At 47.3% G+C, this 62183-nt stretch overlaps 1 protein-coding gene and 1 pseudogene across 1 annotated transcript; one reads left to right on the plus strand and one right to left on the minus strand.

The window, feature by feature from the left end:
* The window catches only part of LOC124648129, a 15163-nt pseudogene extending 14108 nt beyond the window's left edge, over positions 1-1055 (minus strand).
* Positions 1056-46287: 45232 nt separating this feature from the next.
* Positions 46288-60696, plus strand: LOC124648130 (putative disease resistance protein RGA1). Its single transcript, XM_047187943.1, has 7 exons — positions 46288-46587; positions 46975-48111; positions 51420-53888; positions 56054-56307; positions 56396-56499; positions 59623-60288; positions 60386-60696. The coding sequence occupies exons 1-4, from the start codon at positions 46288-46290 to the stop codon at positions 56066-56068; spliced, it is 3921 nt and encodes a 1306-aa protein (XP_047043899.1). The 3' UTR covers positions 56069-56307; positions 56396-56499; positions 59623-60288; positions 60386-60696.
* Positions 60697-62183: the final 1487 nt, after the last annotated feature.

Below are 62183 nucleotides of genomic sequence, written 5' to 3' on the forward strand. Positions count from 1 at the left end.
CGTGCGCAGCGTTACGAGGTGAACTGGTGCTGGCGGAAGAGGCCTGGATTCGAGTTTCGTCCTCCGTGCAGAACAAATCAAGCACCCAAGAATCTTGAATCCAGTCGAATCGCAGACCACAGGTGGTCAATCGTTCAAGCAGCAGCAAGAAGAGGAGAATTTAGGATTTTTTTTTTTTGGGGGTTGGAGTGGGGGATCGTGGCTCCTCGTTCCCTAAAGAAAAGAAGGATTCTATTGGAGAGGAGCTGATTGAGGAGATGGAGAAATTGGCAAGGGTGAGAAGCAAAGGATAAACGGGATTTGGGGAGGAATAAGAGGGAATCTTCAAGAGAGAGAGGAGATCGGAAAACCACCAAGGTTCGGCAGCCACTTCTGGCAGTCTTGTACTGTGATTGAACTGCTGAGAGCTTGCTGGTGTAAAGGAAAAACGGATCAGGATGAGCTGAATATGGTGAAGATGGGAGGAAGAAAGCAGTTGAAGGTATCCGGAAGGGGATTTGAACGGCATCACGCCAGTCTCCGGCAAGTCGCCATAGTCGCCACAGAGGGCAGAGTTCGAGGAAAAGGGCTGAGATTTGGAGTACTACTAGTAACTTTGCCAGTTGCGTAGCCTAAGCCAATCCATCCTAGCCCAGTTCTATTTAATTAGCTCTAGCAAGTTTCTATAGAAAGAAGTGATGAATGACTTATTGTTTCGATAGTGGAAGAACAAGGTAGAACAAACAGGCCGGTGGCCTGCAGCGCACACATACCTTCCGTGGAGACGGCTGAGTGATTGGTTCTGTATCGGCCTCGAAGTCATCAATCATTTTGTCTGAGATGGCGTACGTCGCGTCCTTGAGCCGCTTCAGCCACAGAAGTGTAGATTTATCCGTGACCGACCGCCTCCCGGCGTCCTCGAGCAGGGCGTCGACAGACTCCAGCGCCATTTTCATCTTCTTCAGCTCCTTGTCAAAGTTCTTGTGCAGCTTAATCTGACCGCCGATGGCAGAACCAATCTGGTCACCCACCACCTTGAGGATGGCAGCGGCAAGCATTCCGCCGAGCTCCGCCATGGCCGCCGCTGCTCAAGGTTGGGGGAGGGGGCTGGGAGCAAAGAGCGGTGAAGGTAGACGCTCCAGCTTCAGATCTGATCTAAGTAAAGCCTGGGTTCCGGACACTGTTTCAGGTCAACTCTACACCAAGTCTTTGTTTTTCCGCGTATGACTGTGGCACCGTGCTCACTAACCGCCGACCCACCGCAGTACCGCACCTTATCCTCCCGTCATTATCTCTTCCCCACGAGCTCCCCTAGTCACACACACACACACACACGCAATCCCCAAACTCTTTTCGCTGGCCGCCATGGGGAGCAGCACGCGAGGCCGCTGCCGAGTAGTGCCGCGGGGAGACCGCCGTGGGGAGGCGCCGCACCGGGGAGTTGAGGGACGCCGCTTGGGAGACTCGAGAGGAGGAGTCCGCCGCTGCCCCGGGGAGATGGCGGAACGCCGCGCCGGTAGTCTCGAGAGGAGCAGGCCACTGCCTCCGCCCCAGGGAGGTGGAGGAACGCCGGCGCTACTACAAGGAGAGCGCATGGAGCCGCTTCTACAAGGAGGAGACGCCCATCGGCTTCGTCGACTAGGTGACGAGGGCTCCGCTGACCGACCGCGCAGCGGGGAGTCCGCCGCCGTCGTCGTGTGTGTGCCGATAATTAGTTGGGCAGCTGGTGCGCTGGTTCTCTTGTTCCCCTAATCTCTCGATCTGTCGTCCTGTCCCTTTTTTTTGTACGAACTCAGTTTGGAGTGCTCTTCTAGTTACATATGCATCGGTTTTCTACGGATTTTGAAGTCTAAAACCAACTGAAATCTGGCAATTAGGCTTCTTAACCTGTCCCTTAAGTTGGTCTGCAGCTTGATCTGACCCTATTGGAGTTCTGATGCCACCAACTGTATCAAGTCAACTTCGTGCCGAGTCCTTGTCTCTATCAAGTTCTTTTTGTGCGGATCGGTACAGAGATGGAACAGCTGTATGTGTCGTGCTAGCTGGTGAATGATTTGTCTTTACCAGATTTATTATTTCGTACCCATAGATGGTTTTTTTTTTTTTTTTGAACAAGGATCGGGACCAGAAGGTCCCAGATGCTGCTTATATTAAAGCGGTGGGATTACAAATTGCTGCAACGTCCAAAACAGAGAAGAAAATACAACCATGACCTGCACTTTTACATAAAGGACCCCAAAACAAAACAAGAGAAAGCAATCAAGTCCTTGAGTCCTTCTCCACCGCAGCTTGATGATGAACTCGGCATCACGGCCGACATCACCGACGCCGGGGACGAGACCACTTGGCGAAGGCGTGACGATGGAGCGCCGTGACGGAGTCGCGAAAAGGCCTCCTTCTTGGCCCGCCGGCCTGGAGGTTGAAGAAGCCACAGAGCCCACAGGACCGCGGCGCGGAGTAGCCACCATGGCCGAGGATAACAGCGGCGCCAGATCGCCGCCGTTGAGAATCTCCGCAAGATGCAGCATCAATCCCCACCGCTGAGAAGAAATCAGAACGTCTCCCTTCCGGTCCACTCCCCCACCTCCTTGATGATTGTAGCAGACATGAAGAGTAGCAAATCCAACTTCATCCTCACCGGCAACTAGCTCGAGCTTATTCATTGGGACGGTGAGAAGCCCATTCCCGCTCACATACGGCTCCAACCACCGGAGCTCCATGAGAAGGAGAGAAACAGCCACCGGCCACCAGGTGCAGCTCGCGTGCACCGGCGACCAAATCCCCCACATCGGCATGACGCCATACGCCATGGAGGCAGAACCAGGAAGAAACCTAACCAAATACGCTACAGCTAAACTACTACTGCATAGGGGAGGGTCCCCCGCCCGCCTCAACGCCGGCTCACGCCGGAGAAGAGAGGGAGAGGGGCCGAGCGGCCCAGATCTTGAGAGACCTGAAGAGAGAGGGAGCGGAGAGCTCGAGAGAGGAAAAGGAAGTTACCCATAGATGGTAGGAGTTCACATGGCGGCTCAGTTCACATGGCGTCTTGTTGACTCGAACCGGTCTAAAGGCATCTGCAATAATAGCGTGTGATTTCAGCAAAATTTATACTTGTATAGGTTTTGGGAAGGGGCCCAATGATTCAATACTCAATACACCGCACAATGGAGCAGGAGGTTCTCCATGTCAAAGGCGTATACGGCCTGCTCCGGCGACCGGAAGGAGCCGATCCACACCTTCCGCGGGTGTTGCGGTCGGTTATCTCCATGACCCAAGCCCCCCACTCCCTCTGAGGCATGCCGCGGTAGATCGGTGTGGCCAGCACCGGCAGGCCGAGGGTGCCGGTTGAACGGCGCGGCTGCCACTGATGCCTCTGTGGCGCCAATCGGAGAGGGGAATGATGGCGTGGAGTGGGAGCGATGTGGGGCTGCGGCGGGGGACTGCGGCGGCGGCGAGCGCTGGGTATGGGCGGTGTAGATGGCCGGTGAGATGATCCTGCCATCTGGGGGTGGCTATGGTGGCGGCTGGGGGCGTCGGTGGTCACCGGAGGTGGAGGAGAGGACGAGGAGAGACCGAAGAGGCAGTGTGAACGCGCGAGGGGGAGAGGAATCTTTTACTCCTCTGAACTGTGGAGGAGTAAAAAATAGGAGTCGGCGCCCTCGAGGGGTAAAATAATTACTCCGGTAAATGTTTTTATACTTCGGTTCGGAGAGGGGAATGATGGCGTGGAGTGGGAGCGATGTGGGGCTGCGGCGGGGGACTGCGGCGGCGGCGAGCGCTGGGTATGGGCGGCGTAGATGGCCGGTGAGATGATCCTGCCATCTGGGGGTGGCTATGGTGGCGGCTGGGGGCGTCGGTGGTCACCGGAGGTGGAGGAGAGGACGAGGAGAGACCGAAGAGGCAGTGTGAACGCGCGAGGGGGAGAGGAATCTTTTACTCCTCTGAACTGTGGAGGAGTAAAAAATAGGAGTCGGCGCCCTCGAGGGGTAAAATAATTACTCCGGTAAATGTTTTTATACTTCGGTTCGGTGGTGGTTAGAGGGGTAAAACGACATCTTTTACTCCTCTAACCGGTTTTTGTACATCGGTTAGAGATGCCCTAAGGTAGCGATTAGTTCTCGGTCCAGCAAAAATTAGCTTAATTAGTTCTTTCTCAGTCACAATCCACTTGAAACTACCAGCAAAAATAAATCAAGAGGCAAATGAGACGGTTATGGGTGATTTTCCACAGTTGCAACCTATCTGGGTTTCAGTTAGTTTGCTCTCCCTCTCTTCCTTATCTCTAGCTACAGTAGAGAGAGGTGAAAAGGGAGGAGCCCCGTTTCCCTCCGTCCACTGCCGCCGGCAAGGGCGCTGGCTCCCTCTCTCTTCTCTCGTCGCTTCGGCGGCGGGGGGAGGGTGGGGGAACTCCAGCTCCCTTGGCCCGGCGTGTAGATAGGTGTAGGGTAGCGTGTTTGGGTGCTGGCGCTCGGTCGGTGTCGACGCCGCCACCGCAAATAAAGTTGTCCGGGCCACCGCCTCGACGGCGCTTCACGGCGGCGCTGAGGAGCCACGGACAGGTGTTTCCGCCGCTCGTCCAGGACGGCGGATGCAGGGTTCCCAGGCGAGTTCTTCGAGGTGTCGGCGGAGCACTCGTTGGGGGATTTTGTTCTTCAGCTTCATCCGCGCTACGGCGGCGTCTCCTCCAGCGCCGCCGGGAAGCTCGAAGAAGATGTACAGGAGTGAAGATGGCGGCTGCTGGACGTTGCCCTTGGTGGCCTCGGCAGCCGGGAGAGGAGGGCGGCTCGGGAGCAGGTTGGAGGCCCGACGGCGGCAGGTCTGCCGGTCTCCCCCGACTTGGTCGGTGTGAATCGGTGGAGCTGGGGTCCGATTTGCAGCATGGGGATGATCCCCGGTCGACGCACCCCAACGTCAGTGGCTCCTCCGCGTGCGGGGAGATTCTTCTTCGACTCGTAAAGCCAGACGGCGATGGTGCTGGTTCGGATCCGGTGATGGGCGGAGACGATGGTGCTTGCGGGGACTCCTAGGGGTTTCTTTGTATTTTTTTGTTGGCGAGGGGTCTTTTCGCAAATGTTCCTGGACGCGTGTCCTTTCTCGTTTCTTCTGGGTGTTTCCGCGTGCGTTGTATTGCTCTGTTGTGTTAAGGTTAGTGAACGCGGTTACTTCTCAAAAAAAAAAAAAAACCTATTTGCAATTTAAAAACACTTAGTTGCAACTCATTGGCAACTCACGTAACACACAAATCACAATGCAAATATAACTAGTGTAGCCAGACCGATCTCTAATCTAATTCTCGGTCGACCGAGGATTAGGAAAACCGATTTAGTTAAGGCACTACAGGAATCCGAGGAGACGCCGACGGCCGGCTGCCCTCGGCGTAGCCACGCCAGGCCCTCGGCGTAGGCTACGCCGACGGCAGCCCTCGGCGTATGCCCTCGGCATTCAGCTCCCTCGGCGTAGGCTTCCGTGCCGTCGGCGTAGGCCTGGCCGTCGGCGTACGACGCCTACGCCGACGGTGCAACCTCACCCTCGACGTCGCTGCCCTCGGCGTCTGGCCACGGCGCGCCATCGCCGTTAACGGAGGTGCATCAGACGCCGACGGCGTTGCCCTCGGCGTAGCCACGCCAACTGCGCGCCGTGGAGCGACGTGGCGCGTCGCGAGGCTGCCATCTGCGGCGTCTACGCCGACGGCCAGACCCTCGACGTCTGCATGGGCCATGCAGGGGACACGCGGCACGCTGCGCGCGGCTGCCAGGCGGAGGTCTACGCCGAGGGCAATGCCCTCGGCATAGACCTGACCATATGGTTGCAGCAGGGTCTATGCCGACGGCATAGCCCTCGGCGTAGACCTGCTCAATTTTTTTTAAAATTCCAGCAGTTCACTTTGCACCGTTCCAGCAGTTCACTTTGCACAGTACAGCAGTTCATACATCGAAATTCATCCAAATTCATCCTAATTCACCATAATTCACCATAATTCACCAAAATAGCATAAAATCCACATAGTAGCATACATGGTGCGCATAATAGTATACAAGAGGAGAGTGCCATGTCATCCAAATACATAGTAGTAGCAAGCAAGCGCATAGATAGTGTGAGCTGACTAGCGCATGAAGGAGCCGGGCGGGGTGTATCCTCCCTCATCGTTGGCGAAACGAGAAGCCCGGTGCCGAGGTTGCGCTCCAGTAGAAGCTGCAGAAGAACCAGCTGGAGAGTCACCGGGAGTATGCCCAGGAGAAGTCGACGGAGAGGCACCGGGAGTATGCCCAGGAGAAGTCGACGGAGAGGCACTGGGAGTACGCCCAGGAGAAGTCGACGGAGTACGCCCAGGAGACGGAGAGGCACCTCCATGAACCGGTGTGACCTCGCGCCCACCCCGCGAGGCCTGGTTCCCGAGCATCCCGTTCCCTACATGTTCCCTACATGTTAGCAACTTGCGAGGCAAAGGAAAGTGGTAACTACCGGTTTGGCAAAGAACTTACCGGTGTGGATCCGTAGTAAGTCATAGCGAAAGTTGCCCTCGATGGCATGATAGGCATGTCCCCCGCAATGGGAACGGGGTCCGGTGGCGGTGTACCGAGAGACAAAGAAGTCATCGGTGCTCGCAAGATAGGTTACAAGTCAGGCTTTGCGAAATAAAGCATCAAACCGAGACTTGTCATCTACTTGCGAGAAGAAAGATTCAAACTTACTCCTATATACGCCATGTAGGCCGTATTCTGCTTATTCCACTGCGCAGCGGCCTGCTGATACGCTTCATTACATGCTTCGAAGGCCGCCTCGAACTCAGGCTACAATTTCAGAAACAATGAATCTCATCAACACTTAGCCATGTAGGAAGGAAAACTGGAAAGAGGATGAAAATGAGGAAAACTTACATCGTAGGCGGGTGGACGAGTAGGCCGGGGACGAGGCTGGGAGCTATCGGCGGTGAGGGTATGCTTGAGACGCGTGTAGCTCGTGGCTGGGGTAGGCTTGACCGCCTTATTCAGAAAGGGGAAACGGCCATGCCTACGCCCGCGCCCCAACAGGACCAACGACTCCTCGTCGGTCGGCAAGCGCAAGGGGTCATCCACCTCCGGGTGACGAGACAACACCATGTCGCAGTAGTCCTCCTTGGCGGCCTTGGCATTGCCGTAGTACTGGGGCTGAGGCAATGCGGGATCGGGCTTCTTCTTCGTCCGCATCATGTCATATATCTCGGGATCATGAAGCACCACCCCAGGTGCTGCCTCGGCCAGCTGCATCGCGAAAAGGAAGGTTATGCGTATCACAAATGTAACATGACGGGAAATGAAAGAAGGTCGTTCCATGTATATACATACCACTTTCCCCTTGTAGCGGTTGTAGTCACGGTTTCCCGCGCAGTGTGTGCCACCGGTGCCTCGGTTCTCCATGTTACGCCTCGACACGGCTGCAAACTCCTCGTCCTCCTTGAGCCACCTCGCCCTAATCAGCTCCTCCCATGCATCCTTATGCGGCTCAGCCCACTCGGGACAAACCTGAAAATGCAATACTCAACTCAAGATAATCCAATGGAAACTTAGCAGCAATGTAGAATCTCATTGACATTTTACTCACCGACATGTACTCCTCAATGGTCATTGCCCATTCCTCCGTAGGCTCGTTACCAACATAGTACTCCTTCTTGACCCTCTTACCCTTGTTAGCCCAGAAGGCACTAGCGGAGGTGATCTTTTGGTTGTACCACTGCTGTGGTGTCAACCTCTCACAAGCGGCACGCAAAGTGAGACGCGCCTGCCCTTCAACCTCCGGGTCCACACGATAGAAGCACTTCAATCATGCATAAATCAGTTGTGAAAGTCATGAGTTAGCACATTAGGGTCATCAACTATGAACGGTGCTCGAGAAATATATGCCTTACCCAAAACTTGGTGGTCACAGCCTCAGCAGCTGTCGCGAAGCCTACGGCAGGGGCATCCTCATAGTCCGCCCAAGTAGTGGCTAGCTTCGTCTCGCCACCGGGGACCATACTAAGGGGAGTGTACCTGCCCGGCCAGAACTTCTTAATCAGAGCCCCAAGCAAGCTGTTAGGCAGGCGGGGGGGCTTGGCCTCCCATGTCCAGTTGGTGCAAATAAATCACACATTAGTACACATGCCAAATTGTTTATTATGACCAAGATGAAAATACATGTTCGAAATTTCTAAAGTAGTACACTTACTCATCGCCCGAAGGAATGATAAGGGCCTTGTCATCATGGGTCTTAGGCTCCTTCCTCGCCTCGGGGACTCTAGCTTCTCCACGAATCTTCAAGGGCTTCGGCGCACCCCCACCCTCCATCACCTCCAACTCAGCCCTAGAGTCCGACTCGTGTGTAGACTCCATCTCCACCTCCCCACTAGACGGACCCTCTAGGAACAACTCAGGAGCCACGTCGCCAGAAGCGGAGGGTGGCTCGTCAAAGTCCATGTGTACCCCGCCGCCACCTCGTCCTCCACCTCGTCCTCCTCGTCCTCGTCCTCCACCTCGTCCTCCTCGTCCTCATCCATCGGTACCATCGGCGTAACGCGGATTGCGCACCGGGGCTCGATCACTCCTTCTAGGCGCTCTAGGAATATTCCTCTTCACCTGCGCCAGCGTCCTAAGCAAGCTCGCCGAGTCTTCCTTGCCGCTGCTCATATTGTTCAGTCACCTGCATTGAGAAAAATAAAACGAGTTAAGCACAATGCAATTAAGAAGCATGTTGACATAATAAAATGAAGATACTAAAAATAAAAGGCACAATGCAATTAAGAAGCATGTTGATATAATAAAATGAAGATACTAAGAATAAAAGGCACAATGCAATTAAGAAGCATGTTGACAAATAAATACTAAGAATAAAAGACCCTCACCAGCCATCATCACTCTCACTCTCACTCTCATACTCCGTCTCTTTCTCTTTCTCTTTCTCTGGCTCACTATCACTATCACTATCTTTTGAGTACAAAGTTGAAGGGTCGATGGGTGGAGGCTCATCATAATTGTCATTCGCCTCAAGTAACTTCTCGAGCATAGATATGTCCTTTAGATCCACCACTGACTCACCACGAGTTTCCGCATCGTTCCCGAGGTCCTCTTCAACAAACGGTTCTAAAATATATTCCCCGAAGTCCTGTTCCTCTTGATAGAAAATCCCCTCGTATGTCACGGGGTCAATGTTGTTGTAATCATCCTCAGAGGGAATCGGTAGGTTACCATGTGGCGATACCTGGAAGACGACTTCCCAACCCTTGAGTTCCGCTTTCTAGCACGGGTAGGGCAAATAATAAACTTGCTTGGCTTGGTGAGCCACAACAAAGACATCGGCTCCGCTATAGGTGGTTGAAGGCTCAACTTCAACTAACCCAATGGACTTATCACTTCTATGTCCACCTATTGGGTCGAAACAATGACACTTGAACACGAGGATATTGAGTTGCACGTTCGTACGATTGAATGTCAACTCGTATACACTCTGTAACCTTCCGTAGTAATCAAAGTTATTGGCTCCTTTGGTGTAGACCCCAGTATTTATCGTTTTGGGATTCGCCCGGCCCTTCTGGTGCGTCTCTGTATGGAAGCGAAACCCATTCACATCATACTTCTCATACTTGGTCACCTCACGGCTACAACCTTGGGAAACACATTTCAACTCATCTATCATATCAATGTTTCTCTCACGGCCCTACAAGAACATTTCAAATTTGTTGTGTGCATTAGTTACGTGTAATAAGAGGGACAAGTCACATGTTGCAAGGTAAGAGGACAGAGTTAGAAATTACTTTTTCCATGAACCATGACACAAAGTTTTTATTAATTCCGGGAGCACCCTCTTTCGATAGAGTGTCCATCTCCGAGGGTTGGGGCAATTCATCATACGGCCACATTTCATCCGTGAATTCGCTGAAAGGAGAAAATAAGCATTAGACCGAGACGAGGTTACTAGCTGCAAAGTAATTTATTCACCATTTTACCTTACGAATGGGACCACTTCCTTCATGTTCATAAGCACATATAGCATTATACAATCCTTCTCTTCGTTCTCCAATTTATATTTTGTTCCTTTACCAGCCTTGCCACCGAGGAATTGGAATAGTTGTAGCTTGGGGTCATTCTCGGGCACGTCAACATTGTAACGAGTGACCGGGTTATGCTGAGTGGGAACATCATCGGGATAGTACGTTGTCGCGGCATCTGCCATCTCCCGAAGGCATATTGCCTCAGCTATGCATGCTTCAATCTTGGCCTTGTTTCCGCTTATCTTTCGAATATACTTAAACTCTCTCTCAATACAGAATCGCCAACGAAACTGCACCGGGCCACCCAAGAGTGCCTCGTTGGCGAGGTGCACAATGAGATGTGCCATCGGAGTAAAGAAGCCTGGCGAAAATATCATCTCCAAATTGCATAGCAACTCCGGCACTGTATCTTGTAGCTTTGCAATAACCTTGGGACATATCTGCTTAGCACAGAACGTGCGGAAGAAATGGCTCAACTGCGCAAACACTCGCCAGACTTTCTCGGGGATATACCTTCGAAGCATCACCGACATGAGCCGCTGAATCCATATATGATAGTCATGACTCTTGAGCCCGGTGACTTTTCCCGTCGAAAGATTAACTCCCTTACTCATATTCGAGCAATAACCATCAGGGAACATCACGACGTATTTGAGCCACCTGAATGCCTCCTTCTTTGGATGGAATCAAGGCAGAAGTTGGCATGCGGCTTGAACCAATTCTTTTGACGGCCAATAGGACGCTTCATGTGTAATTTTTCCCTATCACAGAGGATCTCAACATCGACTCTAGCCTTGACATTATCCTTTGACTTCCCGGGAATGTTCAGGCATGTGTGAAAGACGGAATCCACGACATTCGTTACAGTGTGCATCACATCGATGTTATGGGGAAGTTCGAGGTGCGTGTAATACTCGAGCTTCGTTAAGGCCGCCTCGTGAGTCCAGTTGTGCGTTACATCATATCCCTCAAATTGATGGCCAGTTGGCGTCGCTGCCGGCACGAGAGCACGTAGCTCGGCTTCAACAAGTGTACCATCAAACTTCGGCACATCTTTTTTTTCATGCACAACTTTGCCCTTCTTGAAGTTCTTTTTGTCTTCTCTAAACGGATGCCTCCTTTTGAGGAACTGTCGATTCGTGTCAAACGCAACATACTTGCGACCCTTTTGTAGCCAAAGGAACTCAAGCCGGTGCACTCGCACACCGGGCATGGCCACTTACCAGCTCGTACACCATCCGCATGTTAGGGCGTACCCGGCATGTCCATGCATGGTATACTGCAACCAAACTTTCATGTAGAAGTTTGTCTTCGATGCTCGGTCGTACGTCAATGTCCCGTGGTGCCAAGAGTGGTTCAAATCTTCCACAATCGGCTGCATGTAGACACTCAAATTCTTCCCCGGTAATCGGGGCCTGGAATGATCGCCGACGTAAACATGGTCTTCCTCATCATTAGGACTCCGGTAGGGAGATTGAGCGGAATAACAAACACGGGCCAGCAACTGTAATTGGCAGTCGACATACCATATGGATTGAAGCCATCTGTTGCTATCGCAATTCTGACATTCCGAGCCTCAGCTGCCGCAAGGGGGAATTTCCTATCGAAGTTCTTCCATATCGTACCATCAGATGGATGTCCCATCTTCAACTGCTTGTTTTCGTCCTCGAATCTCTTCCCATACTTGTGCCACGTCATCTGTTTGGCTGTCTCCTCGTGCATGTAAAGCCGCTGGATTCTTTTTATGAATGGGAGATATCGAAGAATCGACTTTGCGGTGCTTGACTGCCTCACCTGACCATCCTTTCCCGTTACCTCTTCATACCTAGACTGCTTACAGATGGGATAGTACTTGTCCTCCGCAAACTGTCTCCAAAATAGAACGCAACCTTTCGGACAACAGTCTATCTTTTGATAATCCATGTTGAGGTCCTTCATCATTCTCCTCGTCGCGTGCGGTGCTTTTAGGCAGACAATGATCTTTGGGCAACATGTTACCAGTTGTTTTCAGACTTGCTTCGAAGCCCTCACGGGTGGTGTTGTACCGGGTCTTGTCGGCTAGACATTGGGAGATGGCATCGAGCTGAGAAATCGCGGCGCCCTCGTACAGAGGCTTCTTAGCCGCGGCAATCATACCATAGAAGGCCTTCGCGGTTGGCTCTGGTTCCTCCGGTTCTGGAGGTTCCTCCGGTTCTGGCGGCACCTCCGGTTCTGGAGGTGGCGAATCCGGGACATCGGCATGGACGAGATCATCTAGAATGTCTCTAATTCCATCGTACTCATTGCCATTGAGCCGCTGCCGCATCACCTCACCTCTGTCGCGTTCGCGCTCATCAAAGTCGATTTCCGTGACGTACCCATGCATATACCCATATTGCAGAAGGTGTCTATACATTTCATCCTTCCCACGATGTTGACGCTTCACGCAGCGAACACATGGGCAAAGTGCCCGAACCAGCCCCTTTGTACCACGCGCTAACCCATTCACTAGAAAATGGGTCTTCCTTGTCCACTCAGCTGTTTTCTCGCCGCATTAACACGCTCATTGTACATCCATCCATTATCAGCCATCCTCTCGCTTTATTGGGAGCCAAACCACATACATAGCATTTATATCAAATAGGAAATTAAATGCATCATATTTTTATTTATTTTACCGGGCGAAACGCATGCATCAACCTACATCTCTACTAGGTGAGCTCCTAGCAGCCGCCGGATCCGTAGTTGGCTACGTTCTCCATGCTCTACCCCGGTCCAAGTCGAATTTCGGCAGCACCTCCCCGCTGCTCTCCCGATACACGTCTCGGCAAAAAGCCGAGAGGATGTGCATCCGGAGAACAACGGGGAGGCGCCGCCGAAATCCTGACTCGGACCGGAGTAGAACATGGAAAACATAGACAACTACGCATCCGCCGACTGTCCCGTAAATGCCGCAAGCGTTACGGTTCAAAATATGCTGACCACTAATGCATATTTATCCGCGTAACGCTCGCGGACGGGAAGTGACACCTAGGTTACGCAACTTTACTTGGAAAATGAATCTAGTGACATAAGAAAATGCGGAGAAGAAGTTGGAAATTTAGCTCACCCTCGGCTGTCGATGTCGGCGACCATCGAGAAGCGCGTCAAGATCCGGGATCGTCACACCGGGGTGCTCATGACGAGGCGGTCACCACATGGCCTATTACAATTTCACATTATTACAACAAATTCAGATTTGCATTTCTATTTCCATTATTAAACAAATTCATTTCTATTTCTATTACACATTTCTATTTCTAACTAACTAGCTAACAACTAACTAACAAACTAACAAGTGCTACTAATAACTAACTAACTAACAATTTATCCTAACTAACTAACAATTTACCCTAGCTAACTACTAAATAACTAAGCAATTTATCCTAACTAACTAACAACTAACAAATTAACTAAGGAAAAAAAAAACCATACCTTCAACTTGGAGCTCCCCATGGAGCCGGCCGATGAGGGGAGGAGAGGGCCGGGGCGGCGCGGGAGGAGAGGGCCGGGGCGGCGCGGTGGGCTGCGGGAGGAGGGATTGGGGCCGCGCGGTGGCCTACGGGGGAGGGGCGTGGCGACGGGTGGGGAGGAGCGGGCGACGGGTGGTGGCTGGAGGGGGGGGGTGGCTCGGGAGGCGAGGGGGAAGGCGGGCGGCGGCTCGGGAGGCGCGGAGGAAGGTGGGCGGCGGCTAGGGAGGAGCGGGCGATGGCGGGTGGCGGCGGCGCGGGTGACACGGCTGGGCCCGGGCTCAGGAAGGATGGGGACTGGGGAAGGATGGGCTCCCGTGCCAGTTTTTTTAGGGCTAGGGGTCTATGCCGAGGGCCGGCGATACGCCGACGGCCACCCTCGGCATAGCCCTTTTTTTCTTTTTTTCTTTTTTTCTTTCATTTATTTTTCTTAATACAATAAACTAATATATTAACAATATTTCCATATTATAATAAAAATATATATAATTCGGGGGAGCAACGGCAGGGGAGGGGATGGCATTTTGACTTTCGGGGGAGCAACAACAGGGGAGGGGATGGCTCGCGCGCGCGTGGAGTGGATGGCCCGTGCACGCAGTGTAGGAACCCCCTGTCCGAGAAGCCGGACACACCTGGGGGGTAGCCTTGGATATAAAACCATCTCAAATCACTTTTGGGCATGCCATGTGGACACACACAAGTTTTTGGGCCATTCCCTAGATCCGATGCTCGATTTCTGACGAAACCCTAGTTCTGTTGACCGCGCCGTCTACCCCTTTGACTGCATCCCATCGGGGGTCCCCCGGTGGGCATATGCCTCCATTTGAGCTTGGTTAGGTCATAGGTACATGTGGAAACAAGGATCATCCCATATGATCCCAAGGTTCTCTCCGGTTCACTCCCGCCCTGCTACTTCTCTCCCGCCCTTTTTTTTCCCGCCCACCCTTTCCCGCTGCTTCTCTCCCGCCCTTTTTTTCCCGCCATGATTTCCCGCCAAGTTTTCCCGCCCACCCTTTCCCGCCCATTCTCTCCCGCCAAGTTTTCCCGCCGTTTCAGACCCTCGTCGGCCTATATATAGCCATGTCTTCTCCACTAACAGCACCAGCAACATTTCTCCCCTCATCACTTCTCTCATCCAACAGCACCACAAAATCCTCTGAGCTGAGCTACCGCTGAGATGGCTCCTCGTCGCCGTAGCAACACGGGCTTCATCGGCGTTCGCCTGCGGCCTGTGGGACATTTCGCGGCTGAAATCACCGCCGGTGGTACGCGTGTGTGGCTCGGCACCTTCTACACGAAGGAGGCTGCTGCCCGCGCATACGACGTTGCGGCTTGGAGGTTTGGCCGATCGCGCCACGAAATGAACTTCCCGGAGGTCAGGTCTCTGACGGAAGCTCAGAGTCTCTCTACTGAGCCGCTACTTCGCTCACAGGGTGAAGCGCGGCGGTACAGGTCTGGCCAGCGGCAGATTGATACCACCGAGGCGGATGAGCAGTTCATGGCACAGTGGCGCAGAGACCATCCCGGAGCCGTCGAGGCAGAGCGCGCATTCTGGAAGGAGAAGCAGACGTACAGGAGAGAGAGGAGGGCGGGAAAGCGGCAGAGGAGGGCCGAATATGAAGCAGAGTACGCCAAAGGAGAGGGGTCGACATGGGGGGGAGGATGATGAACGGTGGTTGTGGAACCTCTCAAGTACCGCTTCAGAGGACACCCCCAGCGAGGACGAAGATTTCGACTTCTGATTAATATGTGTGTGTGTCGAGTCCGTGTGTCTAGCGGGTCATGCGTCGACCCAGTGTTAAGTGCTTTGTTCGTGTGTGGGTGTAGTTCTTTAAATGTTTTGGTTCGTGTGTGGGTCTAGTTTTTTAAGTGTTTTGGTTCCTGTGTGGGTGTAGTTCTTTAAGTGTTTTGGTTCCTGTGTGGGTGTAGTTCTTTAAGTGTTTCGGTTCGTGCGTGGGTCTAGTTCTTTAAGCGCTTTGGTATGTGTGTGGGTCTAGTTATTTAAGTGTTTTGTATCGTGTCTAGGTCTTAAGTTCTTCAATGTATCACTTTTGTGCATACCATGTGGACACACACAAGTTTTGGGGCCATTCACCCCCTCCGAGGCTCGATTTCTGACGAAACCCTAGTTCTATTGACCGCGCGGTCTACCCCTTTGACTGCATCCCATCGGGGGTCCCCCGGTGGGCATATGCCTCCATTTGAGCTTGGTTAGGTCATAGGTACATGTGGTAACAAGGATCATCCCATATGATCCCAAGTTTCTCTCCGGTTCACCTCCTAGGGTTAGGGTTAGGGTTAGGATCCGGGTGAGGTTTAGGGTTACCAAAATGTTCGCAAAATAGAAAGTTGGCCCGCAGAAGCGGGAAACCCTAGGACGGGAATGGCCTCGGTTAGGGTTAGGGTTGGAGTTAGGGTTAGCAATGGACTTTTTCATTTGTTTTAGGACATATGTACATCGATAGCAGATGTTGGGCCTACTGGCTCCGGTTGACCCGTATGTGAAGAGCGTCACTCGTGGGACCTACATATGCCATCTACCAATTCTTAAAAAATAGAACATTTTTACATAATTCAGACTAGTAAATAAATAATAGAAACATAATATAAAGTAATATGAGAGAGAAAAAAATAAAAATAAAAACATATGCCGAGGGTTGCCGTCGGCATAGGGGGGGCATGCCCTATGCCGAGGGTGGCCCTCGGCGTCTTACCTAACGCCGTGAGCGCGCCGTCGTGTCGCGGTAGGAACAGGAGCAATGCTGGTGCCTACGCCGAGGGCCAGGTAGACGCCGACGGTAGCCCTCGGCGTAGCAACCTCTACGCCGACGGTACGTCTACGCCGACGGTCGGCGTTCCGAGCTGCCCCAGCGAGGCCGTACGCCGACGGCCCCGACATTTGGCCGTCGGTGTACACCCTGGCCGTCGGCGTCTCCGGCCATTCCTGTAGTGAGGATTGCTTGCAGAAAACTCTACAATTAAATTATTCGTCTAATTTTCGATAAATGGAGTCTTATTTTCTCAAACATCACATCAAGATGACACAACCACCTAGAGTCATTCAACTGATGTCCGCAAAATATTGAAGAGCTAAGCCAATTTGGTGGCTTGTTATACATTTGAAGAGGCGCGATACAGATTCGTTTTAGATACAGCTAGAAGGTGGAGTCTACCCTTTCACAAATTATAAGTTCAACTCGAACTGCGGTTTTAATTATATTGGAGTATCTTATTAATCGTACGCTTGCTTGCAAACAACGCTTACAACTTCTTTATTCAGCTGACGTATCTACAAAATATTAAAAGGGGGTAGTTTTACTAGTTGCACATGATAATGCCAACTAGCTCGGCTAGTGTTGGCCTCTATCGCCGCTCAGCTAATACGTCCCGATCGATTGTGGCGTATGTGCGCACACAAATAGTTAGGAGCACACGGGAAGTGTTAGGTAAACCGTAAACACCAATATGCAGGCCTTACTTTAGTTTTCTTATATCCTTCACACAAGTAAGCAGTTCCTCTTAATTGTGGGCTCAATTCTGCTTGAGCTACTAGTAATCTTCCAGTTTTATCTTTCCCACCCGATGGTGCATGCTAGGCTCAGTTTGGATTGGTCCCGTGCGAAAATCACCGGCAAGACTGACAACCCGATTGAGAACAAGCACCGCCCGGAAGCTTAGCAGAAAAAGAAGCAAGAAAGACCCTACAGCAGTCGAGATCCAGGCGGCCAGATCTCGTCCTCCGCTCGAACTACTGGGCAAGAAGCCCCCTACCGGCATACCGCCGCTAAACCTACCTAAACTATATACTCCGGCGCCTCCTCTCCGCCCATCTCTACCGGCGTCGCCGGCGAGATCGGCCTCGGGTCGGCCCGGTGCCCACGAAGGAGCTCTCAGTTACTGTGGATAGGAGAGAGAGAGGGAGGGGGGAAATGAGCTCTTCCAGGTACGTGTTCATGGTTGGCGCGTTGATTGGCTTGGAGAGGGCAGAGCCAATCTAAGACTGTGAAATGGGAGAAGGAAATAGCCAGGAAATTTTCTACACAACAACGCGTGATTAGGTGCAGCAGGGCCAAGTAACCAACTAGCCATGCATCGAGCCCCCGCGCGGGCTCTTTTTGTTTCATATTCCCTCGTCCTATCCTTTCATTGAAGAAGGGCCCTAGTTCTGCCATTCAAGCTATCTCATGGAGATTACTTTAATTACCCTAGTTTTTTTATATTACATCATACTACGATAATTTAAGGTGTCAGAGTTCGGTCTGAACTATGAAGAATTAAGGTGTTTTTGGTTGTCTTAGAGTTCTGCACAAGGTGGTGTTGAAAAAGAAATTAATGGTTGCCAACTAAACTTATGTATGGGCAAGCCAACAAAAAAATCAGCCATGGACACAAACAAATCTGCACCGTTATTTTAGAGTTATTGCACAAGGTGGTGTTGATGCGAGGAGGCCGGGTAATCTCTCCCGTTAAAATGCACCATCGTCCACCTCCGCTCCACGGGCCCGTGGCTATATAGTCTCTAGACACGGAATTGGCCCTCGAAGTTGATGTGTAGCACGGCAAGGCCTTGAGTGTGCCATGATGCATGTTGGTGAGACATACTACTCCTTCCGTTTATAAAAGAATGTCTCAAGTTTATTAAAAAAATAAATGTGTTTGGATCCATTTTAGTATCTAAATACATCCAACTTTATCTAAAGTTGTGACATGCCTTTACAGACCAGAGGAAATATTATTGTTCGGTTTAGAACAAGTGGATATCAGTGACGAATCAATGGAACTAATTAGGGTACTAGTAAACATCGTAATCGGTGGTCTCTTTCGTCAATCAGAATTAGTGCATGATTAATTTGCTTACGCATCGTGTGAATTCCCCCCCCCCCCCCCCCATCGTGCACGCCATCTTGAAAGTATACAGGAGAAGCCCCTGCAACTAGGCAACGAGATATCTTTTTTTTCGAAATGGGGAGTATAACCCCGGCTTCTGCATCATGATGATGCACACGGCCTTTTATTTAAAAGCAGGAACATGTAGTTTTAGTCTTACAAAAACGCATCTCAACCATCGCCTACAGTTGATACAAAAATCAACCAGCGGAACAAAAAGAACATAGTAAAACTACTCATCATTGTAGCCTCCTAATATGTCGCCAGCCAGCCAGGCACAAGATATCCTGAGCGACCGTCTGGAGCCGTGTGCATCCAGAAACCATGGCATCCCGTAGTCCCTCCGGCGAAAGGAGAGCCCATAGATGAACCCAGTGAGCCATCATAAGAATAACCTGCAAATAATGAAAAGATTGTTTTCTGTTAAAAATAAGATCATTTCTTGCCCTCCAAATAGACCAACATAAAGCAGAAACCCCAATACGGATAAAAGCTTTAGATTGTCTATCTACTCCATTTAACCAATTCCCAAACAAATTTGTAATATTGGTTGGAGGTGGAAGATCAAAAGTGAAATTAACCGTGCGCCAAAGAAGTTTAGCTAAAGGACACTCAATGAATAGATGTTCGACGGTTTCTGTTCTCCACAAAACACACACCGCATACACCCGTTCCAATTCCTTTTAGCTAAATTATCTTTAGTTAATAATACCTTCTTACTAAGAAACCACATAAAAATTCGTATTTTTAAAGGGACTTTAACTTTCCACAAATATTTTCTCAAATATGGTGTATGATCACTCATAAGATCTTCATATAAAGATTTTACTATAAATTTACCATTGGTTGTCAATCCCCATACAAAGCGATCATGCTCATCATTTAAATTCACCGTCATTAGTTTTTGACATAGCTACAACCATAAAGTCCATCTATTTCCCAATAGCACCCGTCTGAAACTAATATTCAGTGGTGTTTGAGCTAACACATGGGCTACCGTAACATTTTTGTGACGTACTATATTATATAATGACGGATATTGATTCGCCAAAGGGGTTTTCCCTAACCAAACATCTTCCCAGAAACGAGTATTCAGTTTATTTCCAATCTTAAAAAATCCTCTATTGAAAAATTTCTCCTTCACTCGCATTAAATCCTTCCAGAAAGAAGAATCCGTGGGCTTAGGTTGTGATGCCGATAAGGGCTTATGTCTTAAGTATTTATTGTGTAACAACTCCTGCCACACCCCCTCCTCATTTAGCAATTTAAACAACCATTTACTCAATAAACATCTGTTTTTGAGTTCAAGCACCTCAATACCTAAACCACCTTGATCTTTAGGACGGCAAACAATATTCCATTTGGTAAGCCTATATTTTTTCTTATTTTCATCAGATTGCCAGAAAAACCTAGATCTATAGAAATCCAATCGTTTCCTTACCCCAACAGGTATCTCTAGAAAGGATAACATGAACATAGGTAAACTAGATAGAACTGAATTAATAAGAACCAATCTATCTCCATAAGATAAAAGTTTTCCTTTCCAGCATCCTAGTTTGCTTTCAAACCGTGTTTCAACTGGATACCAATCAGAATTTCTCAGTTTTCTGTAATGGATCGGAATACCTAAATATCTAAAGGGGAGAGATCCAGCATCATATCCAAAGATCTGTTTATATTGATCTTCTTCATCCTTTGCCTTTCCAAAACAGAAAAGCTCACTTTTATGAAAGTTAATTTTAAGTCCCGAGAGTTCTTCAAATATGCATAGAATTAGCTTCATGTTAACAACTTTTAAGAGGTCATGTTCCAAAAAAGGATCGTATCATCGGCATATTGTAGAATAGAGAGGCCCCCCTCAACAAGATGAGGAATAAGCCCTCCAACTTGACCATCATGTTTAGCTCGTTCAATTAAGATGGCAAGCATATCTACAACAATGTTGAATAACATTGGGGATAAAGGATCCCCTTGCCGCAAACCTTTCTTTGTTTGAAAATAATGACCAATGTCATCATTTACCTTAACTCCCACACTCCCACCTTGCACGAATTGCTGAATTAAGCTACACCATTCAGTAGCAAAACCTTTCATTCGCAAGGTTTGTTGTAAGAAAGACCACTTAACTTTATCATATGCTTTCTCAAAATCAATCTTAAATAATACCCCATCCAATTTTTTAGTATGTAGCTCATGAATCGTTTCATGGAGAATGACAACCCCTTCTAAATTATTCCTCCCCGGCATAAAAGCAGTCTGTGTGGGTCTAATAACTTTTGGAGCAATCCCCGTTAGTCTATTTGTTCCGTCTTTGGTAAAAAATTTGAAGCACATATTTAGTAAGAAAATAGGTCTATATTGTTGGATCTGTACTGCATCCTCTTTCTTGGGCAATAAAGTGATTACCCCAAAGTTGAGTTTGTAAAGAGACAAATCTCCTGTACTCAACTCATTAAAAAGTGCCATTAAATCCAACTTTATTACTTCCCAATTTTTTTGATAGAACTCCGCTGGAAACCCATCAGGTCCTGGTGCTTTATTACGTTCCATCTGTGATAACGCCTCAAACACCTCCTCTTCAGTAAAAGGATTTATTAAAATATCATTTTCATTAGCTGAAACCTGAGGAATATCATGCACCACTCCTTCAATTAAAGATATGTTGGTCGATTCTGGTGGCCCAAATATTTTTTTGTAAAACTCGGTGATGTACACCTTAAGGTTGTCTTCTCCAACAATTGTTCCTTCTTGCTGTTCTAACTGAAATTTTTTCTTTTTCCGATGTTTGCCATTTGCAATCAAATGGAAATACCTCGTATTATCCCCCCCTTCTTGAATATGTTTAACTTTTGCGCGTTGAGCCCACTTAGATTCTTCTTCCCGTCTTAACTTATTTAATCCCTCATTAGCTTTTTTCAGCTCTTCTATTTCATGTGTACTCAACGGGTTAGTTTCTGCTTTGATATCCAAAAGATCAATAATACCTAATAATCTCTCTTTCTCCTTTTTGTATTTCCCACTTTGGTTTTTTGCCCATCCTTTGAGAAACTTTCTAATATGTCTTAATTTGTTCAACCAAACATCGATAGGATTAAGACCAGCTGTCACCGAAATCCACTCCTTCTGTATCATCTCAAAAAAACCCTCGTGTTTCAACCAATATAGCTCAAAAGAGAATTTTGAGATATTACCCAGGTGAGCTTTAACCCCTGAGTCAATGAGAATCGGTGTATGATCAGACTCCGCCCTTGTTAATGCATGAACAGTCACTGAAGGAAACTTCTGTTCCCAAGAAATTGATGCTAGAACTCTATCTAGCTTCTCATAGGTAGGTTCATCTCGACGACTCGCCCATGTATATTGTCTCCCCGAAAGAGCAATTTCCCTTAAGTTTAAATGTTCAATAATTGCATTAAAAACAAAGGGCCATCGAGCATTAAAATTATTATTATTCTTTTCTTCCCTTTTCCGAATAATATTGAAATCACCACCTACCAACATAGGTAATGTTTCAGACTCACATGTTCTCACTAATTCTGCTAAAAATTCTCCCTTGTGCAAGTCTTGGGCAGCCCCATAGATCGGCACCAAAATCCATTCAAAACCATCTCTTTTGCATTTTATATGAAGCTTTACACAAAAATCCCCAGTAGTCACCTTTACCACCTGTAAGGTGTCTGAATTTATTCCCACTGGAATACCTCCAGACCTACCATGAGGAGGTAAACAAAACCAAGAATAATTGTATCCTGCTGCAAGTTGAGTCAGAAAGGGTATAGAGAAGTTTGATCTTCCAGTCTCCAATAAGGCTAGAAAATCTAACTTGTGTTCCCTAATGGCCTCTCTTACAAACAAATGCTTTGCAGTATCTCCAAAAACCCCTGGATTCCAATTCATACCTTTTAGATTCTGCATTATGAAAATTGTTTTTTAATTCTTCTCCTGGTACTTTTCCGAATATTATTAGTATCATAAGTTTTTCTTTGTCTAGTCTTTTTCCCCTTGATAGCCGGTTTCAGATGTTCCAAGTGATCATCTAATTCTAGTGGAATATCCTCATCCTCAATTAAATCCTCACATAAAGTAGATACTTTGGACATAACAAGAGTCGAGGGTCCCTCATCTTTATTCAAATTCTCATCTACAGTTTTCTGCAAAATTGTTAAAATGCATTTTTCCTCTAAACTCTTAATACCCTTAATAGAATTTGCCACCTCCAAGTCATTCTTTCCAAGGGACACTCCTAACGATTCCGCTCTATGTATAAAATCAGACTCAAAAATATTAACAATGGAAAGCTTTGGAATTAACGGTTTACCTGTATTAGGAGGATCATCCCGCATATGTGCCCTCTTCATAGCTTTGTCTAACTGAGACATGTCCCCATCCTTCTGATTTCCCAACCTTGCACTGGACCTCATTCCAGATGAGGGCTTTGGAATACCCCCAAAAGCAATAATCTCCCCGACAGTATGATTAACTGGCACATTATCAGGTGAACACTCAATAAGGTTAAGAGAGAATGAAGAATTTAATTCATTTGTGAGAGGGCTAGAGACATTACCAATGACCTGAGGCGAGGCAATCCCCACCCTATTCTGGTCAATATTGAGCTTCCCTTCTCCTCTATGTACCATAAACTCTTCACCCTCATTCCCTTTTGCCGAACCCAAAGCACCCATTGTAAAAGGAGAACAGATATTTCCTGTATTAAAAAGATTGCCTCCAGCCATTAACAATTCATTATTGTTTACCATTGAATTAAAGCAATTAATCGAAGATATTGGAGGTTGATCCGAACCATGAGCTGCAGTAACATTATGCGTAGAAGATCCATGAGCAACAGCCACCTGTGCTCCCAATGATTGGCCATCAATTGGCCAATGACTGTCCTTGTCTGCCGGCCAAAGAACGTCGTTGTCTTCCTGTCCCCGCGCTGCACCTACTGGCCTGATCTTCTGCGGCCACGCCGGCGCATGCACACTGAGTGCAGACTGTTTCGGTGTAGAAGATCCCATGCAACCTGTCTCCTCCACCGCAGCCGACAGTGGAGACAAGCCACTTGCCCCCAGCTGCGTCGGGTGGATCTTCTGCATCAAGAAATCCTGGCCACCACCTTCCAACGCCCCATCAGTGACCACAGCAAATCCCGTCTCGGTTGCTGTGTGGTCAGCAGCCACACACACGTCCACCACCGGTACGCCCACCCGCAGGCCATCGGCTGACCGCGCCCTGGCCGAGGTGGACAGCAGCTGCACCTCTGAATGGCAGCTCTCCGCTGCACTGCCACTCTGCAGCACAGATCCCAAGACCACTTAGGGCAATCCCAAGGTGGATATTCCTGGCACACTATCAACCTCAGAATCAGTGCAAGATTTGTCATTTAGCCGAAAATGGATAGGTGATGAATTAATAGGAAAAAGCATAATTTGACTCAGATTTTGAACATCCAAAGTGTTACCTGTTGGGCTAAGGGGCACTTTAATAGTCCCAATATTAACCTCACCAAAAGGTTTAGCCAATTGCATTCCTTGAACTCCATCACTAATAAAAGCACCATCTTGTCCACCATGATTGGAAGTATTTGTTTCATCTTGTCCTTTTGGGTCCATATCCATTGCATTACCCCCTTCTTTGGTATTTTCTCCATTATGAGCGTCATCATTACCATCACTTCCATTATTGACCTCTACCATGTCAACTTCTTGGTTGCCATTATCTTCCTCTACCTCAAAAAATAACTTGAAAAAGCCCCTTCTAATAAACATATCACAATCTTTAGAAATAAGACTACGGTCCAAACACCCAATCTTAGTCCTAAGCACCTTATGTCTCCTGGTATAAGCCATGTCCACATCTAAAGTCTTGCCAAAAAGAGTGCCCACACCCCATAAGGACAAATAATTAGATATAATATCACTAGGCAGACCAGACACCCGAACCCAAACTTCTGGCAAAGAATACATTGGCTCCTCCAATGAGGACTAAATGTCAAAAACTAAGCATGATTCCCTATCATTGCAAATATAAGTACCAAGATTTTTAAGGCGTTGAACTTCCAGCTTACTTGGTAGTTTGACCCTGTATACATTGTCCTTGACATGAAAAACTTCCCAATTGAACTTGTCAGAAGGGACAATCTTCTTGAGTTGATCAATAAGCTCAGGGATAGTCATAGCATCTCCCTCAACAAGAACCTTAGCTAATCTTGGGTTCTCCACCTTAGCTTAAAAAGCACCACAAACAAGCTCAAAAAACATCAGGGCCTCATTTGCATAACCATGAAGAATTGTCGTTGGCTTAGGGGCTTGATGAAGGTGGCAAGCATGAGGAGCATGGTGTACAGACTCGCAAAGGTCACAGTAAGGGGTAGGACAGTCGTCAATGTGATGTCCAGGTTGCTTACACCTAAAACACCCTGACTTCTCCTCCTTCTTCTTCTTCTTCTTCTTCTGCGGGCCTTGTCCTTCAATGTCTTTAGCTTTTGGTCCTGTCCCCTGAGCATCTTGTACCTCAATTATTGCTTGCGGAACTGCATTAGACGTCGCAACCGATGTCATTGCATGCTGCCCTGCTCCTCCTGTCGGTGTTGCATTGAGAGGTACACTTTGAGTTGATTCCGTTGCCTTATTTGCTGCAGTGACCGCTGCAACAACTGCTTGAACTGTCTGCTGTAGCAATTCAGCATCGATACCCGCTCATGATTGCATGCTAGTAGCATTTTCTCGGGGCCGGTAATGGTACCCCCGATCATTCTGCCACCTCTGCTTCTGCCCACCATAACCACCACTGTTTCCAGAGCTATAACCATGATTTCTCTGTTGGTTTGGCGCCCAAGAGTGACGGTGATTATCATTATTGATGCCACCCATGCTACTATTCTCCCCTTGCACAAAATTGGCCCCACTCCCCAAACCGGATTGTTCAGCAGTACCTTGATGAGCGTGATAACCACCACGGCCAGCGCTCTGCCTGCCTCGCGGAGCACCATTGCCACGCCCTTGAAATCCACGGCAACCCTGGAACCCTCCTCGTCCCTGGTAGCCGTGTCCCTGGTAGCCAGTCCGACCCTGGAAGCCTCCACGGCCAGGGTTGAAAGCACCCCGCCCTGGGTTGAACCCCCCGCGACCACCATCTCCATTCATCGTCGACGCAGACTCACGCCGCCGCCACACCTGTTGGCCTGGTTCAATTCTGCGCCAGACAAACCCTAGTAATTTTCTGAAGGCATGCCCCGCAATCGAGGTCCCTACCTTAACTTGTCTCGTCACGTGAGCTCCGTCCGATCGAGGCCTTTGCGAGAATCGATCCCTCGCTACCGATGGGTTCCAATGACCCAGATGTTTGGTTGGGCTAGCCTGCAATCCGGCCAGGCCCATACCAGAGAGTTCGGAGTTTTTTGAATTTTTCACAATTTTTGGATCTTGGAGCTTTCCAGTGATCACCGGCGGCCGATGCCTCCGACGAACCACCGTCCAACCTCCGTCATTGTCATCCAGAAAAGTTGATGGCTCCATAACCGGCCTTGCCGCAAGTATGTTTTTTGCCAAAGCCTTGCCCAACGGCATCGGAGAAGATAAAGGTGAAGATTTACCTTCAGAAGATGCGAACATCAAGGACGTCTTGATCGCCATCCGTTGTGCATTGCGCTTCTCGATCTGTTTGAGAACCCGTCGCGCGAGATCACGCGAATTGTCAACCATGTCGATGCCGCTCACCGGTGAGGGAGTACGGCACAAATACCTGATCGACAAGTCGGCGTCTGCATCTTCCGGCGAAAGCTCCACTTCTCCCCCTTCGTCCTCATCATCGGATGGTTGGAGAAGCCAGAAACGGCTTCCTTGGATCCACTCCGACGATCTCTCCCTTGACGATCTCTCCCTCGTCGGCGATGGAGTGGCGAAATCGCCAGTCGGATCGCCTCCGTGATTTCCGCTCCCCTCAACGGTCATTGCTGTATCAAAACAGGAAACAAAACATGAGAGTAGATGCAATGCAATATCTGAACCAAAAAAAAAATACTACGGAGAAGTCGTGTTCACGGCCTACACACCTTGGTCATGGAGAAGAGGAGCTCCTTCAGGTTGACCTCGCCGTTCCTATTCTAGTCCATCTCATCTGCAAGAGGGACACACAAAACAACGAAGCCGTGCACACTTGGGTTGAGACCAAGCAGAGAAGAAAGAATAAAACTGTGCCCGCTATGCACAGATAGAAGATCGATTGGCATTGAAACCCCACAGTTGTGTTCTCCACACTTGGAATATTTTGTGGGGTGAATTCTGCGTGGAGCTAGCTAGTAATCTTCTACTCCGTAGTATTTATCTTTCCCTGTGGTGCATGCTAGGCTCAGTTTCCATGGTGTGTCCAGTTTGGCTTGGACCCGTGTGAAAGGCATCCACAAGACTGCAGCGCGATTGAGAACAAAAACCACCGTCCATTGACACATTGTTGATTGGCTTGGAGTGGGGAGGGCCAATTCAAGATCGCGAAATAAGAGGAGGAAAGAGCCAGGAAATATTTCTACACAAGCAGGCCAAGTAGCCTGGGAGAAGATATCTAGTGCTCCGTAGCACATGTGTGCTACTTGATTCCAGCAAAATCTGGACCCTCTCTTCCGATTCAAAGGACTGCATTTAATAACCGAATCCCCTCGCTGGCGCTCGCTCGCTCGAGCGATCGGTTTCTGTCGGCGCGGAGTGCTCGCGCGAAAGCGCGACTCAATTCCCTTTGTATCACGTAGTGTTTTAATTGCGTTCACACGTGTTCACACTAACAGTTTGTATTACTACTTTGCAAGTTGCATCCAGCCAAGAGCGTTCACACTACATGCATGCACATGCACAGAGCATCTCATGGATTTGCATTTAATGAGCCAACTTTTCAGCACTCTTTCGTAAGTTGTTGCATGCATACACATAGCATCTCACTCTTTTTCTTCAGCACTAGGCAGACTCTCAATTCTCTTTTTGCAATTCCCTTTTGGGTTTTTTTTCGTACGGTAATTCATATTTAATGGGGTCCTTTTGCAATTCCCTTTTTCGGGCCAGTGGTTTTTAAGGGGGAAAATAACGGGTGGGAAGATCCACTTGCAACTCAAATGAACTACCACTTGCTACTCAAATTAAGTACTGTTTTAAGTTGTAAGCTAACAAAAGTTGCTAAAAAATTTCTAAATGAAAATTACTTTTTAGGGTTGCTAGGTATTTTATATTTTATCGTTGATAAATAACGGGGCACCGGGTTGATAACTTGTAAACAAAAAAAGAGTCGCTACATATTTTAAATTAAATTAATTTTTAGGGTTGATATTTATTTATATTTACCATTGATAAATAGCGGGTCACCGGATTGATAGCTTCTAAATTAAAAGAGAGTCGCTAAAATATTCTAAATAAAATACTTTTTAGGGTTATTATTTATTTATATTTATCGTTGATAAATAACGAGGCACCAGGTTGATAGCTTGTAAAATAAAAAAATGTTCGCTTAAATATTCTAAATGGAATACGTTTTAGGGTGGTAGTTATTTATAATTACCATTGATAAATAACGGGGCACCGGGTTGATAACTTGTAAACTAAAAAGAGTCGCCAAAATATTTGAAATAATATTAGATTTTTAAAGTTGGTAGTTATTTTATATTTACTGTTGATAAATAACAGGACACCGGGTTGATAGCTTCTAAACTATAAAAAAACGCTAAACTGTTTCAAATAAAATTAACTTTGGGGTTGATAATTTTATATATTTACCGTTGATCACTCAAGTACGGAGGGGTTGATTATTCAGATAGAGAGGGTTGATAACTTTTAGTCCGAAAAAAAGTTTCTCGAAACATATCAACATGGGTGCTAGTTTTGAAGATCTCGCCGAGACGGATTTATTGGTGAAAGCGAATCTTAATTTGGAGTTGTCGTTTGAAAGTTAAAACGTTTTGAATTTACAAATTTGGAAAAGATTCCGCTGACATCAGCATATTCGTCTATTTGTGCATGCATGCAGAACTTTTCCTCAATAGCCTACACCAGGTTGATAATTTTATACATTTATCGTTGATCACTCAAGTACGGAGGGGTTGATTATTCAGATAGAGAGGGTTGATAACTTTTAGCCCGAAAAAAAGTTTCTCGAAACATATCAACATGGGTGCTAGTTTTGAAGATCTCGTCGAGACCGACTCATAGGTGAAAGCGAATCTTAATTTGAAGGTGTCATTTGTGAGATAAAACGTTTTGAATTTTCAAATTTGGAAAAGATTCCGCTGACATCAGCAGATTCGTCTATTTGTGCATGCATGCAGAACTTTCCCTCAATAGCCTGCACCAGGTTGATAATTTTATACATTCACCGTTGATCACTTAAGTACGGAGGGATTGATTATTTAAACAGAGAGGGTTGATAACTTTTAGCCCGAAAAAAAGTTTCTCGAAACATATCAACATGGGTGCTAGTTTTGAAGATCTCGGCGAGACGGATTTATTGGTGAAAGCGAATCTTAATTTGAAGTTGTCGTTTGAAAGTTAAAACGTTTTGAATTTTCAAATTTAGAAAAGATTCCGCTGACATCAGCAGATTCGTCTATTTGTGCATGCATGCAGAACTTTCCCTCAATAGCCTACACCAGGTTGATAATTTTATACATTTACCGTTGATCACTCAAGTACGGAGGGGTTGATTATTCAAATAGAGAGGGTTGATAACTTTTAGCCGTAAAAAAGTTTGTCGAAACATATTAACATGGGTGCTAGTTTTGAAGATCCCGTCGAGACGGATTTATTGGTGAAAACAGATCTTAAATCGGAGTTGTCGTTTGTGAGATAAAACGTTTTGAATTTTCAAATTCGGAAAGATTCTCGCTTACGTCATCAAATTCGTCTGTTTCTACATGCATGCAAAACTTTCCCTCAATAGCCTCCACTACAGTCCAAAATTTGCCAAAAATGGAAAGAAAAAAATTGGTTGAAAACTGAGCGCTTATTTTCTCCCTGGCGCTCGAGCGCTAGCTAGGGCAGCCCTTTAATAACTACTGTCTCCACTCCACCACCAAATATTTGCAGACTAGTCCCTATATATTCAAATTGTGGCACGGGATCCGTAATCCCTGATATCTCCCATTGCAGCCCCAAATTGTCTCAAACATTAGAGTGTGCGGCCGCCGGCTCCCGATAACAAGGGTCTGCACCTGCACATGCCGAGAAGGCCAACTCAATTTATCTAAGAGCTTCTTCAACAGGCGCGCTATATAGGCCGCGCTGTAAAAAAACCGCCGGTATGCAGCGCGCGGGAGGAAAATAGGCGCTCCAGCAGACGCGGCAAACGGCGTGGCGCTGCAATTTTTTTTGGGCGCAGGCGGGTTTGCGCTATCGCGTGCGCTACACTTTGTGCGCCGGCTACAGCGCGCGGCATCGCTCGACCACACGCGAAGAAACCCCCACGCTGAAACTTCCCCTTCCGCCTCGCCGCCCGACCGCCCAATCCCTCGCCCCGCGCGGTCGCCGGCGCAATCCCGACGATGGACGGGATCTCCGGCAACCTAGCAACCCCTCCCTACTCCGTCCCACCCGCCGCTGCCCAATGCGGCAAACCCTAGCGGTGGCGCCGACGCCGGCAACACAACCGCCGCAGCCCGTGCGCTCTTCGTTCCGCCGCGCGGGATGCTACAGAACGGCGCCGCCGCCGCGCAGATGGCAGCCGCGCAGGCCGCTGGCAAGGCGTGAGCGGCGCCGAGGAGGAAGGCGCCGTCGACCAAGCGGCCATACATCGCTGCCGCCTCCGTCACGCCGCCGAAGAAAGCGAAGGCGCCCGCCTCCCGCCGCCCGCAGCCTCCGCCGCCTCCTCCACCGGCGAACCAGACGCCGCCGGCGCCTCCGCTCAGCAACCCCGCGGGTGCACATACGGTGCATGATGAAATGCCCGAGAGGTAAAAAAAACACTACTTTTCCTCCAAATTTTAGTCTAGATGCATATATAGCCGGAGAATAATGAAGTTCATTGCAATGTAGAGTCGATGATGATACATTCATGGAGACAATAAATGTTGGATCTTCGTTTATGCATGATGAAGCCGTTGAAGGATATGAAGAATATGAGGATGTCGATGAGGAAGGAGAAGGGTTGATTGAACCTCGCCATCCCTGTCGGTCGTCGAACTACACCATAGCGGAGGACAAGTTGCTTTGCAAGACGTGGTTGACAATTGGAATGGATCCAACAACCGGTACCGATCAAACACGAGATACATATTGGATGAGGATGACGGAGTACTTCAACACACACAACACAAGTGGGAACGAGCGAACCATGCGCTCACTTCGGTCCCGTTGGTCCGGCATCAACACTGATTGCCAAAAATGGGCGGGCGTGCAAGCCAACATCGATGTTCTTAATCCAAGTGGCATAAATGAGAATGATAGGGTAAGTGCTGTTGACGCGGCAGGGATTGCAACGGCGCCAGAAAGTAGCTTCCTTGTGACGGTAAAGCACTCGTCCGTTGGGAACCCCAAGAGGAAGGTGTGATGCGTACAGCAGCAAGTTTTCCCTCAGTAAGAAACCAAGATTTATCGAACCAGTAGGAGATGAAGGCCACGTGAAGGTTGTTGGTGAAGGAGTGTAGTGCGGCGCAACACCAGGGATTCCGGCTCCAACGTGGAACCTGGACAACACAATCAAGATACTTTGCCCCAACTTAACAGTGAGGTTGTCAATCTCACCGGCTTGCTGTAAACAAAGGATTAAACGTATGGTGTGGAGAATGATGTTTGCTTGCAAAGAACAACGAGAGAACAATGATTGCAGTAGGTTGTATTTCAGATGTAAAAGAATGGACCGGGGTCCACAGTTCACTAGTGGTGTCTCTCCAATAAGATAAATAGCATGTTGGGTGAACAAATTTCAGTTGGGCAATTGACAAATAGAGAGGGCATAACAATGCACATACATATCATGATGACTAATATGAGATTTACTTAGGGCATTACGACAAAGAACATAGACCGCTATCCAAAGCATGCATCTATGCCTAAAAAGTCCACCTTCGGGTTAGCATCCGCACCCCTTCCGAGTATTAAGTTGCAAACAACGGACAATTGCATTAAGTACTCGTGCGTAATGTAAACAATACAAATATCCTTAGACAAAGCATTGATGTTTTATCCCTAGTGGCAACAAGACATCCATAACCTTAGAACTTTCTGTCACTATCCCGCATTCAATGCGGGCATGAACCCACTATCGAGCATAAATACCCCCTCTTGGAGTTACAAGTATCAACTTGGCCGGAGCCTCTACTAGCAACGGAGAGCATGCAAGATCATAAACAACACATATATGATAGATCAATAATCAACTTGACATAGTATTCCATATTCATCGGATCCCAACAAACACAACATGTAGCATTACAAATAGATGATCTTGATCATGATAGGCAGCTCACAAGATCTAAACATGATAGCACAAGAGGAGAAGACAACCATCTAGCTACTGCTATGGACCCATAGTCCAAGGATGAACTACTCACGCATCAGTCCGGAGGCGGGCATGGTGATGTAGAGCCCTCCGGTGAGGATTCCCCTCTCCGGCAGGGTGCCGGAGGCAATCTTCTGAATCCCCCGAGATGGGATTGGCGGCGACGGCGTCTCCGTAACTTTTCTCGTATCGTGGCTCCCGGTACTAGGGTTTTCGCGACGGAGAGTTTAAGTAGGCGAAGGGCGAGTCGGGGGTGCCCGAGGAGCCCACCCCATAGGGCGGCGCCCCCCCCTTTGGCCGCGCCGCCAGTGGGGTGGCCGCCTCGTGGCCCCTCTTCGTCTATTCTTCGGTCTTCCGGAAGGCTCCGTGGAAAATAAGACCGTGGGGTTTTGTTTCGTCCAATTCCGAGAATATTTCCGTATAGGATTTCCGAAACCAAAAACAGCAGAAAACGAGAACCGGCACTTCGGCATCTTGTTAATAGGTTAGTACCGGAAAATGCATAAAAATGATATAAAGTGTATATAAAACATGTGAGTATTGTCATAAAACTAGCATGGAACATAAGAAATTATAGATACGTTTGAGACGTATCAAGCATCCCCAAGCTTAGTTCCTACTCGCCCTCGAGTAGGTAAACGATAGCAAGGATAATTTCTGAAGTGACATGCTACTATCATAATCTTGATCAATACTATTGTAAAGCATATGAGATGAATGAAGTGATTCAAAGCAATGGTAAAGATAATGACTAAACAACTGAATCATATAGCAAAGACTTTTCATGAATAGTACTTTCAAGACAAGCATCAATAAGTCTTGCATAAGAGTTAACTCATAAAGCAATAAATTCTTGATAGAAGGTTTTGAAGCAACACAAAGGAAGATATAAGTTTCAGCAGTTGCTTTCAACTTCAACATGTATATCTCATGGATAATTGTCAACACAAAGTAATATGATGAGTGCAAATAAGCAAGTATGTAGGAATCAATGCACACAGCTTGACACAAGTGTTTGCTTCTAAGATAGAAAGAAGTAGGTAAACTGACTCAACATAAAGTAAAAGAAAGGCCCTTCGCAGAGGGAAGCAGGGATTACTCATGTGCTAGAGCTTTTTATTTTGAAAACATGGAAACAATTTTGTCAACGGTAGTAATAATTCATATGTGTTATGCATAAGACATCCTATAAGTTGCAAGCCTCATGCATCGAATACCAATAGTGCTCGCACCTTGTCCTAATTAGCTCGGATTTCCATGGATTATCATTGCATTACATATGTTTCAACCAAGTGTCACAAAGGGGTACCTCTATGTCACCTCGTACAAAGGTCCAAGGAGATAGATTGCATTTGATTTCTCGTTTTTGATAGATCTCAACTTGAGGACATCCATACCGGGACAACATAGAAAACAGATAATGGACTCCTCTTTAATGCATAAGCATTCAACAACAGATAATATTCTCATAAGAGATTGAGGATTAATGTCCAAACTAAAACTTCCACCATGATACATGGCTTTGGTTAGCGGCCCAATGTTCTTCTCTAACAATATGCATACTCAAACCATTCAACTCATGGCAAATCACCCTTACTTCAGACAAGACGAACATGCATAGCAACTCACATGATATTCAACAAAAGAACAGTTGATGGCGTCCCCAGAAACATGGTTACCGCTCAACAAGCAACTTATAAGAAATAAGATACATAAGCGACATATTCTTTACCACAATAGTTTTTAAGCTACTTTTCCATGAGCTATATATTGCAAAGACAAGGAATGAAATTTTAAAGGTAGCACACAAGCAATTTACTTTGAAATGGCAGAGAAATACCACATAGTAGGTAGTTATGGTGGACACAAATGGCATAAGTTTTGGCTCAAGGTTTTGGATGCACGAGAAGCATTCCCCCTCAAGACAAGGCTTTGGCTAGCAAGGTTGTTTGAAGTAAACACAAGTATGAACCGGTACAAGCAAAACTTACATAAGAACATATTGCAAGCATTATAAGACTCTACACTCGTCTTCCTTGTTGTTCAAACACTTTTACCAGTAAAATATCTAGACTTTAGAGAGACCAATCATGCAAACCAAATTTCAACAAGCTCTAAAGTAATTCTCCACTAATAGGTTCAAACTACATGATGCAAGAGCTTAAACATGATCTATTTGAGAGCTCAAAACAATTGCCAAGTATCAAATTATTCAAGACCATATACCAATTACCACATGAAGCATTTTCTGTTTCCAACCAAATAGCAATAAACGAAGCGGTTTTCAACCTTCGCCATGAACATTAAGAGTAAAGCTAAGAACACCAGTGTTCATATGAAACAGCGGAGCGTGTCTTTCTCCACACAAAGAATGCTAGGATCCGAATTTATTCAAACAAAAACAAAAATAAAAGCGTACAGACGCTCCAAGTAAAGCACATAAGATGTGACGGAATAAAAATATAGTTTCACTAGAGGTGACCTGATAAGTTGTTGATGAAGAAGGGGATGCCTTGGGCATCCCCAAGCTTAGATGCTTGAGTCTTCTTGAAATATGCAGGGATGAACCACGGGGGCATCCCCAAGCTTAGACTTTTTACTCTTCTTGATCGTATTATATCATCCTCCTCTCTTGACCCTTGAAAACTTCCTCCGCACCAAACTCAAAATAATCTCATTAGAGGGTTAGTGCATAATCAAAAATTCACATGTTCAGAGAGGACACAATCATTCCTAACACTTCTGGACATTACCCAAAGCTACTGAAAGTTAATGGAGCAAAGAAATCCATTCAACACAGTAAAAGAGGCAATGTGAAATAAAAGGCAGAATCTGTCAAAACAGAACAGTCCGTAAAGAAGAATTTTTTCGAGGCACTTAACATGCTCAGATGAAGAAGCTCAAATTGAATGAAAGTTGCGTACATATCTGAGGATTACTCACGAATTTTTTCAGAATTTTTAGATTCTCCTACAGAGAGAACAGCTCAAATTTGTGACAGCTAGAAATCTGTTTCTGCGCAAAAATCCAAATCTAGTATCAACCTTACTATCAAAGACTTTACTTGGCACAACAATGCAATAAAGTAAAGATAAGGAGAGGTTGCTACAGTAGTAACAACTTCCAAGACACAAATATAAAACAAAAATTGCAGAAATAAAATAATGGGTTATCTCCCATAAGCGCTTTTTTTAACGCCTTTCAGCTAGGCGCAGAAAGTGTAAATCAAGTAACATCAAGAGAAGAAGCATTAACATTATTACCAGGGGCTTTGCGCCTACCCTTCTTACTCTTATTCTTACTCTTTGGTTTAGGGAATATATGACCGCATCTGGGTGTAGAGGTAAAATTTAGAGTGCCTTTCCCCATATCTATGGTTGCTCCCAAGAGTTTCAGCAGGGATCTTCCAAGTGTGATTTGTCCTGTCCCTACACATTCAATAACGAGATAATCAGTGGATACCGTTCTTCCAAGAAAGGTTGTGAACACACCTTCAGCTATTCCCTTAGGAATTATAACAGAGTTATCTGTAAGAGTTATTCCTTCTCCTCCTTCAGTAAGTCCCCAAAGTGTCAAAGATTTATATATACTTTTAGGCATAAGGCAAAACTCAGACATAATATCACAACGGGCATAAAAAGTTTCACCACAAATAGCAACTTTAATAGTAGGGTCCCACATTGAAGGTTCAAAGTTTACTGGGACATAATCAAAATGCTCACGAATCTGACTATACCCTTCTTTTAAACAAGATAAATTTGTCTCGAGAGTGTTTAATCTATTATAAATACTAGCAAGAGATGAATCAAAATTATTAGCGGAGCTAGATGATGTAACCAATTTTTTTATGGCATTAAAAGCTTGATCCCCATTGCAGTGAAGGAAATCTCCTCCCACTACAGCATCCAAGGCATATCTATAGCGAAGAATAAGCCCAAAATAAAAGTTGCTAAGAAGCAGGCTTAGAGTCATTTTAGGTTCAGTTTTAACATAAGAATCAAAAATTCTAGACCAAGCCTCTTTAAAACTCTCCTCATCCCCTTGTTTAAAAGTAAAGATCAGTTCCTCGGGTGACAGAGTAACAAGTACATGACTAGACATGATAACAATTTAAATGCAAGTAACTAATTTTTTGTGTTTTTGATATAAAGAAAGCAAACAAGACAGAAAATAAAATAAAGTAAAGCAAGACAATAAACAAAGTAAAGAGATTGGATGTGAGAGACTCCCCTTGCAGCGTGTCTTGATCTCCCCGGCAACGGCGCCAGAAAAGTAGCTGCTGTTGACGCGGCAGGGATTGCAACGGGGCCAGAAAGTAGCTTCCTTGTGACGGTAAAGCACTCGTCCGTTGGGAACCCCAAGAGGAAGGTGTCATGCGTACATCAGCAAGTTTTCCCTCGCAAGAAACCAAGGTTTATCGAACCAGTAGGAGATGAAGGCCACGTGAAGGTTGTTGGTGAAGGAGTGTAGTGCGGCGCAACACCAGGGATTCCGACGCCAACGTGGAACCTGCACAACACAATCAAGATACTTTGCCCCAACTTAACAGTGAGGTTGTCAATCTCACCGGCTTGCTGTAAACAAATGATTAAACGTATGGTGTGGAGAATGATGTTTGCTTGCAAAGAACAACAGAGAACAATGATTGCAGTAGGTTGTATTTCAGATGTAAAAGAATGGACCGGGGTCCACAGTTCACTAGTGGTGTCTCTCCAATAAGATAAATAGCATGTTGGGTGAATAAATTACAGCTTGGGCAATTGACAAATAGAGAGGGCATAACAATGCACATACATATCATGATGACTAATATGAGATTTACTTAGGGCATTACGACAAAGAACATAGACCGCTATCCAAGCATGCATCTATGCCTAAAAAGTCCACCTTCGGGTTAGCATCCGCACCCCTTCCAAGCATTAAGTTGCAAACAACGGACAATTGCATTAAGTACCGTGCGTAATGTAAACAATACAAATATCCTTAGACAAAGCATTGATGTTTTATCCCTAGTGGCAACAAAGACATCCATAACCTTAGAACTTTCTGTCACTATCCCGCATTCAATGCAGGCATGAACCCACTATCGAGCATAAATACCCCCTCTTGGAGTTACAAGTATCAACTTGGCCGAGCCTCTACTAGCAACGGAGAGCATGCAAGATCATAAACAACACATATATGATAGATCAATAATCAACTTGACATAGTATTCCATATTCATCGGATCCCAACAAACACAACATGTAGCATTACAAATAGATGATCTTGATCATGATAGGCAGCTCACAAGATCTAAACATGATAGCACAAGAGGAGAAGACAACCATCTAGCTACTGCTATGGACCCATAGTCCAAGGATGAACTACTCACGCATCAGTCCGGAGGCGGGCATGGTGATGTAGAGCCCTCCGGTGATGATTCCCCTCTCCGGCAGGGTGCCGGAGGCAATCTTCTGAATCCCCCGAGATGGGATTGGCGGCGACGGCGTCTCCGTAACTTTTCTCGTATCGTGGCTCCCGGTACTAGGGTTTTCGCGACGGAGAGTTTAAGTAGGCGAAGGGGCAGAGTCGGGGGGCGCCCGAGGGGCCCACCCCATAGGGCGGCGTGCCCCCCTTTGGCCGCGCCGCCGGGTGGGGTGGCCGCCTCGTGGCCCCTCTTCGTCTCCTCTTCGGTCTTCTGGAAGGCTCCGTGGAAAATAAGACCGTGGGCTTTTGTTTCGTCCAATTCCGAGAATATTTTCTGTATAGGATTTCTGAAACCAAAAACAGCAGAAAACAGGAACTGGCACTTCGGCATCTTGTTAATAGGTTAGTGCCGGAAAATGCATAAAAATGATATAAAGTGTATATAAAACATGTGAGTATTGTCATAAAACTAGCATGGAACATAAGAAATTATAGATACGTTTGAGACGTATCAGTAAGCCATTCTACTACTATGTTGACCATATGGCTCATATGTGAAGAATACGCTTCTAGTTCATATAGCTCATCTATTCTCTTTTACTTGCTTTGTAGAACTCTATGGCTCAAGGATTGTTTAGGGATGTGGGAAAGAAGAACAAGAAAGGCAACAAGATTCTTGGCAAGCCATTCACCTTGCATCATTGCTATGAAGTGCTAGGGAATGAAGAAAAGTGGAAGACCCGCGGCAAGTTGGATGCGGCAACTATGGCGGCCAATGCTACTGGTGATGCAACAATCATCGATGATGATGATTCAAGTGACGAAGGCAAGAAGAGAAGCTCCACTCCTCACTCGGTCAACAATGGGCGGAGGAATGTGCTTGGTAGGAAGACCACCAAAGATATGAAGGGAAAGAAGGCCGGAGAAGACGACATTGCAATGGCTATGGAAAGGATTGCAAATGCACGGTTGCAAGCAAATGAAGATAGGAAGATGGCAAGAAACTTAGAGAAAGAGGCTATGGATGCTATAGAAGCTCGGAGAGCCGCTTTGGAGGAGAGGATTGCCGCCAACGAGGAGAGGAAGTTGGCTTTGGAGGAGAAGAGGCAAGCCACCGAGGAGCATCTACGCCTAGCGGAGGAGGAGAGGAAGCTTTTCTTGATGGATACTTCCCAAATGGATGAGAGGCAAAAGGAGTACATCAACCTTGCTCGCGACGAAGTGTTGGCCAAGAAGAGATTGTTGATAGCCAATATGAACACACCCACGGCCGGCATGTTTGGTGGAGGCATGTTTGGAGGAGGCATGCCGACGTTTGGAGGAGGCATGGGAGGCATGACCGGCATGGGAGGCATGGCCGGCATGGGAAGCATGCCCATGCCCGCCATGGGAGGCATGGCCGGCATGGGAGGCTATGGAGGCATGACCGGCATGGGAGGACCAAGCTATGGAGGAGTGTTTGGAGGGACTATGGGAGGCTCGGTGAGTGGTGTGTATGGGTCTATGGGAGCACCACCCGGAGGATTCGTGTCTTCCATGAATGCTACTATTCCTCCTTCAACCCAAGATGACGAGGAAGAAGAAGAATGTGTTGACTTGGAAAATGCGGAAGTGTGATATGCATTTGTGTTGTGTGTTCCACTTGAACTATATGTTGTGTGTCGTTGTTGAACTACGTCATTTTGTGTGTCGTTCTTGAACTATGTGATGTGTGTTGCACTTTGTACCCATTTAAACTATGGTAGATCATTTGTTTCATGATAATATGTGAGTATTTGATCTTGTTGAATGCATATGAGTGTAGAAAGTTGTTTTCCGCGCCCGCGCGCGCTGTATTTTGGCGCGCCCGGCGGAGGACCATTTTTTCCTCCCGCGCACGCGCTGCATTTTGGCGCGTCCGGTGGGGCAAAATTCGCCCAGCGCGCGCCATCCTTTTACAGCGTGGCGGAATGGAGGTATAGCGCGCCGACTTTTTGTGCGCCTGTTGGAGATGCTCTAAGTATTTTCCTTTCTGGTTTGGGTATATTGCTCTGTATATCCTAATTTAGTGATCACAACATGAACGCCCGTACACTAAGTCCAGCTGAGATCCAAATCCAATAGCTGAAAGTTCAATAGTTAACCATGGAACTACCCAAGTATTTCCAGGTTAGAACAATATTGGCAGCAGCTGAGCTTCACACACTCCACAATCAACCTAGCCTCGAGGCGATTTCGGATGAACTGAATCCTCTAGGGGAGAGAGAGGGATGATGTACAACATTATGGAAAAAGACAGGGTCTTGTTCGAATATGTGGCACGATTGGGGCAGGTCAAGTGGTCACATTAAATCATGTCCTTTAAATAAGAATGGAGGGCTCAGATTTTGGGAATCCAGTAGCGCACAAGTGCCATGGAGCACTAGATATCTTCTCACTGCATCAAGTCCCCGCACGGACTCTTCTCGTTTCCTATTCGCATGGGCCATAGCCACGCAAGTCGGACATAGTCGCGACAGCAACGGCGTGGACACGATTGGCCTATAAGCTCGAACAAGAATGCTGGGACCTTGATGGATATTACTTGAATTACACTGATTTTTCTCAAAAAGGATCGTTTGTTTTTGGTCGTTTTCTAGGACCTTGATTCTCTATTATTCTCGTAGTGCACAACCATATCCACCATTGTCAGTCCAAAGTCAAGGTGGGTGTGTAGGGTGGAGTTCAAACTCTCGCTCCTCTGGTTGCTTTTCATTCCGAGGAAATATCCATTCACTAGATACGCGGCTGACCACAAATTCTTCCTCCTATACATCCTCTTCATCCATTCTTTGGTTAATTCCGTCTGGTGCTTCTCGACGAATGCCCTCCATCTCCCCTCGAATACTTGTTCCGAAGTGGTGTAGTACAACAACGTACCGAAATTCATTGTGAGCCAGGTCGGGAATGTGCTTCTTCATGTTCTTCTCAATATGCCACGTACAAACACGGTACCACACGCCTGGAAAGACTTTACCAACAGCGGCGATCATTGCAGCGTCCCCATCGGTGATGATCCCTTTAGGCTTCGCCGATACATGGCTTTCGGGAATGTTTCTAACAACCACTTGTATGTTACTTCCTTTTCGTCCGAGACAATGGCGCATGCAAAAAACGTAGTCTGGCGGTGATTGTTTATTCCCACAAAAGGTATGAACGGCATAGCATACCGATTTGTTTTGTACGTGTTGTCAAACACCAAGCACGTCACCGAAGTCGGCATAGTCCTCGCCGAGACCGAGAATCACACCAGAACAGGTGTAACAATTTTCCACCTTTACCAAGCTTGTAATCAAAATAGAATTTAGGATCATCTTGCTTCCTCTTCTCCATAATGCCAATGGTTGTGTTGACGTCACCCTTTGCAATCATCTTCCTCTTTTCACGGCAAGACATGTTGTAAAGATCCTTTCTTACAAATCCTACCCTGCTGTATTTTCCGAATGTCACCGATAAATGTCCTCATAATGTTGAATAATCTCATCCCAAGCAGCTCCCGGTGACATGATCCTAGATTTCTGATGAGCCTTGATCTTTCTATGAGACCGAAGAAAAGCGATTTGATCAGCTGTAGCATGCTTATGGTTGTGATTGTCGTCAAATCTCAGAACAGTCCAAACACCCTTTTTTCTCGTTATACGACACACTGAAATGGGCACCACAGTTGCAGCGAGACTCAGGTCGGTGCCTATATGTCCGGCCTTCCATTTCTAAGTACTTGCTTTCACGTTGCCCAGCCCTGGAGCAAAGAAACCGCCTATACGTCATGGTGGGTGTCCCTAATTCATCAAGGCGTTCCTTTTTCTTCTCGCGTCGAATGCTAAAATCATGTTCTTTGGCATACTTGTTGTAGAAATAATAGGCAGCCTCTTCGGAAACAAAGGTCATGGCCTTTACAGCCTCATACTTTCGCTGTCTGCTCATTTCAGCATCAATATGATATGGATCCTTATTATCTTCCTGCTTAGTATGGTCCAGCTGGGAACTTCCTGTCACCTAAACAAATATGACAAACATGGCGTTATTGTTACTGACACTTTGATTTGTTCTATTATGCATTGCAATGCATCAAAAGAAAATCTTAATTCGCTTTTGCATTCAGATTTTGACAGCTGTGAAACCCCCCCTTCTAATGATTTTAACTGCTCAGGAACATCCTCTTCATAAGCAAAGTCTTCCAAATCAGAATCCCCGTAGTAGGTAAGCTCACTGTTTCTGATTACAACAACCTGCGCAATTTGTAGGAAAATAGCAAATTACATGTATATTCATCTTCACCTGGAAGAAGACAAGTAAGATAAAAGAAAACATACATCACTCGTATTTTCAGAAGTGGGTTCATCATCTGTACCACTTATGCTGTCTTCATCATCGATGTCCATCTACAAAATTTGCAACAAGGAGGCAAAATTCAAGGACAAAATATTCCCATGCACACTGTACTGATAAAATATGAAAATGTGAGTGACTCACATTATCAGACTCAGATACAGGATCACCAAAAATGCTATCATCATCATCAGACGAAGGTATTTCATATTCATCTTCTGAAGATGAAATATCAAAAGCCTCCCATCTAGAGTCATCAACATCCGTAGTTGCTTTCTCATTGTCAATCCCGTAAGCCATAGAGCCGTCCATCCGATCAAATAAAACCAACATCACTGACCTAATCAACATAAAAACTCGGCTTCGAAAAAATTGGTAAAATTTTGAACAACAAATTACACCCTAAGCACAAATGCGACAATACATCGTATAAAGTATACATGGAATAAGAATAGAATAACAGTGTGGCACGGGGGCTAACCTCTTCTGGGCGTCGGTGGCAATCTGGGCAGCCACGGGAAGTTGGGATCGGCGGTGCTCTGCCTTGCAATGGAACGACCTATAAATGTTGATCGTGGGGAGGCGGAGGGTGGATGACTCAGACGTTCGCCGCCGTATTGTCGTGCGCACCGCGGTGACGGCCAGCGATCCACCGGATGCGGGAAGGATAGGAGATCGCCGAGGTAACCAACCACGCCTGCTAGCTACGATTAACCGGGGTACGTGCAAATGGCGGTGGCGAGGGATCGACCGGCTACAACAAGACGGAGGGATCAAAACCCTAGGTATGAATGGCGGCCGTGGGAGGGGTGGACTCGGGCCAAGGTTGGACGCCGGATCTAGATCGGAGATCGCCGGACTGGCGGCTGCGACGAGCTGATGAAGGTACGTGAGAATGGAAAGTGACAACCGACGAGGACCACCACATCGATCCATCAGACGTATACACCGATGACGTACATACACCGAAACGTACATACAGCCTATACCCTTTCAAGAGTACAAGGGTACACCGTACGTATATCTTTTCAACGAGTACAATACAAGGGTACAATCGATATGGATCTTCGGGGCTAACCTAACCCGACCCGCTAGCGCCGGCGGAAGGAGCACGTGCATAATGGTACGGTTATGCAATTGTTCGCTTGGGAGCCTATGGAAGCAGTCGCCATAGTTTCTGTTTCCTGCTTAGGTTGCCGTAGAACTGAACGTCTGCTTAGATAGATACGAAAGATTCACAACCCCTGCAGCATTTTCCAGGCTGTCGTTCTTGTGTCTCAGTCAGACAGAGATTGTTCATACCAAGCATCCCGAAGCATACTGCACCTTGCAAACACCACATAAGTCATCTCTCTGAACTACAGGTAATTATATTGATGCATATGCAGCCTGGAATTCTTGATATGTTATTCCACCGTGCACAGTCTTACAGTTCGTGGTTGGTTTGATCTTTACCAGAGGTGGTACCCTCCAGGTTCACTGCTTCCATGGAGCTAGCTAGCTCTGTGATAGCTCTGCAGTCAAGGGACAGATTTACGGGTCGAGTGGTAGTGGTTGACTATGCTAGTGAAAACTTCAGGGTTTGTATGTACTCAAGTCTTAATTTCACATTTATTGGACTGCCGATGAGACCATTACTCGAACCACGGACCACAACGAGGAGCTGCCTAAACAAACTTCCGTATTTATGTACTTACTAATTTTGTAAGGCACATATCTGCATCTCTCCTTTTTTTTTGAGGATACACCATGTATATAGAAGAAAGCCAAAGAATTTTTTCGAGGATACACCATGAAAAGGTGTATCAATTATATAGAAGAAAGCCAAAGAAGGCAAAGTTGATGCTGCTCACAAGGGGGAGCAGCTCCCCACGCACGCCTACTCTCCTAGCTGCCACGGGAGAAGACTAGGATCAAGAAAAGCAAAAAGGGTGCCAGGGAAGAGCTTGGCCAGCCGCCACCTATCAAACTCCAGACTAATCCTGTCTCTAATGGTGAACTGCGAAGCCGCCACGCCGTTGAAGACCACATCGTTCCGGTGCCTCCAAATACACCAGAACACTAGGATGATCGCGGTCCACATGTCCCGGCTATGAGCCGCCGGGTAGGTACGAGAAGACCACCACCTGAAGCTCGGTGTCCGCCGCTGGGAGCCAGTCCTCCTTGCCCCAACAGCGAAGGGCCCAAAACCAGACCTCCCGCGACACCACGCAGCCAAGGAGCAGATGCTGCAGGGACTCTGGCTCCTGGTCGCGCAAAGGACGGGCCGGTGGGCGAGGCAGGCCACGTCTCTGAAGTCTATCCGCCGTCCAACAACGGTTCTTCGCGGCGAGCCACGCAAAGAACTTGCAACTATAGGGAGCCCGGGAGAGCCAAATCTCATCGGAGATAGGAGCCCTCACCTGTCCCGCGAAGAAGGCTCCATACGCCGACTTGGCGGAGTAGCAACCGTCAGGCGACCATCTCCACAGAGGCAAATCCTCTCGCTCGGGGTCCAAGTGGAAGTTGGCCAACCTCTGCCAGAGAACGAAGAACTCTGGGAGAGCCTCGACACTCATATCGGGGCCACAATCGCGAAGCCACTGGCCCGAGAGGCCCTCCCTCACCGAGCATGCCGCTGCTCTCCTCCTCGAGACCATGCTAACCACGTTCGGAGCGATCTCCGCCACTTTGGCCCCGTCTAGCCAGCGATCCGTCCAGAATCTAGCCCGGTCGCCATTGCCCACCGTGTAACAAATAGCAGCGTCCGAGATTGCCATGCAGAGGCCGGGGAGTTGAATGTTGAACTCCGCCCAAGCCTTTGACGGATCCACCTTTTGCAGCCACGCCCAACGACATCGAAGGGCAAGATTGAGGAGGCGAAGGTTCAGAATACCTAGGCCCCCAAGCGGCTTTGGGGAAGCCACTTTGTCCCACACGACCAAGCAGTGACCACCCGAGATCTCCCGCCGCCCTTTCCAAAGGAAGGCGCGACAAATCTTCAACAACGCCTCAATGACCGTCGGAGGGATGTCCAGAGACATCATGGCGTGAATCGGGATCGCCGAGAGAGTAGTCTGGACCAGAATGGTCCTCCCTCCACGGGTGAGAAGGTTGGCACACCACGGCTGCAGCCTATTGGCCGCACTGTCCACCATGGGCTGTAGCTGTGCCGCTGTCACCTTTCTAAGTCCAAGGGGGAGTCCCAAGTACTTGAAAGGGAAAGAGGCCACCTCGCAGCCTAGGATAGAGCTGGCCAGGTCCACTTGCTCCTGAGAGCAGCGAATGAGGTGAAGCGAGCACTTGGCCAGGTTAGTGCGCAGGCCCGATGCCACCCCAAAGTCCTGCACGATCTGAGCGCAGGTATGAAGATCCAACCTGGTGGGTCCGATGAAGGTGACCACATCATCGGCATACATCGAGGTGAGATGCCAGAAACCACTAGGGGAAAGTTCCATGAGCAAGCCCGCGTCCGCCGCCCTCTCAAACATGAGGTGGAGAACATCCATCACCGTGTCAAAGAGCAAAGGGGAGAGGGGGTCACCCTGGCGGAGTCCCCGGCGGTTGAAGATGAACGCCCCGTCCTGACCGTTGACCAACACGCGGGTGGAAGCCGAGCTAAGCAGCCCGCCCACCATGGAGGTCCACTTACGGCCAAAGCCTAACCGGGACATCACCTCTAAGAGGAATGCCCAATCCACAGTGTCGAAAGCTTTGGTGATGTCGAGCTTCAAAAGGATGGCATCGCGCTTAAGCGCATGCAGCTTCCGGGCCGTATGATGCACCAACTGGAAGTTGTCATGGAGGCACCTCCCACGTATGAAAGCACTCTGCTGAGGGCCAACCAACTCCTCCATCCTGGGTGCAAGGCGAGAGGACAACGCCTTGGCCATGAGCTTTGCCACACTATGGATGAGGCTAATCGGTCGGAAATCCTTCACTTCCACCGCATCCGCCCGCTTTGGAAGCAAGGACACCAAAGCTTGGTTTGCCACATGGAGCCCCCGACAGTCCCCCTCCCACAGGGACTGAAAGGCCGCCATCACATCAAGCTTGATGATGGGCCAGCAAGCCACATAGAACCTACCCGAAAACCATCGGGCCCTGGCGCCTTGTCCAGCTCCTGAGAGCGCACCTCATCCAAAATCTCCTCCTCGGTGAAAGGTCTCGTCGAGCTCCGAGAGGTCATGAGTCTGCACCCGAGGAAGCCAAGGGCCAGGGAGAAGTCTCGCTCCGGCGCCACGCCCAACAAATCGCCGTAGAATGAGTCTGCATCTCTCCTCAATGTGCATGATTTCTTTCGTATTTGTTTCACTGTATCTATCCTTTTTTTTTTGTCGATTTTACTGTCTATGCAGAATCAGGCGTACTCAGGCTCTGAAAGTTCAGCTTACCATGTAACGGCCAAGTTTTTTGTGGGTGACTCACTGTAGATTCCGGCAGGAGTGAACACTTTTCTTATTAACCTTTCGATTAATGGGTAGGAATAATTACCAAATGATATTCGTGTCTTCAGTAGCCCTTTGTCCCACAAATTGCTTTGGCATCTCGGTTCACTCGTCTACTTTAGTTGGCTTTGCTTTCGAATCGATTCTTTCTTTCTTTGTACTCCTAGCGAAGTAAAGGAAAGACAGACTTGCAGCCAAACTGCAATTGCAGGCACCTAAACTCCATCCTTCCTCCCACGACCCTTCAACACCCACCCCCACCTAATTCTGCACGACCATGGCAGAGCTTGGTGGCATGCTTGCCGCTGCGATCCTCAAGGTGGTGGGCGACCAGATCGGTTCAGCGATCGGAGGTCAAATCACCCTGCAGAAGAACTTCGATGAGGACCTGAAGAAGATGAAGATGGCGCTCGAGTCTGTCGATGCCGTCCTGGAGGATGCCGAGAGGCGGTCCATCACGGATAAATCGACGTGTCTTTGGCTGAAGCGGCTCAAAGACGTCATGTATGTCATCTCCGACATGATCGATGAGTTTGAGGCAGATACACAGGCCATCACCCAGCCATCCACGCGCAAGGTACGGTTACTCTTAAACAATACCCCCACCAGTGATCGCTTCTTTATTAATAGAACACTCAGCTCTTCATGTGGTTTTGGTATATAAACCAGCTGAAGCTAATTTACATGTCAAAGGTTTGTAGCACCCATGTTAGATTTTATGTGTGTGTGCTGTGAGTTAATTAATATATCTCCACATGAAACACTTTCCAGATATTATATAAGTTTCTAAATTACGCAAGATTTCTTGCAATTTTAACTCAATATCATATGCTATGTCTCTTTAAATAAAAAAATTGATCCAATAGAATGTAGCCGAAGTGTCTCTTGATGTTTCAACAAAACTTCTTATTGCCTTAGTGCACTGGTGATTTCACACTGTATTGACGTATCAACTGTCTTGCAGCTCTCCTTCAAAAAATATTTGGCAATTATCATTCCTTGTCTCACAATTGGTCCCAAGATTACAATGGCCAATAGGATGGAGAAGATGAGGGAGGATCTAGAGGTGATAACAGATCAACACAAAAAGTTTAAATTAACAGAAGGCACTAATGCCAATGAGCTGAAGGTTACTGATATAAGGGAAACATCCTCAATCATGGAGACACAAATTGTTGGGAGGGCCGATGATAAAGTTGAAATATTGGCTTCTTTATGTGAGAGCATGACAGAAGACATCACAATCCTTCCTATATATGGCATTGGAGGGCTTGGCAAGACCACCTTGGCAAAAATGGTTTATAATAGTTCCCAGTTCAAAGAATACTCTCAAGTGTGGGTTTATGTGTCTCAGACATTTGATTTGAAGAATATTGGAAATTCTATAATAACACAGCTATCAGAGAAAGAGAAGGAGAGTGAGTACACTGAAATTCAGATGATACACAAATCCTTTCAAAAGCTTCTTGCTGGTAAGAAGATTCTTATTGTTTTAGATGACCTCTGGGAGGGTGAGGATTTTCATCTGGAAAGCCTGACCGATATGCTAAAGGTTGGGAAAGACAGTAATGTGGTTGTTATAGTAACCACACGTGATGAAGGCATAGCAAGAAAAATTTCTACCATCCGACCATACAAAATAAAATCTTTGACCGATGACATGTGCTGGTCTATAATAAAGCAAAAGAGTGCATTTGAATCTAGAGGTGGCAAAGAACATGCAGAGAAGACAGGGAAGGCCATCGCAATGAAGTGTGGTGGTGTGGCTTTAGCAGCTAAATCAATTGGACACACGTTGCAATATATAAAGTTCAGTGAATGGGAATCCTTGAGGGATAGCAATATATGGACCGTCTCTTCTTTGAAAGATACATCTTCTATACAAGTGATTGCATCTTTGAAATTAAGCTATAGTATTATGCCATCGTATTTGAAGCTATGCTTTGCCTATTGTGCAATATTTCCTAAAGGTCACAAGATAGTTAAAGAGGAGCTTATTTACCAGTGGGTTTCTCTTGGTTTCTCAACTTGGCAACTTGGTGATAGATGCATTAGTCAGCTTTTGGGACTCTCTTTCCTTGAACATTCAAATTCAGAATCGGTGAGTTTAAGCACACCTTACACACTTGAAGGTTTTGTTATTTTGTATGAATTGGTGTAGGGAAACTCATATATAGTGCATAGCCTTGCAAAAAAAAGTATATAGTGCATAGGATTTTGCTGCACATTTGTGAAATACACAAACTGTAAGGTATTGAAATATATGATAGCATAATACATCATAGTTTTGTTGCTTAAACACATATTAAAAAAACTACTTAAAAAGATCGCATGGGCTGATATGCACAAACAAAGACCATGATATTAGTGCATGGGCCCTAACACAACCATATAACAATAGATATTTGATTCTATTGCTAGTTAAATAAAACATGAAGTATATTATTGTGGCTATCATGAAAAAGTGTGTAAGTTTTAGGAAATGTCCACCAGGAGGTACGAAGTTTGCATCTACATATGACTTTACATAAAATCTAGGCTTGTGCCTACCACGACTAGCATGATTAATTACTTCATGAAGTTAACCCTTTGTTATTTTTTAATTGCACACCGTAGAAAATTCAGTTGTGAATATGCTCCAACTTCCAATGATTAACTAGTACGTATATAGCTATTAGTGGTTTTCGGGGACCCTTCTCGGACAATCCCCATGATTGCCAACCTTCATGCAAGACAGATGTGAGATCATCTCCACCGGTGCGCACCAAATAGGCACCGGCAGTACTCTATTAGGGGTGCCGGCAATCGCGCCCTCCATTTGGGGAGGTACTGCCCACACCGGCGCGCCCTATTTTTTAAGGGGTGACACATATTCAAATAAACTAAACAAAGGCATCAATTTTCATTAAAATTTAGGTTTATATTAAAAATATGAACGAAAATTGACACAAACTAAATCTTTCTAGTCGGAGAAGTTGTCAAAGTCAAAGTTGAATCATCGTCGTCCTCCAGATCGATGACCATGCCGTAGTCCGACGCTGATCATGCCTTGTTGAAGCCCTTCAACGCCACCAAAGGGATGTTGAAAGACACGCGGAGCGCCTGGCGGCCAGGGGTATCCGCAGGATTGTTGGGGTGGCAGAGCTCCATCTACACCCGCCGGTATTCGTCCCCTGCCTCCGGCTCCTCTTTGACGTCCTTCTTCGGTGGCGACGGAAGTTGCTGGTTCTTGGAGCGGAGGAAGTGGTGGCCCCTCAGTGGCAGAGCGTGGCTCTGGCTTGGGCAGCCAGAATTTGACGCACCCGTAGCATTGTGGTGAGCACATCTCTGTCTTGGGCCGCTAGATCGAGGGGCCTCCATAGCGCAGTGACATGCACGGCTCTGGCTTGGGCTGCCAGAATGCGACGACTCCGGTAGAGCACCCGTGCCACGAGGAACCCTGCGAATAGGGCACCGGTAGCGATGAATGGGTGCATGAAGAAGACGAGCGCGTGGTCGCCCCGCCAAAGATACGAGGCGCAGGCCACGGTGTTGGGTGCACATAGCCATAGTAGGCCAGCAGCAACTCGATGGTGCGCCCGGACCACCACTGGCGGCGCTCCCGGAGGTTGTGGCAGCTGCGGTGTTGGGTGCACGTAGCCGTAATAGGTCAGCAACAACTTGATGGTGCGCCCGCACCACCACTGGCGGTGCTCCCGACGGTTATGGCGGCTCGAAAGATACGGCCAGACGAAGTAGCCGAGGACCGCATGCCGTTCGCCTCGAACGGGGTCGGCCAGAGCTCGCTGTTCGCCACGAAGCTTGGGTCGGCACGCCGCTCGTCGGTGAGCTGGGCGTATCGCTCCTTGATGGACGTCTCAAGGCGCCCGTCTTTTGGAACCGGCGACACCGCCAAGCCGCCAATGGTAATCTTCCAACCACTCGGGAGCCTCGTGTCCAGCAGCATAAGGACACCATTCTCCGTGAGGACAATGGCCTTGTCGAGCGTCACGCTCAGCCTTCCGGCACCAGAGGTGCTGCCTTCGGCGTTGAATGCCACCGGCAGACTGATTTGTGGCGCACATTAGGGTTTTGGGAGGTGATGGGAGGCGAAAAGCAGAAGTGAGAGGGGAGGCGAGCACAGTACACCTTGCTTAAATGCATGTGGCAGCAGATGAATGGTCCGGCGCGGCTTTCACTCCGGCGTGAAGAGTCGTGCCGTTGCACGGCCGTCGATGCATGCGAGGGATGGGTGTCCTTGCCTGGGTAACCGGAGTAGGCAATAAACATCGTTGACGCCTGCCACTGTCATTGCCAAGCGGGGCCACCTTGCCAGATCCTACATGGCAATAGGCACCGACACCCCCACGCCGACCCCTACCGTTCGGGGCCGGCGCGAGTGTAGTGACTATTGTATTTGGTTCCAGAACCCACCGATTTTTTATTAGGGTTGGTGATCATGTGAGCTCATTTTGTACCCGACATCCCTATGAGGGTCGCTATTAGGGCTGCCGGTGGAGATGCTCTGATGCTTGGAACCCAGATGGTTCCAACATAGTAAACAGAACCACCACGGATGTAAACATAAAGTTAATTTTTTTTTGCAGCCGCTACCATTGTGGTCACCGCCGTAAAAAGTATGAACTCTTCATTGCCTCATTTGGAGGAGGGCATCTTCTTGTTGAAGAAACCATGCATTAATGCCTAGGCCGTCTGCCACATACCTTGGCAAGGAGGCGGGGCAATGACATAGTGAAGGCATCATCGTACTTCTCGGTGCATGGTTGTTGTTCCTATAGATGCAAGGATGAGTGAAGGGGCTCGATCGCTGTTTTTTTGTGTGTGCCTACGTACATCCATTTTACCAAACTTTTATGATCAAGTTGGAATACTTATTTTCCAAGATGATTTTTTTACTTCTTCAATTTGATTAAAATTCTCACATTTCATGAATTTCGCATTTTTGAAAAATACCATGATTAACTGCCTACCACTTTGCAAAACATCCAGTCATGTCTTTGAAAAGTACTTTACAATGGTTTGCGTGATAAAAAAAATTATGATTTTGTGACATCATTTTTACCAATTTAATTAAAATTCTCACATTTCATAAATTTCTTAGTTTTTTTTTTAAAAAAACATGATTAACTGCCACTGCGCAAAACATCGTGTTTTGAAAACTATTTTACAATGGTTTGAATGTTATTTTTTTTTTATGATTTTGCGACACAATAGAAGGGTACAAATAGTACAGTTTTAGAGCCCAGACACCAATAAACTTTGAAAGTAGTGGAGGACCTAAAATAATTTTATTATTTAATAAAGGAGTGAATAGATAGAATATATTAATGTACGGAAGTTAATTCATAAATAGTCTTAAATATACCATCTTAGAAAATCTAACTCCGCGGAATGATTATTTTGTTGCAGAATATCGAGCTATATGATGAAGATATTACATTGTTAACCATGCATGACTTGGTGCACGATTTAGCAAGGACAGCCATGGACAATGAAATTTTTGTCGTTAGTAAAGACGATAATGCCCAGGGAAGCTGCTATCACTATGCACTACTCGATGATTGTAGCAAGCCATTGGTCTCGGAGTTATCCAAGATAAGGGCACTCCGTTTTCTGAAGTGTGGTAAAATCACAGTTCATGATGCTGCATTTTCATCCGCTAATTCCATGCGTGTCCTAGACTTAAGTGAATGCATTATACACAAGTTGCCAGATTCTATTGGTGTACTGAAGCAGTTGAGGTATCTTAACGCTCCAGGAGTACAACATAAAACAATTCCAGATAGTATCACCAAGCTCTCAAAATTAATTTATCTGGACATTCATGGATCTCCTACAATTGTGGAGCTACCGAAGTCAATTGGAGATATTGAAGGTCTGATGTATCTTAATTTGTCTGGTTGTTCGGGACTTGCAAAACTGCCTGAATCATTTAGGAGGCTACAAACATTGGTGCATTTAGATCTGTCAAATTGCTCTTATGTTGGAGGTATATCGGTACTCTTGGGGAACCTCACAAAACTCCAGTATTTGAACTTATCTCACTGCCAAAGAATTGGAAATATGCCCGTAGCTCTGGGCATCCTATCCAAACTAGAGTATCTGAACTTATCATTCAGCTCATATCTTGAACGTTGTCAGGAAGCAGAAGTTTTGGGCGCCCTGAACAAACTTGAATATTTGAACTTATCTTCAGATAAGTACCATGGTCTTCTAAAGCTCCCAGAAGCTTTGGGCACATTCATTCAACTCAAATACTTAAATTTATCAGGTTGTAACACAATGTCAGAATTGCCGAGATCATTTCAGAGTCTAAAAAATTTGGTGCATCTTGATCTATCAGATTGCAGTATGATTGATTATCTATATGAAGCTTTGGTTGGTCTTTCCAATCTGCAGCATTTGAATTTACAGGGTACAACTATCATGTTGCTGCCAGAAGATATGACCAAACTCCGGTATTTGAATCTGTCTAGGCTGATTACATATACCTTGGATAGTCTCATCAACTATATATGCAGCAATCTTTTCAATCTAGAGCATTTGGATTTGTCTCAGAATCATGGTATTTTTCGTATACCTGAAAGTATATGTAACCTGAGAAAACTGCATACATTGAACCTCTCAAAATGCATTTTTCTTGAAAATATACCAGGAAGTATAGGTACAATCGATAGTTTGAAGTTTCTTGATATAAATAGTTGTTACCGTATCTCCAAAGTGCCTCAGCTTGGTAGCAGTGCAGTATCATTACCACACTTCGGGGTGCAGCCTGGTGATGGTCATTCTAGTAGCAGCATCGTCCTGCTACAACACATGGACCCTGTCGAGCTCAACTTAACAAAACTCGAAAATGTGAAGTCCGTAGAAGAGGCACAACGTATAAATTTGACGGGGAAGAAAAAACTTGTTTCCTTGACACTGGAGTGGACTCTAGAGGCTGAGAGATTTGTGGATCACAAAATTTTGATGGAAAATCTGGTGCCACCAAGCACGTTGATAACATTGGAGATATGTGGTTACAGTGGTGTCAGCTTTCCAGCCTGGCTAATGCTGGACCAACTACCAAACCTAGAAAATTTGGTTTTCAGAGGTATGCCAAACCTGGAAGAGTGGAACATGTCGCACTCCAGCGGCGAGGATCACGTGATTAGGAAATTGGAAATACATGATTGCCCATTGTTAAGGATGAAACCGCTTCCACCTAAAGCTAGATACTGGGTGATATCAAACAGTGATAACGTGTTATCATCATGCTCCTCTGTTTCTCCGGTAATAATTACTGAGCTATCAGTTCAAAACTGCAGGGTGCCTCTGCATCAGTGGAGCTTGCTTCAGCACTTCCCTATCCTCACTTCTTTGTCTATTAAAGGCTCAGTTGATCTAACCGGCTCACCAGAGGTCATCCGACATCTCTCCTCTCTGAAGACTCTAGATCTACAAGACCAAGACTTCGAAGAGCTGCCAAAATGGTTGAACGAGAACAAGGGGAAACTCACAAAGCTAAATCTGATGGATTGCAACAGCATAGCATCACTGCCGCAGTGGTTAGGAGAATTAACCTCCCTCAAGGAACTTGGCCTGCAGGGCTGTGCTATCTTGAGTACTTTGCCAGAAAGCATACAACAACTCACCGGCCTCCAGATACTAATTATTAGTAGCTGCCCTGAATTAAAGTGCTTGGTTGAAAGGGTATGTCTCCTGCCCAGCTCTCTCTCGAGTATTACAATCTGGAATTGTAACGGTATCAAGTGTTTGCCCGAGGGCATAGAACAACTCACCAACCTCCAAAGACTAGATATTTGTGGGTGCTCTGACCTACGGCATTGGTGTGAATTAGAGGAGAACAGAATGAAGCTAGATCACATAAAAGAAAACGTAAGTGTCCTACAGGCTGGCTCTCTGTAGTACTAACCTTATTTTAATATTACATACTCTTTCTCCTTTTCTTATATTAGAATTTATTCTTTCCTGCATTTCTTAGAGAGAGTTCTTTCCTGCGGAAATGCCTACATATTCATCTACTTTGCCTTGCAATTTTTCTTTTGTTGAACACCACCTCGTTTTGAAAAATAGAGCAGTAGAAAAAGGACGACTTATCTGGTTTCTAGAGTACATCCACTGATAATAGCCACTATCATTGTAAAGATCGACATAGTAACCTAGGAATTCCTTTGCAGTACCGACTAATGAAAGAACTGGCATTATTAAATTTGCAGGAAGTTCTCTAGAGCTGGTTGAACTAGACAGTGTATATCGCACATCAACGCTGGCACTGACGGCGCCCTCGCTGTCACCGTCAGTCAGATGACGGCCCTGGAGGTATAGAGATCACGGTGCAAGCGGTATTGGGCCGTCTGCGGGGCCGCAAAACTGAGCCCATTTAAGTACTTATGTGGTAGCCCACAGAATGTTAAGGAAAATAAACGGCGGGCCGGCCCGCAGTTGCCGCATAGTCCCGCATACAACAACTATTAAAAATAGGAGCGACCAAGACATAGGTCAGGCGCCGCAACGGAGCGCCGCCATGGCCGCCCCCGCCCTTCCTCCTCCGGCTCCGGGGGATGGACCGCTAACACCCCGTCCCTCCGCCTCTACCTCTCCTCCCTCTATTCCCTGCCTCGATTCAACATCCCCCAAGGCCGGCGACGGGCAGCAGCAGGCTAAGCCAGCAATGGCGGAAAGCACGCTAGGGTTCTTATAGGCGGCGGCTGGCACGGACGGCATGGGGAGGGACGGCGGCCAAGAGGTCGATGGTAGCGAAGTCCAACAAGAGCTCCTTCGTCCCAGAATCATCAAGGTACCCCAACTTGGAGGAACTAGAAATTTTCTTGCGCCATATATGCTTTGTCCTGGTACCTCAACTTAAGAACTAAGTTTCAGCTCAGTGGCAAGGCAAGCGAGTGCGCAACCAGTCCACCCGGGTTCGAATCCCCATCTCGCGGTAATTTCGCAGGGAGGGGCGAATTTTAAACCGGGTTACCATCCTAGCGTCCATCCGTTGGGAGAGTCTTATCCTACCTAACAACATATAGCCAAGGGAGGGATCATTCCCCCGTTGGTCAACGTTTCTTTTTTTTAAGAACTGAGTTCCAGCTCAGTGGCAAGGCAAGCGAGTGCACAACCAGCCCACCCGGGTTCGAATCCCCATCTCGCGGTAATTTCGCAGGGAGGACGAACTTTAAACCAGGTTATCATCCTAGCGTCCATCCGCTCGGAGAATCTTATCCTACCTAACAACGTATAACCAAGGGAGGGATCATTCCCCCGTTGGTCAACGTTCCTTTTTTTTAAGAACTGAGTTCCAGCTCAGTGGCAAGGCAAGCGAGTGCGCAGCCAGCTCACCCGGGTTCGAATCCCCATCTCGCGGTAATTTCGCAGGGAGGGGCGAACTTTAAACCGGGTTATCATCCTAGCATCCATCCGCTGGGAGAGTCTTATCCTACCTAACAACGTATAGTCAAGGGAGGGATCATTCCCCCGTTGGTCAATGTTTTTTTTTAATCAGTCAATCTGCATGCAGCAGTACTCACAAGGACGAGGAGCAAATTCTACTTCCAATTTCACTTGCATTATGCAACCTTCGTTTCTGCGAGCTAACGGATGAAATACCCCTCTGTAGTGACATTGCAGTAGGTAATGTATAACATAACAGAACATAGCAGAGGAGAGAAGGGATATGATTATGGCGTATCACACCTCACCAAAGCAAAGAAAACAAGAACTAGTATAACATGATGCATTTCGGCAGTAATTATTACCAAAATTTAGGATGTAATTGCCACCTCATAATTCTTCTATAGATGTTTTAATTAATTATCGGGTGTTGCATTGTGTAAAGAAAATGAGCCAAGTAAATCTAGGGTATTTGTTTGGTCGAACCTGTTGGTGCAATTATATGCTATTGACGAGTATAGTAACTGTAGCTTATATGTAAACAAACTGCCTGAATCGCGCTGCGGTATTATGTTTGAAATGAAATTGTATGGTCTGACATTGCATTGCACCTTTCCTAACTGTTTGTTCATCTCATATCTGTGCAGGTCTTCCTGAAATAAGAGATTCAGATTAGAAGATACAGTGGTGGTATAATCCCCGATGGGAATGGCTCTTCCTGAAATAAGAGATTCAGACTAGAAGATACCGTGGTGGTATAATCCCAGATGGGCATGGCTCTTCCTGAAACAAGAGATTCAGATTAGGAGATGAAGTGGTGGTATAATCCCTTGCTGACAGCTACATTGTTCATGATCACTGCGTGATAGTGTAATAGGCTCATCGGGCTGCTTTGACTAAGGTGTGCATAGGCTAAACCTGCGTAAATTGCAATGATTAAATACAAAGATCAGAGCTAAACCTGCTGGATCCATGTGCTATCTGTTCAGGATCACATGCTGGCTCTTTCGCCCTCTGTACTCCATGTAGCTTCTATGCCTGTATATTCATTCAATTGAAATCAATTGGAAGGGAGCACTACGAATTTATGCAGGTATGTGAGCAGATTTTATGTTAACTGGTCTACTGAATTTCAGCTGAAAATTGCAGATACCGCAAGAGATGTATAAACATTGCGCATAAAAAATGACTAGGCTTGATTCTATTAGGCTTGAAGGGTTTTCTGTACTAAGCCATAATATATCATGTCCAGAATTTAGCTTGAACTTGTTTATTTCCATGCGAGCTCCTATGCTATGTTGGAATTTCTATGCGAGCCTAGCTTAACTAAAAGATGGATTCAGTTTGTACTGTCGTAAGACATCTCCTGCAATTTGCAATTTTTGGCACTGTTGTTTGCGCTCGCTGGACTCGCCATCCTCTTCTTGGAGGACACGGCCAACATTGGCAACGGCAGCGGCATCCTCTTTGAGGATGTGGCCATCATGAGCAACGAAGGGCACTCATTATATCTGATGTCGATCTTGAAGATCGTCTTATTTTTGATCCTTTTGGTTTCTTTGGTGTTCTGTAATAAACTATTAGTGCTAAAATGTTAATATTGTGTTTTAATGAAGTATGCGAGTTGACTGTTGATGCTAGCCATCAATGTCGTGTTGGCGCGGCTGTTTGAGGGTCTGCTTCTTAATAAACGTCGGAGAGTACTATGCCGTAGAAGTAACGGTATCTTTTATTTGGCTTGTGGGGCTCGGTCCCGTTTGTAAGAGCATCTCCAACGGATTCCCTATAATAGAACACCACTTACGGCGTAGGGCCGCGTGGGAGGAGCTGCGGCGACGAGAATCGATGGCGGCGTGACATGGTTGTGTGCGGCGGGGCAGTTTCCGGTGGTTGGGGTGCGTGCGAGCGGCCAGAAATTGCGGTGCGCTGCAACGCGCATTAGGCTTTTTTTTTTTGTCACGCCGTAAGTTTTTTTTGGACGCGGCCGTATTATAGAGCAGCATCTGCTGGAGCACTCCTGCGTCCAAAAATAGAGTTTTTTTTGGGCCCCGTCCTATTATATGACACTTGTTGAATAAGTATGCTCTAATGGTTTTAGCCGGGTTTTTGTTAACTAAGCAAACAATCCTTCTTATATGGAAAGGCAAAGCTTTTGTCTCGTTAGAAAAAAGAATTTTGAGCTGGGGCTTGGGACGGGTAATCAGCAGAGGATTGATTAGTTCCAAAACAAAAGTAGGTTTGTGGGGGAAGTATCGGACAGAGATGGTATGGAAATTGTTGTACTAGTCCGTTTTGCATTTGAGCTAGCTAGCTAAGAACAGAGCTAGCGAGCTAGGCTAGCTGAGCGGCCAATGCGTTGGCGCGACCAAAACTATATGCGCGGCGCCGCAGAAAACGCGGCTCATACGCGGCATACTGCGTAGTTGTTACGGACATACGCGGGCTCCCGCAGTGTGTCCCGCTTGCACTCTGATCTGGAGATGCACGCGACACCCGCGCTGGTTGACGAATTCCAGCCCGACACTCCGGTTTCAGGTGGCCAACATTCCTCTCCGCCGCCTTCGACAGCCCTCCTCTCACCGGAGCAGATCGGAGCCCTCTCCAACTTGGCAAAGTCCGTTAGCAAGAAGGGGGCCTCGCTCCAGCCAAGCCGCCCGCCCCTACCCAGATGGTTACCCCCGTCTAGTAAGCCGTTGTTCTTTTGTCAGTTTGCATCAGGTCGAAATTGTATCCCCAATGACGAGTCACAAGTCACAACCTTATTGTCTGGACTGGAATGTCCGCGCCTCAACGACCTTGCTTGTAGAGGAGTAGTGTGTGGGACTGTTAGGAGGCACAATGCAGTGGTGTATAATAGCCATTGCTAATGAAAAGATCAACACAAGTAACTGGGGATTTGTTTGCAGTACTAGCCAGTGCATCACACTTGGAAATTGGCCGGAAAGTGACATTTGCTTCATGTATACAGCTTATTGTTCATATTGAACTACTAGTAGAACCCAAGCTAATAAAATAATTTGCATTATTCGGGAAATTTACTAGGACTGGTGACCTGGTGACCTAGACAGGTTATACGCACAGTAGCTACGTTGCAAAATGGAGGGCCGATTTCGTTCAGACAGATTGAGATTCATAGTCTCTAGCCGGAAGTCGGGGGCAAGGAGGGACTGCACGGTGGCATGGCCGCAGCCGTTGACCGCCTCTAGAGGCGGAGCACGACTTGTTCACCTGCTCCTCTGTCTCGGGCTAGGAGGCGCCACCCTCCAGATGATCCTTGCACCAACAAGCATGTGAGCGTCAAAGATGGGCTCACCACCACATATATGGATACATATGCGTATGGATTATACTTATTTGGGTTATACGGTTTTTTATAGAAACACAGTACAAACGCTCACATACACGCGTACACACTCTACCTCTATGGGCACCCCCGGAAGATTGAGCCGGCGGATTGGATCTTGAAATTGACGAAGTCATCAGAAACGCCTCGCTGTCGACGGGAACGTCGCCTCCCACTGAATGAATATTCCGCTTTTATGAGATTCACAGATATCAAACCTAGGGTTTAAACTCTGGTGGGCTGGGGGTACAACCACCCTCCTAACCACCAGGGACGAAGCTGCTTCATAGGGACTGGTGTCAGTTGACAGCCATGGAAAACACAAAAGTCTTCACTAATTAGCAATAGCTAATGATTATTTATAGAACATGACCCCAGTGGAATAGTGAGAATATAAACATGACCCCATTAACATTTTTTCCTAGCTTCGTCCCTGCTAACCACCCAACCTCAGGTTGGTTCTCGTTATACGGTTTTCTACTCGGCTATATATGGCTTAATTACTAATTAATGTTGATTAAATAATTTATTAAAGACAATCATCCTTCTTTCTTTCATTTCTTACATAGGGTTCGTTCATGGAGAAATGTTTACATATCCATGTACTATGCCTCGGAATATTCCTTTTGTTAAACTGCACCTCGTTTTGGAAAATATAGCACTGGAAAAAAGACAAATAATGATCTGGTTTCACAATACCAATGTGAAGATTAACATAGTAATCCGGGGATTTGTATGCATCGGCCAGTGCATCACGCTCTGATCCATCTTTTTACTGATCTGAACGCAACATTCACCGTATGTAGAACCAAGCTAATCAAAGAATTCCCTCAAAAAAAGCTAATCAAAGAATTGTTATTATTCTTTTTGCAGAAGTATTACCACAGGTGTAGTTAGATAGTGTTCTAGACAGTGTATACGAACACCAGGTTGAAAATTTTGGAGCCTTAATCAACATGCAAGATTTCATTCACGACGACTCAGATTCATTCTGTTGAAGGAGGACCGTCAGGAGAAAGGAAATTATATGACATATACTGGTCGTAGTCTGGAGGGGCAGAATCTTTTGCTACTTTGTCAGATTACCAGAAAGCATGAGCGGCAACGGGATGAAAGGGTGAATCTCAGAGCAACTCGGCATCTTCCTAGCACTGTTAAATCAAACTGCATGTCCAAATCAAACTGCAAGAAGATAATACTATTGCTGAAATCTACCTCATCTAGATCTAGTGTCCTAGCCTGATCCTCCCGCAACATCCGAGTTATCTCTCTCCACTGAAGGTATTTATACAGACAACCTGCAATTCTATTCTTGAATTTGCTGATCTATGTATTATTCCACCTTGCATAATTTGGTAGGTTCAGGTTGGTTCAATGTTTGCAGAGACCGGTGGTGCACCAGCCGACCGGTGAGTGGAGAAGGCCACAACAGCATAGTCAGTATGAGCATAGTAGCCAAGGCGCTGAGGGCATGGCCGAGGGCGAGCAAGACTTCAGGTCGGTGAACAGCATCGGCATTGACTGGTAATACGATATAAGGTAACGTGATAGCTCGATAGTTCAGACTGCTCGAACATTTTTCAAGGTATGACTTTACGGCTTCTAACTGATTGGAGAAAGATGGTGGCTGGAACAGGACGATTCGAGCTGAGGAGTTGCTGGCCAACGTCACAGGCCGGGAGCTGCAGTGCTTCTATACTCCATGTTGGTGCAGAGGAGGTGAACCTGAAAGGAGTTCCTCTGCTCCATGATGAGAATGTGCAGGGCTTGAAACTGACGAAGTAGATAGTGTTTGTTTTCCTTGTTGTCGTTGGTTTGTGAACACGCACCCCGGCAAATGCAGGTCAACCCAAGTCCTGGCTAAAACTGTGAGATGCAGGTTAACCCAAGTTCTGTGACATTTGCAGTTAATTTCAGCGGCATGCAGGCTGCCACGGTGTTCTTGTGACTAAGTAAGATGTCCTTAGAGACCACAGTGCGGTTTCCGGCTGCAGGTCAGACGAACTCAACTGGGGGCAGGGACTATGGAGGACGAACAGCCACTTGCCGTGCAGCCGCCGCCTCGATCGCTCGCCGATGGATTGGAAGCTGGGCAACGGAATAGCGCATTGCCGCGCAGTTGCCCTGTTTCTCCTCACCGTCGTCGGGAAACAGGGGCAGGGCGCTGACAAATCTATGAATCGCAGGTCACCGCTGTGGCCAGTGAGTAGGCGACGGCGGGCACACCCCATTTGCCCCTCCTCTCAGATCTTCCGCTGCTGCCTACGTACGCCTCCCACCAGGTCGGCAGGGCAAGAGGCGAGTATGCACTCTCGGGCCTCCTGCTTTGTCTTGCTTGGCCACTCGGAACTTGGAAGGAGAAGAGAGCCACCGAATCGAGTCTGCCTCCAAGACCCACGGCCGGGGGCTGGTCCGGCGCGGCAGTGGCCCAAGGTCTGGCATGGGAGCGACGGGAGAATCCTGTGACCAGCCCAGCCCACCCAGGCCCTGCGCGGCCGGTCATCCATCATTGTGTGCGTCAATTTCTCGTGGAAGGCAAGGAACCTTGAACCAGCCAGATTATCTAGATACTAAAATGGGTTAAAACACATCTAAATTTTAATAAAATTGAGACATTCTTTTTTTATACACGGAGAGACTAGTACGTGTCACCAACATGCATCATGGCACACTCAACGCCTTGCCGTGCTACACATCAACTTCGAGGGCCAATTTAGTGTCCATAGACTATAGCCGCGGAGGTGGAAGATGGCGCAATTTAACCGGAGAGATTATCCCTCCTCGCATCAACACCACCTTGTGCAATATTTACTATTACACGTGAGTTACAACGCGTGAAAACACTGAACGGAAGATCCCCCGCTCCCGAAAAAACCCTAGGCTCCCACCCCCTGCTCCCCCTCCTCTGCCGCCGCCAGAGGTCCCGCCGGGCAAAGCCCGGGCGGTGACGGCGGCGGAGGGGCCTCTCCCTCGCGCGGTGGTGGACTCCTCTTCCGGCGGCGGGGTGCGTGACGCGACGGCGCTCCGGCGGCGAGGTGCTACATGAATCCGGCGTTCGGCGCATCTCGGGTCGGCGGAGGTGCTGCTCTCCCCCGCAATGGTGGCGTCCCCTGCGGCGGCGGCCGGGAACTCAGGGCCCACCGTGGCTACAGGCGGCTGCTGGGCACCATGGAGGTGTCGGCGGCCGGCCGGGCGGCGGCGGGCTGGAGTCTCACCCTCCAGTCCCCGTTCTTTGTGCGGTGCAACGGAGGCCAGCACCTCCCTCTCCGACGACGGTGGCGTTGCTTCTCGACGGCGGTGTGGCCAAAAGGCGGCTCCTTGCGGCGCTTCTCCGATGGGCTTGGGTTTGGCGGCAGGACCGAGGAGAAATCCATGCGTAAGCTGGCGACGGCGACGCCCACGGGCGCCGTCCCCTCGTTGGAGGCGTCGTCATG

Source organism: Lolium rigidum, chromosome 4, assembly GCF_022539505.1.
Source record: "Lolium rigidum isolate FL_2022 chromosome 4, APGP_CSIRO_Lrig_0.1, whole genome shotgun sequence".
Classification (NCBI taxonomy): domain Eukaryota; kingdom Viridiplantae; phylum Streptophyta; class Magnoliopsida; order Poales; family Poaceae; genus Lolium; species Lolium rigidum.

Excerpts from the sequence above, each read along its gene's own strand:
- LOC124648130 (XM_047187943.1), top strand. The coding sequence starts at position 46,288 with ATGGCAGAGCTTGGTGGCATGCTTGCCGCTGCGATCCTCAAGGTGGTG. Across the intron at positions 46,588-46,974 it reads CCCAGCCATCCACGCGCAAG|CTCTCCTTCAAAAAATATTT; the intron begins GTACGGTTACTC and ends ACTGTCTTGCAG. Across the intron at positions 48,112-51,419 it reads AACATTCAAATTCAGAATCG|AATATCGAGCTATATGATGA; the intron begins GTGAGTTTAAGC and ends ATTTTGTTGCAG.